General features: G+C 30.8%; 6 protein-coding genes across 8 annotated transcripts in view; 2 read left to right on the top strand and 4 right to left on the bottom strand.

Moving 5' to 3' along the window:
• Positions 1–5,899: 5,899 nt before the first annotated feature.
• Positions 5,900–14,518, bottom strand: LOC114401230 (protein argonaute 10-like). 2 transcript variants are annotated; one of them, XM_028363692.1, is made up of 22 exons: positions 14,328–14,518; positions 12,739–13,317; positions 12,252–12,460; positions 11,927–12,076; positions 11,683–11,816; positions 11,296–11,405; positions 11,098–11,204; positions 10,864–11,002; positions 10,662–10,778; positions 10,111–10,218; positions 9,939–10,010; positions 9,727–9,849; positions 9,476–9,635; positions 9,219–9,340; positions 8,741–8,878; positions 8,505–8,647; positions 8,318–8,380; positions 7,611–7,674; positions 7,396–7,531; positions 7,205–7,278; positions 6,620–6,746; positions 5,900–6,433 (listed from the first exon to the last, which is right to left on the bottom strand). In XM_028363692.1, the coding sequence occupies exons 2-22, from the start codon at positions 13,171–13,173 to the stop codon at positions 6,240–6,242; spliced, it is 2,925 nt and encodes a 974-aa protein (XP_028219493.1). In that variant the 5' UTR covers positions 13,174–13,317; positions 14,328–14,518; the 3' UTR covers positions 5,900–6,239. The 2 variants fall into 2 exon arrangements, with proteins under 2 accessions (XP_028219493.1, XP_028219494.1); XM_028363693.1 differs by lacking the exon at positions 14,328–14,518 and adding an exon at positions 13,532–13,970.
• Positions 14,519–34,890: 20,372 nt separating this feature from the next.
• On the top strand, positions 34,891–39,101 carry LOC114402786 (ATP sulfurylase 1, chloroplastic-like). The gene is made up of 5 exons (XM_028365463.1): positions 34,891–35,571; positions 37,192–37,597; positions 37,836–38,096; positions 38,191–38,277; positions 38,695–39,101. Exons 1-5 carry the CDS (start codon positions 35,063–35,065, stop codon positions 38,830–38,832), a joined length of 1,401 nt encoding a protein of 466 aa, XP_028221264.1. The 5' UTR covers positions 34,891–35,062; the 3' UTR covers positions 38,833–39,101.
• Positions 39,102–40,230: 1,129 nt separating this feature from the next.
• Positions 40,231–43,415, bottom strand: LOC114402472 (mediator of RNA polymerase II transcription subunit 31-like). Its single transcript, XM_028365052.1, has 6 exons — positions 43,294–43,415; positions 42,952–43,049; positions 42,272–42,368; positions 41,936–42,014; positions 41,216–41,508; positions 40,231–40,968 (listed from the first exon to the last, which is right to left on the bottom strand). The coding sequence occupies exons 1-6, from the start codon at positions 43,341–43,343 to the stop codon at positions 40,965–40,967; spliced, it is 621 nt and encodes a 206-aa protein (XP_028220853.1). The 5' UTR covers positions 43,344–43,415; the 3' UTR covers positions 40,231–40,964.
• Positions 43,416–44,275: 860 nt separating this feature from the next.
• On the top strand, positions 44,276–45,784 carry LOC114402420. The gene is made up of 2 exons (XM_028364985.1): positions 44,276–45,083; positions 45,379–45,784. The coding sequence occupies exons 1-2, from the start codon at positions 44,301–44,303 to the stop codon at positions 45,484–45,486; spliced, it is 891 nt and encodes a 296-aa protein (XP_028220786.1). The 5' UTR covers positions 44,276–44,300; the 3' UTR covers positions 45,487–45,784.
• A 908-nt stretch (positions 45,785–46,692) lies between these two features.
• Positions 46,693–54,671, bottom strand: LOC114402356 (LRR receptor-like serine/threonine-protein kinase ERL1). 2 transcript variants are annotated; one of them, XM_028364892.1, is made up of 27 exons: positions 54,364–54,671; positions 52,717–52,855; positions 52,517–52,588; positions 52,330–52,401; positions 52,161–52,232; positions 52,000–52,071; positions 51,787–51,858; positions 51,324–51,395; positions 51,146–51,217; positions 50,981–51,049; positions 50,765–50,836; positions 50,559–50,630; positions 50,415–50,486; positions 50,264–50,335; positions 50,113–50,184; positions 49,933–50,004; positions 49,759–49,830; positions 49,605–49,676; positions 49,439–49,510; positions 49,270–49,341; positions 49,108–49,179; positions 48,925–48,996; positions 48,771–48,844; positions 48,548–48,679; positions 48,117–48,455; positions 47,543–47,910; positions 46,693–47,297 (listed from the first exon to the last, which is right to left on the bottom strand). In XM_028364892.1, exons 1-27 carry the CDS (start codon positions 54,485–54,487, stop codon positions 46,941–46,943), a joined length of 2,970 nt encoding a protein of 989 aa, XP_028220693.1. In that variant the 5' UTR covers positions 54,488–54,671; the 3' UTR covers positions 46,693–46,940. The 2 variants fall into 2 exon arrangements, with proteins under 2 accessions (XP_028220693.1, XP_028220692.1); XM_028364891.1 differs by having other exon boundaries at positions 48,536–48,679.
• Positions 54,672–68,687: 14,016 nt separating this feature from the next.
• Positions 68,688–72,089, bottom strand: part of LOC114403742 (cysteine and histidine-rich domain-containing protein RAR1-like) — a 5,156-nt gene continuing 1,754 nt past the window's right edge. Inside the window, exons 2-6 of the mRNA XM_028366888.1 lie at positions 70,845–70,847; positions 70,659–70,741; positions 69,672–69,823; positions 69,314–69,552; positions 68,688–69,183 (exon numbers count right to left, since the gene is read on the bottom strand). Coding sequence (XP_028222689.1) covers positions 69,088–69,183; positions 69,314–69,552; positions 69,672–69,823; positions 70,659–70,741; positions 70,845–70,847 — 573 coding nt within the window. The 3' untranslated portion in view covers positions 68,688–69,087. The remainder of the gene's footprint in view (positions 69,184–69,313; positions 69,553–69,671; positions 69,824–70,658; positions 70,742–70,844; positions 70,848–72,089) is intronic.

The following is a 72,089-nucleotide window of genomic DNA, read 5'->3' on the forward strand; positions in this document are numbered from 1 at the left end:
TATTAATTAATTACCTGAATTAGCTAAAACCTTCCATCTCTTAGGTTAATGACCGCTGAAAAGTTTAAACACTTTCATGTGCCAAAAAGAAAAGGTTTAAACACTTCCAAAAATTGTAAAAAGAAAAACAGAGAGCTAGAGTAATTAATTAAGGTGGTTCGGAAGGAGGAAATTAAGGGAGGATGTTTTACATTGAGATATATTATTCCCATAACAAATTTTTGTAACACTTTTTACGAGTTATGTTTTTTCTCTATCTTATTAGTTCTGTCACATTACACATATAATCTCACATTTTTGCTTCTTCTATTCCTATCTCTCTTTTATTTATTAAAAAAATATACATAGTTAATATTATGTAAAAGTATAATTTTTCTTTTTTATTTGAAGGAAAAGTCATGCATGCTATAATTCAACAATAAACTCTATGAAATGAAATAAAATTTTCTCTGAATTTCATTTATATATGCTTAAAGGAGGCAAGTAACCCTACCTATATTTTGTGATCTTCAGCTTCATAACAAATTTAAATCCTCACCAAATTTTGGAAAGTAGGTAGGTAAGCTGATGCTTATTTCAAGATAATAGAAAAAAGAATATATATATATAAATAAAACCAGATTAGGTTTTTAGCAGTTTAGTGGTATAAAACACAATAATTAAGTGGTTCAACAACAAAAAATACTCGTATAAAAACTATATATTTGCTGGTTGTTAAATATGTTATGTTACTTGCATACTATGGATAATGGGAAAGGGAATGTGTATTAATTATTGAGCTTAGCAAATAGTGACTAAATTTAAATAATAATGTAAATAGGAAATAGCCCATTAAAATTATTATTATCATATAAAGTTAAGCATATGCCTATGGAGCCGAAGGTATAGTATACGAAGGCAAATTTCATAAAAAGGTCCCCTACTTTTGGAACTTTAATTTGTTTATAAAAATTCCATTACGAACCCAGCCATATATAATTTATTTTATCTTTCTTTACTATATACCAGCCATCGAGAATCAGGAGTTACAAAACAATGGGAATACTCAATTGCAGTTTCATTATTTATTTTAAAGGCATGACACTTGATTCTGAACGGTTTGATCCCTATTGAGTGGAGTTGCCCAAAGCAATAAATTTTCAGATTGAGAGAAAAGAGTATGAGAAAAATTGAGAGTGATGATAAATAAAAATAAAAATAAAGAGTTGGTGTTCAGATTTTTCAAGTGTTAGTTTTTAATACTAAAATTACGTACCATTAATATTAATGGTGGGTAAATTTTTATTTTTTTACTGTCAATTAGTGACAATTATGTTATTGTCACCGTAAAATTGTCCTTAAAGATGATTTTTGTATAAAAAATGAAAAAATATCAATAATGTGTTTGGACTGTGTGGTGTCCAAAACTTACAACCCCTTAAAAATCTGGAGCTAACGTCTGAGAATCATTCCTTTGTTCGAAAAGTCCATGAAGTAGGCATCACGCTCTGAAACACCCCGCACTCCTGCACCAGAAGCAAAAACCACCACCATCCCTACCTATAAGCTAAAGCATCTACAGCTACACCATTATTATACTTTGACTATAGGCATGCATGATGCATGATAATTATATAACAATATCACCATCCCCATCTTGGCGCGTAACGTCATTTATCTATATTCCATTCTATAGTTAAAAGAAAACCTCCAACTGAACATGTAATAAATCACCACATGGGTGGATGATGCATATAAATCATTTTGCCTTATTTCATAAAAATGTTATTTTATGTTAGCTAGATATATACATATCACTCAATTGATTGAGTATAACATATATATTGTTATGAATTTTTTAATATTATTTTTAATTCTCACAAGATAAAAAAAACATATATTTAATTTACCTTGAAAAGTTTTAGATAAACGTAACTAAATACTTATTCAATAAGTTCTTATACAATAAAACATGAGTTTAATTTTTATATATTCTCACTCTAGAAAACTTTATATTGTGAATGAATTATAAATTAAATACAACTTCTAAAATATTCATTATAAAAAATTAATAAATTTATCATTTATATTAATTTGTGATTAGATCATCATATAAAAGTTTTTTTTACACTTGTCAGTATATATATGTTGTTTTTTCAAAGTTTATATATAAAATGTATAACTTATTTTAATAAGCCTAATTAATAAGACAATTTTGATTTTCAATTGGGATACTCCAATGTCCATTTTTTTTATATAAAAAAAAAAGTCTCTGGTTTGATTTTCGATTAACTCTTATTAGAAATTGGGTTTTCTCTCATTTTTACCTTAAAACTCAATTTGAAGTGGAATGAAAATTAAGAAGACTTGTTTTTGCAAACTAAGTTTGCAAAAGAAAGTTCATTCAAATTTAACTTTACAAACTTTAATATTCTAAACACGCACATTAAAATACGAAATAAAAAAAATGTTATTTTCATAAATTTAGATGAATATCGTAAAATTTGGATAAATAATAATTTGTTTATTTATTTTTATTAATTTTCTAAGAAAACAGAATGATACAACATATTTTTTTAACATTTCTCTTTTAACTCTTTACTGTTAGTTGAAATCTAAAATTAAAAATCATGAAATTATAATGAAGCTTATTAAATATAAAGTGAGATTCACGTAATTTTGTAATTTTAATATATTTCAGTCAATAATATATATATATATATATATATATATATATATATATATATATATATATATTATAAAAGGGCAGTATTAAATAATATGTTACAGGTATTTTTCTTTAAAAAATTACGAAATTAATCAATTGCCAAACGACAAATGACTTCCATAAAAACTTAAGCATTGAAAAATGCATGTGAGTAAAAAATGTTCACTTTTAATTGTAATAATTATGTTTTATTTACTTGCTGTGGAGTTATTTAATTTATAAATATGTAAACTATATAAATTTTTTAGATTAACATAGAACATAACGTAATTTTAATCTTGTTTGTTTTTCAAAAAAAATAAAAATAAAAAATCACATCAAATTAAAGAATTACTTTTTTAAGTCGGAAGTCAAATAATCTTTTTTCATCTTGAAGAATTATTTTAAATTAGTAAAACAATATTTATGAGCCTTGTATGCAGCAATATATATGGGCTGGTTCATATCCACAGTGAAGTACTTGGGTGTTGCTAGTTCTTCCGTAAGATATCTTACGTTTTTTTAAAAAAAAAATTAAAATATTTATTACCAATTAATTTAAAAATAATGACCCAAGCAAGACTCAAACTTGTGACTTTTAAATTATTAACACAATGTTTTATCCAATTAAGCTAATGAGCTAATTATATTATAAAATAAATAATGTTGTTATATATAAGACTAAAATATCTAATGTATATTTAATGTGTATGTAAATTTAAATAATAAATTTTATGATAATTAATTTTGATATAAATCATACGAATTATTTAATCCGTATATTTTTTTAAAAAATATAAAATATTTACTATTACAAAATTTAATATATATTAAATTTTGTAATAGCAGAAAAAATTAATGCACAAATGAGTAATTTAACATATTAATAATTAAAAAAAATAAAACTTTAAAAAATTAAAAAAATCAAAAAACCAATATATATTTATATTATAATTTTATTTCCTATAACTCCTTTTCCATTTATTTTTTCTTTCTATGTCTCTTATTTGTACTCATATCTCCTATTAGATAACAATAAATCATTCCTATGAATGATACTAAATTCAATCTTTTTAGGATTTTAAGTTTTGAGTTTTGGGAATAAAAAAATATAATTAAAAAAATCACTTAAAGGTGATATTACTTTCTCCAACGGAAATTAATCATCAATCAACCTGCTATATTGATAAAAAATCTCTTATTATATATTATACATTCTCCCACTCTTCTTATCTCTCTTATCACTCATTATGAATACAAGATACACCTTTTAAAATAGAAACAATCATTTCCAATAATGTTTAAGATCTCTCTATTTTTTCTTAAATATTTTATAATATAAAAAAATAAAAAAATCTTGTTCCATTGTTTGGATGAAAGAATGTATTATTCTTTAACTTATTTGATTAACTTACAAGCTAATTCTAACAATATAAATAAGTGGGACACATGCATCAATTTCGAAAACTTTCTATTATCATCGCAGTAATTAATCATTTCAACTTTTAGTTCCGTGGTATTTAAATTTTGCCATATCATCTACATGAAAGAGATATTGACCACAACCTTGCCTCGACAAGTTTATTGCTCTATTAATTTTTGGATCCTACATAATACTCCTTTCTTTTATAGGGTAGTGAAATCCCTTTCGGAGAAAAGTCTAAATATATATGTTTAAAACATGTCTCATTTATTTAAGTAAAAAATATTATATTAGGTCATAAAAATAAGATCATTTGCAAGAGAGAACTGCATAGAGTAAAAGAGAAGAGAAGAAAGAAAGTTAACACTATAATTACTGTAAAGTTGCAACTAAAAAGTTGTTCAGCATTGGATCAAGTTTAAATTTGAACAGCAAAACCACAACATCTAATTTGTTCAAAGTAAATGATAAAATGGCAATTCATAGTTTTTGCAGTGAGTTATTCTATCTATTCTTTTACGTTGAAATTTGAACAACCAATCCACAACGATGACATCTAATGTGTTTAAAGTAAATGATCAAACTCGTATTCATAGCTTTGGCAGTGTGAGTTATTCTATTCGAACATAGTTCTATTTTTGGTTATTTTTCACCTTCAATTGTCACCATTGAGAATTTCATGGTCCAGCTTAGACTTCCACATAGGCATGATAATAAAAACTGAGTCTGTGGGTATTCATTCAGTCCCGTCCTGAGTTTGATAGGAAAAATCCCCATCGGAATCAGTTTCGAGTTTTCTCTCATTTGAAGAAGTGAGAACGGGTATGCCACTCCTCACTCCCACAACCTATATTTTTATATATAATTCTAATATTATCTAATTAATTTATATTTTGTAATTTAAAATATAGAATAATGATTTTAATAGTTAAATAATAATATTATAAGTATAATACTAATTATATACATTTAACTAAATATATAATTTAATACTTAAATATGTTGAACGTTATTTATTCTTTATTAAATATTATATATATATATATATATATATATATATTTATTGGTTGAATTAAAATGTAATCAACAACTTAATCTATAATTTATTTAAAATATATGAATAAATATTTTTTTTAAAAAATGTGATAGGAAGCACGAGTATTTTCAAATCCAAATATATGAACAAATATTTTTTTTTTTAAATGTGATAGGAAGCACAGTATTTTCAAATCCAATGGGAATGAAATTGAGTTCCATTTTTTTATCCCTGTTTATAAAACAGGAGCCTGCCCCACCTTTTGCAGGGGTGAAGATGGAGGATTGGCAAATCCACCCCCGATCCGTTGCCAGTATTCTAATCATTCGCAAATATGTTTATAGTCTATTTGTGTATGTCACAAAATTTAGTCTCAGTTCCTAGAAATATTTTTACTTGGTTTTTTTTATTAAAAGTGGATGAATTTTATTCTTGCTATTAAGTGATTTATATTTTAAAATTTTAAATCTAGTTGGCTGGTTGTAATTCAGACCATTGTTGTCATTGATATCTTATTAATTCAAATCATTATTTTTCTATTCTTACTATCTTTTTTTTAAAAGAAACTATCTCTTATTTGTATAAATTGTTATTGTTGCATATATTATATTGTATGGATATAATTTCTCTTTATATTTTCTTCTAGCAATATTTTCGGTTGTTTATTCACAGGGAGAGATAGCAAATTAGCAATGAAACGTTACACTAACTTGTATCCCATTATGCTTTAGCTATAGTGCAGAATAAACATGAATACTTGGAAAAACTTCCCTCCTTGCAAAGATGAAGGAAATTTCTACTCTTCTTCAGCATCTGTAAAGGCCTTATGGCAAAATTTTCTACAAAGATTGACATAGAATATTTTTTACAATGCTAAATTTGACATCTATATAGAATCTAATAGTACTTGTAGGAATTCATTCTAAGCTATGCCTCAAGAACTGTAATCATGGATTTATCACAGGAAACCTACACGACTAATGTACAAAGTAATGTGAGCTGAACATTGCATTCCATGATTGTTTTCACTTACCTACCATGTTGATGCTTGCCCTATATATCTATCATTCCACCAAGGCCAAGTCACTAGCAGTCTAACAGTAAAACATGACCCTCTTCACATTTTCTTTCAAGTCTGGCAATGGCTTGACACTATAATCACCAGCTGCTCGTGTTGCTTTGGCACCATAACCATTGCCATCACCTGCAGAGCCATTGTCTTGCATATCTGGCTCCATATAGAAACGTGCTCGGAACGCTGCTAAATGTGCATAATATGCTGGAGGAACTGCACAACAACAATTTCCAGTCAATTAAGTTTTAAACTATCCAAGACAAGTATAAAGGGTTAAAAGTTCAACCAAGTCATTAAAATAGCATAGCTGTTCAACTAGTCTTGAGGGTAAGGACATGGTGAGTCATAACTGGGACCAAACAACTGAAAAACAACATATTAATTGAAGCACAGGCTTACCAACTGATACTGAGCGCGTACACCTGGCATATGTATAACAAAGATTGTTTGTCAGAGACTGAATTCCATCTGCTGTGAAGTTGTTTTCATCCCACAGGACATGATAATGAGCTGGCCGACTAGTACCCTGAATGATAATATAAAAAAAGTATGCATAGTTAAGGAAAAATCAAAGGTTTAGATTTTTCTAAGATACTAGTAAAGCAGATCTAGAATTTTACTCTGGGTTGATGTGTAATCCTCTTATGTTAAAATTAAACAAGTCCTTATCTTAAGACATACTTGTTTGTTAGACATCACAACCACACCAAAGTGGGAAGGCCAGAATGCTAATTGCTAATAAAGATTGATATTTTAAACCTTGAAAAGTATTCTTAGAACAAGACCAGGTGAATGATTTTGCATAACTTCAAATAATAGACGTGAGAAAAACCAACAAAAAACTTCTTACTGATACTGCTCACTCTCCCTCCAATTTTGACAGTTATGAACTATGGAAAATTTCTTTCCCATAACCAATTCTCATTTGTGATTATAATAATAAATCCTGGTAGAGAAGGGAGGGAAAAAAAAACTATCTTCTACCTGGATGCCAGCATGGCTGCAGAGATAAAAATCAAATTCTGTTGGATGGCAGATTTTGGAATCAACGACAGTCCCTGAGAGACAATTTAAAACATGAAAATTCCAACCCATAAGATAATCATTTTGAAAAACCAAAGAATGATTCAGAAATGCATTTCTTTACATAAGATTTTTAGGAATGTGCAACATACCAGGCAATATATTCCCACTCCTATCTGTACTACTTCTGTCCCTGTAGTTGTTTGCAAATAACCGGGTATGATGTCTTTTTTGCACAACTATGAATGTTACTGGAGGCTGGTAGTTTGGTTCTAAGGAAGCACATGCCTACACAGATATAACTTCTCAGAACATATCTTTGACATAATAAGAAAACAAGTGTATAATGAGAGAAAGTGATCCTGACCTTCCGAATCGCATCCAACTCATAAAGTAAAACTTGGTAAAATTGCCCTTCACTTACACCGTCCCTGTTCAAATTTCAACATTCAATGTTAAAATGCCAGTAGCAAACTCTTTCGTCAAACTAGAATGTTTTTCAGAAAGCCATGCTCCGAAGTAAGCACACACATGTAAACTAGGATTTGAATGGATTGTGCCTTAAATATATGGATAAAGGGAAAAAACCATTTTGTATGTTTCATGCACTTGATTTGACAGACTATAAAATGACATCATCCCTCAAGTAGACGTAACAGTTTATATGAATGATGCAATCTTGCAAGGGATGCATCCAGAAAACATCTGAAGTGTGGCTGAAAGCTTAAGCATGCATAATTGCATTTAAATAAATTCATGTAGAAGTCAAAATGATGAGCCAGGAGGCTAAAAATTACATGTATAATTTAAAAAATAGAGGGTGGGGGTGAGGAGGAAATTCATCCCTGACTGGCCACTAATAAGAAGCTTACCAAACAAATTTCAGACTTTTCGATGCTGCTGAGTTTTCTAAGGGCATGCATAATGCTGTATGTTTAATGTAATTCTACTAAAACCAATGCCAAGTATCAAGCAACCAATTCAACGGAGGTACAGTTCAACCTACTAAAAATTTTGTTATGAAACTGTATAACATGCATTATAGATCTTTCATCATAAATTAAACATCATGACCTGTAAAATATAATTCGTAGTGGCTTTTGTCCTGTTGCCTTTCTAAAGGAAACCAGTAAATCTCTGCACAAAAAGGACACATGAAAATTATAAACTAAAATACAATGTAATATAATTGAAACTCATCACACAACAACCTAGAACAATTAATATTCAGAATTAAAATAGTAAAAGATATTATTAGTACCGGATCATGCCACCACTAACTGTGCCACGAACAGGGTCTTGCCAAGTTTTGTACAAATCTTGTATAAGTTCCTGCCTATGAGCTTGGGCGCATACCAAACCGGCATATTTTGTCACTTCGGGCCAGTCCTGGGATGCTACTACCTATAGATTGGGTAAACATTATGAGTTTCCAAAACCCTCGATGACTATTGCAATGCTATAAAACAAATAAAGATAAATAAATTAGATAAGTACAGCTGCTATTGAAGGGCTCGAGTCTTCTCCATTTTCAGGGTGGGTTACATCTGCTCCAAAAATTATGGTTGGTATGTCACTAACCAATGGTATTCTGCAGCTTACAGCATCAAGAAGTACAGTGTTTCTACCTCCCATCTGCATCAAGAGGAGGGTAAGTGACCACTATTTAGCTATTGAAAGCATTTATCAAAAGTAATAGCAATTTTAATTTTTAATTCATGAATACCCCAAAAGTAGGGAGCCAACATTGGCTAAAGATAAAATAACATGAATGCATAATAATTTCTACACCATGGATTGGGATTTTAGGCCAGTGTCCATGTATTTATTGAAAAAAAAATTGTTATCCACACAATAATGAAGAAAAAGACGGACAGGGAACTATATAATAATTAACCAAATCCAAATAGACTTCAATACCAAAAAAAATGGTTTAGTCAGGAATATGTAGTTTGGTGATTGAGAGCAAACAAACCTTCACATTGATCTTCAGAGACACATTAGCCAGGTACTGTTTAGTGATTTTGAAGACATGCTTTGTCAGACAGCATTGTGAAATTAAGCCAAGGTCAGTTTCACAAATTCGCTTGAGATCACCTGAAAAAAAAAAGATATTTAAATGAGAATTCTGCATTTTAACTTGGAACATGTTCCTCTGTATTCTCTTCTGTCAACTCAAGCAAGTGGCAATCAGTGATTGATACCATATAAGAATCTTGTAGTGTGGCTTACCATAGAGAGACCCATTATTGTCTGGCAATATTGCTAACAAAAGCTCCAATTCCTTTGCTTTAGTTTTGCTCCCTGCCACATGGTAAACATGTTTCAAAGCTTTCTCCACCTGTTCAGGCTTGGCATTGTAGATGGGGATAACAGGCTCTGGATTAAATTCCTACAAGACAAACCATGTTACTAAATATCACAAATTTTATTTCTACACTTAAAACATGGACAAAATAATAATATAATAGATTAAAGATTACCATGCCAGATACTTGACACATTTGAGCAAGCTCATTACAAAAAGTACGAGCAACACTATCTTGCACGCTCCGTGAAAAATTTATGCATGCCCACCGGCTAACAGTCATTCCATTAATCATTTTCTGTCATTCAAGATACAGGAGACAGTATCAATACTGTGAGCCACCACAAAATTTTGGGAACAGATAAATGTAATGCCAATATGCATCACCTTGTTCATCATATTCCACTGACCAACTTGGGGTAAACAGTTCTTTTCTTTCCCACTTTCATGATATTTAAGCTGCGCTCAGAAGTGCTTTAAATTAATGAATGGCAGGGAAAAGGTAACTTAAGGTTTCAGTATATGACAAACCAGATCTTTAGAAGAAGAAGCACATTACCCAAGGAGCAGGAAGAATTCGTGCTTCAACAGAAGCTAGCTTTTCACTGATTTTAATTCCAAATTCCTTTGCATAAGGATCTTGATCATAAGCATTATGTTGAACGGTCTGCTTGTATGACCCCAACCACCACCACATACAAATAAAAATAAAAAATAAACAAATCATTACTATGAATCCCCAACAGTGTCATGTAGTTAAGAGAATATAAATATGTGTGCGTAACCATAGTTAAATGCACTTTTCCTTCATCTAAATCCAAGGTTTCATTTATCACATAAAACCTCCCCAATTTCAAATCTTTATCTAAACATTCCAATTACTGCATTGTCATACACTTGATAAGTAGAAGACAAGTTTTCTAAGTAATTTTGGAGCAAATCATGAAAACAATATTAACTTAATGGCCCTTCATTTCCTAATTGTTCTGGAATCAGATATTACTACTTTAAAAAAATGGATAGGAGGTGGCCATGTTTTTTGTGAAGATTCAACATTAAATGAAAGGCTTGGTTGTGGTAGTGAAGGTTCAAAGAATCAAAATTAAACACCCGTAAAATGTCATTTTCCCGATCGCGAGGCCTCTGGCAAGTAACTTTCAATAGAGCCGTAATTTGCTTCTCATTCAATCTTTTTGTATAACGTTGCCCCTCAACAATTTTGCAGGCCTGGGGAACCAAAAGCAAACGACATTACACAAAATCATTATGAAAATGTTGAGTGACTACTCCAATTGCCAAGAACTTTCCCTACCTCCATAGGTAAATAGTTCGCCTTCTTTTGGTTTCCTACTTGAAGGCAAGGAAGGTGAGTATATTGAATAGTGAAACCATACATCTCTTGGAAGTATTCAACTACTGATTTCATAGTTGAGTTCTCATCAACAGGAAACCTAAAGAAACACATCATTATTTAGTGAGCTAATGGAAAATCACTATACCTTCTAAGACTGCCAGTAGGAAGAGACCTGAAAGAGAAACAACTTACACAAGTTCTCTGGTAGGTTGAGAAGTCAACCCAGAAACACGATACTTTCTTCTCACACTTCCTCTGTGTGTTACTTCAACTTTAACTCCTCTAAGGGCTTTCTTAATCTGTTTGACAGCAAAAAGTAGTTCTGTAAATTGATCAATATTGACACCATAAGAGATGAACTCAGCAAACTATGTCCATAGTATTAAGTACCTTAATGCGATCAGCATCTGACAATGGCCTTGACAGCACATCTTTTCCTAATAGCTGACCAACAAATTCCACTACTGGCAGAGGCTCAATAAACGCAGCAGATGCCATATCTATGAAATGCAAGCACAGAATGAAGAGAAATGAATAATATTTAATTTGAGAAAATATTATCTGTTTTCATTTTCAATTTTCACTTTAAATTACAAAAATGTCAGGTTATTTTCATTTTTTTTCAAAGATTCATACCAGAAAAGGTGAAAAAACTTTTTTATTGTTTTCCCTCTTTCCTTTACAAATACTTGAAAACAGAAAACAATTTCTAAAAGTGAACATGCCTTCATTTGTAATTACACAGGACTACTTGTACAATCAACATAAATAATATACCAATATTAAGGGAAAGGCCCATTTGTGTAGGCCTTATACTCTGGTAAAATCCACACCATGACTCTAATCCCTCTCCAAGCCGTTGCGGTGTTCTAATATCAGGTGAAAAGAAGGACCTCCCAATGGGGCAATACCTTTAGAAAATGCAGCCTTAGTAAGATAAACAAGAACTCAAGCTTCACACTTTCATTAAACTTATCATTTCTTGAATTTTAAAAGCTTAAATCCCTTGGACCAATACTACCTCTTAGTTGACAGCTCTCTTAGTACAATGTCAAGAATTTGAAGTGCCTCTTGCGGTGCATCAGCACGCCTACCAGCTAGAAATTGGCCCAAGTGATACAAATTTGCCCGAGCAACAAACTTGATCACCACCCTGTACTCTCTTTCCCTTCTGAAAAGTGGCCAATGTGTCAGTTGAAAATTGAACTTACTCAAACATTCAAAACTGTTCAATTTTATCTGGTTATACTAGTACACAAAAGGAGTTTGCCTGTGTGTGTGTGAGTAGAGGGGGGAGAGAGAAGAAAATAAAATATTTAAAGTGATTATATGCAATAAATCCTTACTTGGGGCCATTAACTCCATCCTCTTCATCTACAAGCTTAATCTTAAACTCTCTCCAAGCAAAGGGAAGCTGCCCTGCAGTGTACAGACTTTTTCTGCCATCATATGCTGGAAGTCTCATCCCCAAGTCAGACTCTTTATACAGCCTCACAAGTTCTGCTATGATAGACCTGTTTACTGTTCTAGAAGACACTTCTGGGGTAATAGTAACCTTCAAAAATAAAGCAACATATAATGACATTAAATTAAAGCAAAAGCAAAAATAATAATTATAGGGAACAAAAGCCTCAAGCCAGATTTAAAAGTCTCATTAATGGCACTACAAGAAAAAGGACTGCAAAAGCAGAACCCCTATAAGAGGAAAATCACAGGATGAACTTAAATGCATGCTGCCATAGAGGGCCCGATATTTGTGCACTCAGAAGATCCAATTTAATTGCCTTATCAGAATAGTGATAGATCATAGATATACCAAAGAAAGGATCTTACATCATATTGGTTCAAGTCCTTGTCTGGTAACTCTGCAAAGAAGTGGTTAGCCTTCACAATGCATTTTGTCCCAACTTGTCCATACCCAGGCCTACGAGCAAAGGTCAAAGACTTGCTTGAAGTGGGAAAACCCGTATCAGAGATACAACCATTTTCAGCGTTCCCATTTGCACTACTTGTTAGTGGTGCAGTGCATGGCCTGCAACTAGGCCTCATCATAACATCTCCTTGATCAGATTTTCTGCCACCTCTCCCCCTTCTTCTTCCCTTGTTCTTTGAGTTAGGCAAAGTTTGATTATGGTTTTCTTGTGGCGGTGGACCTTTGCCATTTTGTGCAGCTTTGGTTGTCTTCTTGGCTTGATTCATAGGATTCTGCAAATGGGGTTTGATCACAAGGTGTTGCTCCGAACTTTCTTTCATCTGCCTCACTGGCATGTTGGCTTTGTTGTTGATGATGAGTGCTTACTCCTCTCACCAGAATGTGAACAAACGACAACAGTACAACACACTTGTCAAAGGTGACAAGCTTCACAGCAAAAACCAATTTCACACTCTTCTAGCCTTTGATTGTTATTATATCTGCAAAACAGTACCAATTGCTTGAGCTAAGAATGCATATACAAATATAGAAAATGTAATTATTATGTTGGTACGATCAGTAGTAATTACTGCTCATCAATGAGAATGATCAATGGTTTGATTTGATGTATGAAATCAGAAGAAGAAAATTAGTATGGGTGAAACTAGAAACTAGCGTTGCCATTCTTGCTGATAAAAAAAAAAAAAGCATTACCATTCTTTTGCAAAGCTGAAAATCCAATATTTTCACCCTTGCTTTAAGCAAGTAAATCAAAAAAGGTTATGGTAGGTAGTAGAAATATACGAGTCCGTAGAGCAAAATAAGGCAAACAAAACTACAAAAAGTAAATTTTGACGACATCATCTTCTGCCCTTTGCTTAAAAGTTGAAAAGGCCAGAAGAAAAGGAAATCTCAGTGCAAATTTGCAGCACGAAACATTAACTGTGCAACACGAAATATCACAAAGAGCAAAAGACAAAAAAAAAAAAAAACATTGTTCAGTGAGGAAGCCAATGACTATGTATATGAACAAGCAAGGAAGAGAAGAGTTAACATTAAAATGTGATTAGACATATGAGAAACTCAGAAATGGAAATAGCCAGAAGACAAAGCCAGTTCTAACAGGCTTGTCCCCTACCAAAAACTGAAAGTTACCAAGACGAAGAACATATACAGCCACATAGCCTCACTTTATAAAAAAAAAAAAAAAAGACAACAGAACAATGTATGGATTGTGAAGACAAAGTTGAAACCTTCACTTCACAGGACTACCATGAAATTGAGAAAAAGGAAAAGAAACAAACAGAACAGAACAAAATCACTATGTCTAAGATTTTCACGAAGAAAAAGGAGAGAGAGAGAATGCTGGCAAACACTTTAGAGCAAAATGTTTTCCATTAAATGCCTCAAAACAAAACTGAAACCCCACCAAGAAACAAGTGTAACAATGAGCATGAAAGTGAAGAAGCAAAGCTGAGGAAAAGAATTAAAAAACAAAACTTGAACTCACCCTCTTTGAAAAGAAGGGCTTGTGAAACATGGGTGGTAAGTAAGAAGTGAAAGGAATGAAGGGAGGGTAGGAATAGTAGAAGGGTGTGTTGGTGGAAGAAGAAGATTGAGAATTTTGAAAGAGGAAGAAGAAAGGAAAGGCAAGTTGGGTAAGAAAGAGCGATGATGATGATTATGATGATCTTATACACGCATGCAATGCGCTTTTTGGTTCTTTCTTTATCACGTGTAGAAGGCTTTCCCTGCCTCTTTGCTTTTACTCTCACCTATCTGTTTCCGCAGCCTCGGGGATGTACCATGCCCATATACTAGTATTAAATTAACATATTTGGTAGTAGATAATTATATCTCTTAATTATGTGTTTAGTAATTTCATTTTAGATTTTATGTAGAGTATCAAAGAATATTCCATTTGTTAGGATTGATTTTAGGGGACGTTTGGTGGAAGTAATTATTTTTTCCGAGAATGTTAAAGTGAAAAATTATGATTTTATGTTTGATATGTAATGAATAAAAGAATATCTCAAAATATTATAATTTTTGGGAATTAATTTTAATTTATTTTTTCATAAAGACATTTTCAAGGAAATAGATAGAAATCTAATTTTCCAGAATAAAGGAAAAGTTTTAGTTACATATATTTTAGGTGAATTTTTAATTCTCGTAAAACATATTAATTAATCTTATTTTATACATTTTCAGGAATTATGTTTTTGGGATATGAAAAAACTTATCCAGCCAAACATTCCCTGGGAGGCTGTAAAAAAATTATTAGTTTTAGATTTTTATGTATGAAAGAGTTATTATAACGAAAAATTAGTTTTTTACTTGCTTGAGATAAAAAAAATGATATATTCGAAACAAAATGAAGGTAGGAAATTAATATTATATATGGAGAGAGAGAGGTGCAAGTATATTGTGGATAGTGAGTCCAAAAGAGTAACTGAGGATTATAAAAGCAATCATACAAGGAAGAAGAATAATTTGAACTTGCAGTGGTCTTCCTTCTCTGGCAGGCTTGGCTTGGCTTCTTATAACATTTGTGTGTGATTTCTTTGTTTCTTTTCTGTCTTCTTTATTTTTGTCTCTCAAAATTTTGGTTGTGAATTTTTTTCTCTTCTCCCTATGTAGTTTGTCCCAAAACACTTTCACTTTGTGAAGCCTTTGTAACGGTCCATTCAATGGCAATGGCAATGGCAATGGCTTTGGGCGTATACAGGGGCCCACGTTTCTGGTGTGTTGTGGAGCTGGTCTGATTCAGTACTTGACGGTCTACCACATTTTGTTGTTGACTAGGGAAGGAGGCCAAGAGATCTACATTGATGATGACTTTGGTTTCAGATCATGTCATGATGATAATACTTGGCTTTGTTGGGTGGGGTACATGCTGTCTACGTGGCTTCGGTAGAGCTAAGCATTGGATTGAGAAACATGAGAATATGACTTGCCTGCTGATCATGTTTTGGGAGCTCAACAAGTTGGGTTCTTCCCCCAAATCATGAGAAACCAAATAGGTTTCATCAAAACCCACTCGATTATACTTTCCAAGGTTGCCCTTTGGAAATTTGGTCTTTTTATCATTGCTTTTTTGACTCCCATGTCCCATGAGATACTATATTATACAGAGGAAAGAAACAGAACATTATTAGTCAATCTCTTATTAATTATAAAATTCTTTAGATTAATTCATATTTTTTTAAATAATTAATTTAATTAATCATATGAAAACTATTAATTATTTGTATTGTTATTTTAAAATTATTTTTTTTTCTTTTTTTATCTACTTAATTATTTTTTATTAGTATTTAAAAATAAAATAATAAATAAGAGTATGTAAGAAAAAAAAATAATACGTCTAAAAATTAAAAAATAATCTTATAAAAACCGACAGATAAATCTCTATGATGATAGAAACTAAAAATATTGAAGAAAAATAATTCTGAGACCAAGACCGATCAAGTAAAGTTTAAGGTCTAAGAACAAAAGTTGATGAAAATTGAAGGAATAAAAACACAATTTGTATTTTATTAGTATATCTCTTAAATACATATGAATTGAACATGGTTCACTGTATGCTGATATATGTTAAAGTTGTCATCTTGCTCTCATATATGTCCTCTTCTTTTGCCCTTCATTTGTTAAAAGCCCTAAAGTAAGTTTCCAACAAATTAAATGTTGATGGTTGTGTTCCTCTCTAAAGCTTATGGCCTCGAAAAATTAAATGTCGATGGTTGTGTTCCTCTCTAAAAGCTCGTGGAATAGATAGAAGATTTCATAATGTGATGCCTGAAATGGACTTCCAAGTCATCCTTGTATTGAACATTAATTTTAGGTTATTAATTGGAATATGAAGCGTTATTCTTTTTGGTAAACTTCGGCCATGGCCCATGAGGTTTGCTCTTTATTAGGTCACCTCATTGGCTCATTCTCTCGCTTCCTCTTTTATGGGGTTTTCCTCCTTAATTAAGAAGTCTGATTTTTTTTTCTTTGCACTTTTACACCATTCATTATTAGAAGAAAAAAAATACTACACTATTGATCCATGATTATTGATTTATCTAAAATAGACGAAGTTGACATGTTTGAGATAAATCGTTGACTAAAATTGAGTTGTAGTGAAAGAGGTATGGGATTTGTTGTGTGAGAAGAAACAACAATGCTTTTAAGATGGACTGTTGATTTAGACTAACATGTAAGTAATGCAAATTGAAGTGCATTCCACATAGGCTAAGATTTGAGGTTTTGAAGTGGCTACGAATTCTTTGACAAAGTTCAGACACCATGAGAAATTAGAAAATACATGTAAAGACATTTTAATATTCAAGTTAATGAAATATTCACCAATGTAACTAATGGTTTGAAATAAAACTCTTATTTGTTTTACTGATATTGGTTGTATTTATAGAGAGGTTTGAGATAGGTTAGGTTGTTTAGCATAAGCCTATGGTCTCTTAACATTTCTTTGTCTTGGTGTAGCAATAAGGTGACTTTACTTTGGGGCTAGATGTGATCCTTTGTTCATGATCTCATCTTAAAAGTTTAACCCTTATATTTTGATTTGGATTAATCTGATATTAAGTCCATCGTCGAACAATTATATATTTTTTTTTTATAAATAGTTATTATTGTCCCTTAACGTGTAATTTGTTGATAAATATGAAAATATAAAATTTAAACCTTAAAAGTGTAAAAATAGTGATAAATATATTCGGGCGTTAACTTCTGTCCGTCACCGTTAATAAAATAGCCTACATAATACGAAAGGACAAATTTGTCACTGAAATGATTGTCAACGTGATCATCTCTAATTGTTAGCATAAGAGTATATTTGTCATAATATTTTTTTGACTTTTTGTCCTCCCACTCCGCTGACAAATATGTCCCTATAAGATGAAAATGCAAAATTAGGCTTAAATTTATTTGGTTTTTTTATTTGTTAGTAACTGCTTTCATTTTATTCATATTATGTATAATAAGTGTTGTCCTAAGTGGAATCACATAAGATTTATCCATGGGATTCTTTCATATTTGAGGTATATATATACATTTTATTGATTAAGGAAAAAGACTTATAATTTCACTTTAGTTTTATTTAGTTTAAATTTTATGAGACTTTTTTTCTAAAAAAAAAATCAGTTGATTAAATTCTTTTTCTAAAATAAATAAATAAATAAATTTGATCTCGCGGGCGGTTGTGTTTTTTCTACTCAAAATTATTGACATATTATTTTTAATCTAAATATAAAGGTACTTAAATTAGAATTGAGATATGGAATAATTTTAAAGATTAAAAGTGAGAAATTTAGTAGAATTTTTTTTTAATAACAAAGATTAAGGTTTGACAAGGAAATCAAAATAATATATATATATATATATATATATATATATATATTAAAATACAATTTAAAAAATATATTGCATAAGTACTAAAAGAATAGAAGTAGTAAATTACAAACACATAATAATAATAATAATAATAATAATAATAATAATTGGTCATAGTCTATTATTAATGTCTGGATATATTTGTCGTACTTTTTATATTTTTTGGGACTAAATTTTATATTTTCATTTTTGAGAGACGTATTTGTCAGCGGAGTGGGAAAACGAAAAATAAAAAAAATATTATGACAAATATGCCTCTATGCTAGCTAGCAATTAGAGATGATCATGTTGACAATCATTTAAACGACAAATTTGTCCCTATGTGTCACGTATACTATTTTATTAACGGTGACGGACAGAAATTAATGACCGAATATATTTGTCGCACTTTTTACACTTCTAAGAACTAAATTTTATATTTTCATCTTTCAGTAACATATTTATCAGCGAATTACACATTGAGAGACAAAAGTAACTATTTATCCTTATTTTTTTTTTTTAGAATTTAAAGATTAATTTTTAAAATAATTATTGTTTCAAATTGGACTTGAAGCCCAATTTATATATAATTGGCCACTCCATACCAATATTAGTCCAAAGTACTGACTCATTTCATTAAGTGCTAGGCTGTGTTTGATTTAGGGTGGGATGGAGAAATGAGAGAGAAATTTGATATTTTTTATGTGGGATTCACATATTTTATACTCTATTTTAATTCTTTTTTTTTTATCTTTTCTATTTCTATCCTTTAAATTAAATTAAAGACACCCTTAAACAAGGTCAACACCTCCATCCCAATACATGAATCTTGCAATGCATTTGAGAATAATAAAGCATGCATCAATTTGAAATAAAATTTTCTTGTCATTATATTAAAGTAGGATAAGTATTAATTTTGAAAAACACAAGGTATCTCAAATTCTTATAAATATATTTCCTCTGGTTTGAAATATAGGAAGAAAAAACACATTTTTGTTAATCTCAAATATATATTTTTTAAAATTAATTTTATCTTATTTAATATTATTATTTTTAAAATATTATTCATTTAATTGAGATTTTAGTTTGAATGACTCTTTTTTATTCCTAATGTCAAGTTTCAATGAAGAATAAATTAGAAAAAAATCATTTTTAATTAAGATTTGTGCAAATTAAATGTAGTTAATTAACTTTTTTATTTAGCATGAAATAATTTTTTCTTATATTTTAGATCAAAAATATTTTTTTCTTATATGGTAATGATTTTTTTTATCTTTAAAACTTAAAAAGATTTAATTTTTGGGTCTTATTAATCATTACACTTAAAACATTGGTTAAGAAATTAAAATGAGAAAATATTAATTATGAAAATTATAATAGAACGTAAAAAAAAGTTACAAACAATGTAATTTAAAAAATATTTTAATAATTCCTTAATTAATGTCGTAAGATATTATTTAACATTTGTCTTTTTTTTTTTCACTGAGATGTATATAATAATTGTGGTATCCGTAGTAAAATGGTCGGCCAACAACTAAGCTTTGTAATTGCTTTGACTGAGGTGATTTTTCAGTTCAACATCATCATATTTCCTTTTAGAGATACTAAGTGAAGTGAAAAGAAATCATTACCAAAAGCATCCACCATTATAATCAATCAATTATAATTATAAATATATTGATTTTTACTTAAAATAATTTAAAATTAAATGACAGTTTAAACTTATTTTATAAACATTAAAATCATTTAAAAAACGAACTGTTGATGGTTGATACAAAACGATACTTAGTTTTAATTTGATCTTGTAATAATAATTACTTTTTAATAACTGTTTTTAAGTGAAGAAGTATCTTTAGCAGATAAAGTATTATAAAATTATAACTGTTTATAATAAGTTAATATTTTCATAATTTATCATATACATTAACATAGTATTATGAAATTATTGTTGCAAGAAATATTGCATCTTTGACCCCGAGCATTTACAGACGACATTGTTGCTTGAGGCCAGTGAACCCAACACAAACAAGGACCACTCACTGAATTCTCCCACACAAGCGGGGTCTTCTTCAGATAATTTCGGTTTTGCATTGCTCATAATGTTGCATGTCACATTTAATGCACTAAATCATTTGAGAGACAAGGACGACCCTGGGTCATTGAGATTTGTTTTTCTAAGGAGGCATGGGCATGTTTTGTTCCGGCACGTAGACACATGGTTAATTATTTTCATCGCATAGTGGATTGATTAAGGACAAGGATGAGGATGATGGGCAAGAGTCGTTCCTTTTATGGGCTTTGGGATTTGTTTTTGTCACTAAAGGACTTAAATAATGTGGGTGTGTTTCACTTGTGCTCGTGGTTGTGGACAAGGAAGGGGCATGTTTGAGATTCATGATGCTTGGTAGTGGGGGAGAAGTGCGTGTGGTGGGGCCATATTTTCCAATGACATAACACATCCCAATATTGCACATTTTCCACTGTTGCATTGCAGTCTATGATTCTTCTCCACCCATTTCAATGTTAGGTTCTTTTAGTGTTAGAGTACAAATAAGTTTGATGTGAAATTTTATATCGAATCAATTAAATATTAAATAAGTGGAAAAAAAACTCTTAAAAGATTTTAAGTTAAAATATAATATTAAATTTATTTGTGTAATTTGGTGTACATCTTGATCATCCTTTTGTGTTAGCAAGCATGCACTGAGTGGTGGTGCCCATTGTGTTGTGTGTATAGATGACCCACCATAGCCTTGAACTTTCATATAAACAATGAACCTTGGTAACCTATATATGAACTTTCAATTTTTTACATTTTCCACCATCGCGTGAAAGGCATACCAAGACATCACCATTCTCGGCAAAGCACTACTCATTTATCCCCCATAGAGTGACAAGGGATTGTTTAACGTTTGGTATGCTAAAAGGTGGCTACCAAGTTAAAGCCATCATTTAGTTAGAAATGTCATGGTACAAAGCTTTATTCAATAATGCCATATTGATATGATATGCGCATTAAAAAAATTAAAAGAAGTTAGCATCATTAAAATGCGCGTGTTCTCGTCCTTGCAATGAAAATAAACTTTATAGCAAATATGATTTATGATCCAAAGCATACACACGAGTTGATCCCCCTTTTTAAAGGGCCAAAATGATGGAAAGAAAAAGAATCACGACTATGAAACATAGAATCGCCATTAATTGTACTTTGCCTAAGGAAAGTAAAAATACATCTTACTGTACATTAAAGTCCCTTATCTCTACCACCAAACCAACCAATAGATTAACTGGTCCAGAGTTATTCTAATTTAATTAATAATTTTAGTTTGAGTTTAAGTATTTAACTATGCTCGGAAAGAGAACATTATGCCCATAGTATAGTCCTAACTCGAGTAAAATTGTTGCAAATGAAAGATACTTGTAAATTGTAATCTTAAAAAGAGAGAGAGAGGGAGAGAGATACTTGTAAATTGTGAAATATGACTAGAATTATTCATATGGATGCTACAACAGTCCAGAGGAAATATATATATAAATAAAATGAAATGCCTGCTTTACTTCATGGGCATTATTATTGGCCTATTGTTGCGACAGATGCGACAAAACAATCCAGACATATTTTTTTTAATTGCTACTAGTCTGCTTTTGAGATTGGTTATTATTACCCACCTGAAGATTAAAATTGAATAAAATATGTCGTAATTCTAACCTATATCTCTCTGTATATACATCAACGGATCTAAGACTCTAAGTTACTGCAGATAAATTATAAAAAATAAAATTAATGAGTTTAATTATATAAATATAAATAAAATAAAATATAAAAATATAAAATTTTATTTATAAATTTGATGAATTTTAAAAAATGAGAGATGCAAGTGCCCATCCTCACAGTCATATAGGTCCGCCACTGAATATATATGTGTATATTATAACATTAGGTTGCAAAATAAAATTAATAGAGGCAGAGTCACCAACCCAAGAGAGAGAGGTAGGAATGCTTAAAGAAAGACATGGGTTAGAGACAAGTATGAAACTGCCAAGTGATATACACGTGAGGGAAGGATTATGGCTAAAGGAATATAAAATGCTACTATAGAATGTCAATGAAATCCTCCCAATGTGATGAACCAAAGTTGCCCTCAATATTTTACACTCTAAAACCACATATGCGCAGCATTTATGTCCATCTGTCCCTATTAAAGATCATATTTATTATTAAATTATTAACGCGGAATGTACTACAAAAAGATCATTATTTTAATGTCAATGTCAATAGAGTATGTGATTGCTAATGCACGCCTGCAATTCCATTCATGATGGGTGTGGATAATTGTTTCTGCTTCTAACCTTTCTGCCTGCACTTGTAGTTGGGATAATAATTGCAATAACAGTTTGTGGTCTTTTGCCATTAAAATATGCAAACACTTGTAACATTTCCAATATATATCCATCAAGGCATGCAATCGAAACTTTGGTACTCGATCTCATGCGGATTTTTGCTAACAAGGTAACGGGTAACATAGTAGAGGGAAATTAAATACAAGGCCACAAGAGAACTAAAGCATGCTCTCACTACCTAGGGATAGAGCCATATATATATATATATATATATATATATGAGTTTGCTAATATATATACATTTATTTTTCAATAGTTGGATTGCATTAGTAATATACATCAAAATATTTAGGGAAAAAACCATTATTTTTCTATTTTAGTTAATTTATTTTAGGGTATTAGAGTAATTTAAGATATTTAATTAAAGAAAAACAAAAAAGCCCATTCTCTCTCCTCTGTGACTCTCGTATTGACTGCTAGCGTGTTTGAGAGCGACAAGGGGGACAAATAAAATGAGAATTTGAGTGGATTGGAACTGATGTGCTGCAACCAATGTAACACTCTGAACCATGAACTGAAAAATAAAAATGCTTACTCTTCAGTGGCTAGGATCTGGGATCTTCTCTTCTATTTCTACCACTTACCTTATGCAACAACATATTTGGTGTCTTTGACAGTAATTTCTCTCAACCCAATTCCACCACCCCATAAAAAAAAATGAGAATTTAAGTTTTGTTAGTTGGAGAAGATTGAGAAATTTATTATGCTTTTCTAATGTAGCACAGCGTAACAATTGAAATCCTTACCATTCCACCAAATTGTATCATTTTGTTAGCAATTGATTTTATTCACTGTATAAGATATTATCGTGAGCAAACATTTTGCAATGTGTATACTGTTGCAGCCGGTGAGATCTTGACAGTGGTGGGTGGGAGAAGATGAAGAAAAAAGAGAAGGGAAGGGATATGTTTCCAAAAACGTGAGAGAGGAGAGAGAAATTGATTTTTTATTATCTAAAAAAATTTAAGAGGTGAATTATAATAATATCCTTAACTTAAAAGAAAAGAAATCAAAGAGATGAGTGACTTTTTTGCCCTAAATATTTTGGTGTGCATTAGTAATGCATTTTAACTGAAAAATTAGTATGTGGATATACCATCACTATTATACTAATATTTTTCTGATCTTTATTTTGGAGGGTTGAAAATAGAAGCCGGGATAGAGTTATTCAGATGAAAAAGTATATTTTCATACATAAAATTATGAGTTTACTAATTATATTAGTAATACGATAATAATTTATGAGTTTAATGTCTATTCATTATTTTATATAATCATTCAATTATAAATCTTCATTTAAATTATTTTAAAATTTAACAAGCTTCCATACATAATAAATAATAATTGAATCACCGTGTAAAATATTTTATAATCTCATTATATAATTATTTTCTCATAATTTATTTTCCTTTTGTTAGTTAAGGTTTTGGGAAGGGGGCCGGATACTATAGTACTATATATATCTCCTTGCTTATTTTTCAAGCTCAATGCTTGTTAACTATGTTATGGCTTTCAAATTATTAGCAATTTTAATGTAAAAGTATTAAGTATGTATTCTTTATAAGAATGATCTGTTTGATTGTTTTTGTAGCGGGGGCAGTGGAATAAGAGGAGTAGATAGAATTATGCTGAATTGAAGCTGATCAAGTGCTGCTGCGCTTTAGTTGGCTTGAATTTATTTGATCAGATTTGCGCTCGAGTATTGAACTTGAAAAACTAACCTTCAGTCTGAGCTATGATTCAGATAATTCTCTTATAGGCCAACCTTTTATACATTATCCATTTTTCTCACATTTAATTCACATGCTAACTGTAACTTAAATTGAAAGATCAAAATGTTTTAAAAACTAAAATAAAAGGAATCAAATTATCTCACTCTACCAAACTTGTCAATTTCACTGTCATATGCTCATGTATCAAGCAAACATAAAAGCAAAGACAGTGAAAGACTTTTACAGAGTTGGTCATATAAGGTATCAAATTTTTTTTCCCTTTAACTTTATACATAGCTTTGTGACTATAGAAGTGGATCGACAAAAATGGCAACAAAACAGTTTTTCCCCTCATATAATGGATAAAACTGCAGCCTTGTAAAGAACTTTGTTTCTCCTGGGTAGAAAAGTCTAATGTGACAATGTTAGAATGCCTTTACCAATTTCTCAATTATTTTTTCTTATTTGCTCGATTTTCATGCAGTACATTAATTAATAAATGTCCTAAAATTGCCACTTGTTGCAGAAAAGAGATTCATGCTTTTTAAGGACACACGGGCTTTAGGCTTTAGATCTTTACCTCAATCAAAAGGACCAAAGCATTAGAGCCCCACAAATTGTAACATGGTGTTGAGTTTTAAAGACTAGTGTAAGTTCTAAGTTGAACTAATATGAACTTAGTATTTTATCTATTTTGATTTTGAATTTGTATTGGTCCAGAATACTAAAAATAGTTACACTGATGCCAAGAATGTGTGTCTTTTTTCTGTTTTCACTGCAGAAGCAGATGCCATTCCAGCATCTGCATGCCTTCTAACTTTGAGCCAAATACAGCTTATGTCCGTATCAGAAGGCACCAAAAACTTTCATCATTCATTCAAAAGCAAAAATGGTCAGAAAAACCCCAAAACAAGGCCAAGTAGTACTTTCACTTTAGCTTCCTTTTCATCCTGTTTGTTTATTATTGTCCATTTGATTATTATCCACAATCCACAAAAGCCAACTACTTCACTCACTTTTTTTTTCTTTCTGTAAAACAAAAGAGCCAAGGACAATTTTGTCCATAACTCAGACATAGATTTGTTTGTTAGGTGTCTTATTTGGGCCCCACAGCAGCCCAAAAGTCCATGAGCTAATGAATCTCTTCTATGGAGGCCATGGAATCAACATGATCCGTACAGTAGTAATATGGGCTAGCAGGGCAAGTATGTTGGTTGATGCTTCTGTTGCAAAATTATACACTTTTAGCCTATAGTACTTTACCTATACTGGGAACTAGCTGAATGTGACAACGATATTTATATACTAAAATTTGAATATAAATATAAACATTTAGATAGTAAAAGAAATAAATCAGGATGATGCAGTGTTAAATTTATATTAGAATGCAAATTAATTTCCCATTTTCCGTGAAAAGTGTTACTTTGAATTTGGCAGTTTGGTTTAAAAGCAAATAAAGAAGATGGTGTTCATCAAAAGAGAAGAAAAGAAAGGAAAAAAAGATCAGCAATGCTACAATAGTATGTAACTTTATTTTCATTAAAAATGTGCAAAAACTTTGTAAGTGTTTTTTTTGGTTTCCACTTTATACTTTTATTGGAGATGACAAAAGGTTGTAGGTGGTGATGGGACCAATGAGCTGCATAGTGAAAGGTGAATCTCGCGCGAGTGAGTGAGAGAGAGAGAGAGAGAGAGAGTAACATTTAAAACACAATATATGATTCTCTAATCTTTTAAATAAAAAGGAGGATTCTTTATGCTTTACTTTGACTGCAACTGTGCATACTGCATAGCATATTCAAGCCAAGCACCATGTCGTTGAATGAGAAGTTTTTGTGTACATTTGTGATTTGAAATATTTACTGAGATTAAATTCCTTATCATTCAGATATATTATTGTTGAATTTCGAAAGAGTGGGCAATTAATATTGTTAGATGGTGTTCCTCTCCCTGGTGCTCATGTGTAGAACGGGGTCGGATGATGGCAATTATATTACTGTTTGATGAGGCGTGGGACGGTGATAGCTGCAAAAACTCACTCAAATTAAGAACTAGCAGAGTAACTATGCAAATGTACGAAAAAGAAAAACAAATATGAGGGATGTTAGTGTATATATAAGCGTTCTGGAAATAATGTGTTAGTATGAACTAATTCGACCCGGACTGAAGTTGATTTGGACGATTTTAGATTTTTTAAGATTAAATTTGATGTATTTTAAGTACAAGTTCGGGTTATGTTTTTTTATTTTTTTTATTAATCTTTCAAGAAGCCAAAATCTGTAATCATTCTGTAACTTAAAATTCCGGAATCCAAAAAGAAGAGATGCAGGAAACAAACAGCCATAAGTGTGTGATCAAATTCAGGCTTGCATGTAGACGGACTATTATAGCGGGCCACTAGCCCATGGTTGCAATCTAGAAAGAAAATGGGCTACACCCTTCTGTTGTATACAGTTTTAGGCTTCTAGCAAAAGGATTTTCCCATATCGTCACATGCTACTCACGAAAATCAATTCAATACTCTCGGTAATTGTAGTTATTTGATTTTTCTTTTAAATGGTTTTAGTATGTATAATCACTTTAAAGAAATTAAATCCATATTATAAATTAACTTAGAATACACAACAAAATCGTGTTTTATTTATGCAATTAGGAGGTGAAAAAATACACAACAAAAACTTAATTTTATTGTGCACTTGCACGATGAAAACATACTTTTGTTGTGTATTTTTTCAACCCCCCCCCCCCCCAATTACAACAATAAAAACATGATTTTATTGTGTAATTTTTATGGGGCAGTTTTGAAATATGGGTAAAATGCACCTATGTAGGTAGTGCCATTAGTCAAAAAGGTAATGCTAATAGCAATACCCGTAGAATTATGGATCAGGTCCGGTTTGGAAAAAGTGGTTATTGCTTTCTGCTGTTCTCAAATTGTTTTCTGTACTTCTGATACTGCTTCCGGAAGTAGTATGAGAAGATCTTCCTGATTTTGAAAAAAAAAAACGCTATGGCTGGTACCAAAACCAAACAACGAACCTAATTTTGAAAAAACAAAAACAAAAACATGAACCAAATTATTGATGCCCCATATCCTATAAGTAAAAAATGTGATGAGAAAAAGAATAAATTTATATTATTTAATATGAGAGAAATATGAAAGAAGAAAAAACAACTTTTTTAACAGAAAGAACCATGTCATTTTCAATTTAATAAAATACAATATTTAGACAGTTTTATCTTTTTCATGCTATTTGTGTTTCTTTCTTTTTCTTAACTTGAGTAGAAATAAACTAAAATATGTGACGCCCATTTATTTTCCATCTCTCATACTATTATTAACTCTAACAAACATCTCTAAAAAAAACACTAACAAACATCAGAAGAATTCTTGAAAATGTGTTTTTTTTATCATTCCTTTTTCTTTCATGACAAACTCTTACATATCAAGCAAAATGTAATTCTTTATGCCTCTTAACAAAATAAAGCATTCTCATGTACATGATCAATAATTGAATCCTCTTAGGAACTCAATTATTATTCACTGTGTCAATCCTTTCTGGCTGAATCGACACACGCTATGGACAAACGAAAAAAAAAGAAGAAGGAATTAACGTATGCTATTATACTTGTATTTGAATTTATAAATTTGATTAAGATGCAATTGCTTCCGAAATATTTATGAATTTCAAATGATTTTTAACGAAGAATCTTTCATTGCTTAAATTTCATTCGTCGATATCATAAAAATATATATCTTATTTGATGTTTCTAAAATCAGACTTTGTTATCAAAGTTAAGTACTTAATCAATTATCACTGTTTTACGCTGAACTTGCTGGTTGATTAGCTTTTTAAAAAATCTTATTTTGATGTCTGTGATTTATAAATTTTTATGCAAGCATTTGTTCAGTTGTATTTGATTTAGAAGATAAATAATTAAATTAAAATACAATGTGAAAGATACCATACTCACATAAAATTCACATTATTTCTTCTTCATTTATCTCTCCTTTTCCTCAGCTAAAACACAATCTTAATGTTTAAATACCACATTATAGTATAAAACTTGAAAGAAAAGCAAAACACATGCTGCAGCTTGTAACTTCCAAAAAGTACACTTCTAAGTAGGAACGGATCTAGGACACCGTCGAAGAAGGAGTTGAATTTTTTTTTACTTTAATTATTTAACTTCTAAAAATAAATAATAAAGTTTATAAATTATTTATTAATTTTATATGTAAAATTATTATTTTTTATTTCAAATGATACAAAAAGAAAATATGTTTGTTTACACCTTGTACAATTTTTTTAAGTTTTGAATGATATTTTTGATCTCACAAGCACGATAACAATTAAATAAAACTCACGTAATAATCTCACATTAAAAAAAGAAACAAACATATCAATTATAATAATAACTGATTAGAAGTCATCAAATTTCATAACACATCATGTGGGAATTAGAATTAGTTCTGTTTATCTACTTTAATTTTATCTTTGTGGAGTGGAAAAAAATATTTGTATTCAACTACAAAGTTTATTTTATATACTGTGAGAAGTTTTTTTTATTGCTGAGAATTCTGGGCATAAGTTTCTATAGCTCTAATGAACCAACATTAAATTTTGAATTATATATAATATATAAAATATACTTATAATATAATTAATGTTAATAATTAAATATATAAATAAATAAGAATTATAATAATACATAAAGTATAATTAATCTAGATAATAACAATGGATGAAAAATCCATATAAAAATATCATCCTCATTAGATTTATTGATTACTATATATATCTCCGGGTTAGCTTATAATTAGTAATAATATATATTATTAAAAAAGATTAATACTTTTTTCCAGTATTAAAAAGTATATAATAAGTGGTAATATATATTAATTATCAGATTTATTAATCAATATATATTATTAATTTGTATATATTATTAAATACTAAATAGTATATATTATTTTTTTACTAGAAATAGTATATTTACTATTAATTAGTATTATAGTATATATTATTAATAATGTTTTTTCACAGAAAAATATATTATTATTAAATAAGTTTTGGGGAGACTTTTTCACATTACTTATTATTTTTTTATTATGACTGAAATAAAAAAATAAACAATTTTAAAATCAATTTGATTAATAAAAAAATTCTATACAATTTTGAAAGATGTACCCATGTATCTGTCCGAAAGGTACCAAATAAAATTCCGTACTTAAATCAAAATTATGAGGGTTCGTATATCATTTTACTTATTACATTATGAAAGATCACATTGAATTCTTTTTCTCTATGAGTCTATGGGTCGTACTCTAATACTCTATTCAACTCTGTCGGCATACATTTCAGGTTAGTTTTGAGATTTTGACAAGTCCGTGTTGTCTAGACACCAATTACAATCACGTGTCGGATTTTTAACGACATCGACTACAATCACGTGTTGTAATCGATGTAAAAAGATCATCAAAATTAATATAGAATACCTATTTTCTAATAGGGTCTACGTAAGATTAGTTTATCTTGTAAGTTGTACCAATTCAATGGATCTCCCACTCTTCTATCCTTTGTTTTAATTACCGGCGTTGCTTTTACATTAAATATATACTAATGTTAGCAGAAGTGTGATTAAATTATTTTGCTGGTGATGAGTATCAAATTGTCACATGCTGTCTTCCTGGTAGTAATAAGCCTGTGCTTTGCCGTTGTTTTTTGTGGGGCCTTGCCTCATATGTGTGTCAGATAAGCATTATTAAGATACCTAATAGATTAGTTAGATGTTCAATCAGCAATATTATTTACTTTGTTATTGCTTTTTAATTTGTTGATGGTATTGATAAATACTTTCCCAATCCTTATACGAAATAAACTCCATATATCCTTTAACTAAGACTCTCAATCGTGCAAGTGTGCAACCACAAGAAAAAGAAAAAAGTATCTTTGTCGACTAACTAACCAGATTGAACAGAAGATCTAAGCAAAGGCTGCACTTGCATCAGTTGTGTCTGTCTCCTGTCATGTCCGTCGTGAACTGTCACGTGTTACGTTTTTGCATGTTATTATTCTTATTCAATTCAATGAATTTCCGTGTCAACTTCAGTTTATACTTCTGGTGGTCGGTAGTTAACTACGCGCAAATAAGGTTTTTTTTTCTTCTCATTATTATCATTAAAAAAAATACCCCAAGTTTATATAAATGGTGTTCTTGAACATATGTTTTTCACAAAATTATTCTTATCAAAAGTGAGAATTTAATTTTTTTACTGTGCTAAGAATATCTTATTATTCTTATTATATTATTTAATATGATAATTAATTAATTAAGAATTATAAAGTGACTTTGTGATTAAAGAAAAAAAAAGCAAAAAAATAATTTAATTAGTTGAATAAAATGAGTTAGTTTTTCTTCTTTGATTGATATGAATAAATTATATTTTTTTAACCGCTTATTTCTTTTAATCTATCTTTTTCATCTTTATTTTTATATTAATTTTCTATTTTTTAAAAATAACATAAAATAATTAAAAATAATTTTACATCACATATAATTTATTTATCATGAATCTAACATATAATTTACATTTTCAAAAATATTTATTTATTTCAATTTTAACTATAATAAACTTTGTATATTTCAAATAATTATTTATTTTAAATTTTAATCATGTAAAATAAATATTTATTATATACATTACGCATACTAAAATATTAGTATAAAATACAAATTTATCTCATGGAATTTTTTATGAAGAGTTTATCTAGTGGAGTGTTCAAACTACGGGTGAAATATATTCTTCTGGTAGTAGCTAGTAGTGTACTATTTCTTTTTATTTCTTAAATATATTTTTAGTCCTTCAAATAAAATTTATTTTTATTAATCCTTAAAATTTTTTAAAATTTTCTTTTATTTCTTTTGTATTGATGATGACACAATTTGTGATGATTTCTCATTGTCATGATTTTTTAATTTAATTTATTCAAAAATGATTTGTGACAATTTAAATTTGTTGAAATACATTTAAAATCACCACAACTCAACATTCATGCTTTTATTTTTTCTTTATTAAAATTGCCAAAATGTGTAGAAAAGGCCACCAATTCACATGAGTCAAATATTTAGGTGATTTAAAATTATCAAGAAAGTATTTTTAAAATATTTATTTTAACAACTAAAACCGTTCACAAATTGTAAAATCATAAACATAACAAATAAAGAGGATTAAAAGTAACTTTGTGAAAATTTGAGGGACTAATAAGGAGGGTTAAATTAACATGATTTTCAATTTCTCACCATAAGTAAAAAGGATTCAAGTCATTTTATTGACATAAGTGTTCTATATTGAAAAAAAATATAATAAAAACAATTTTATTTTTGAAAAACAAAAAAATATTTAAAGGATTAACAACATATTTAACTCTCTTTTTTTATTCTTAGAAATGAAAGATAAGCATGGAAACTGGAAAGATTTATAATAATTCATATGAACTAGATCAGTTTCATAGTATACATGAGCATATAAACGAATCTTACCTTGTATAATTCGAATCAATGATTCTTAATTCTTGGAGTATGTATGATATTTAAAACGCTACACTCCGTAATGAAACACGTCAAAGTTTAACAAAAAAATATGAATGTTCAAACTTCGACACTCTCGTAGAATTGATAAATTCTTCAGCGAAAAAAAAAATGAAGTGTTAGTTCCACATGTGAATGAATGAGGACGTGAAGGAGTGTATGTTCACTTTCTTGGAATGGGCCGTTTCGTTCGCTGAGCAAACGAATGATGTCACTTTTCTTCGGGTATTGTATTGTACATGTGACATGTCCCACATGAAGTTGTGTACTTTTTGAATCTTGAATTTCAAATCAGGAAGATTCACGGTAATTGCTAGAGGGACACCCTAACAAAAAAACGCCATGCCAAAATTCATGCGCATTAATTGCTCGTTCAATTCAATAGCATAGAGTATAAAAATTATACAAATCGTCTTAATTAGAGTTTGCAATAATAGAGGTTTAGGTAAAACCATTTACATTTAAATAAGATTAATTATCTGTAAAGTTTATAGGTAGGCCATATGGGTGAGGCTGCTTCCACTTTTTTTTAGCCTATTATTTTCGTTTGGCTTTGGTGCTTTTCATTTATAGATCAATTAAGAATTGTGAGGGAGGCATGCAGCAGCATGACACTTTTTTTTTTTTAAACTTTAAATGAAGATTTTTGTTGTTGTGAATTGACAAAAAGTCCAAAGTTAATAGTAGTTTGTTGAAGTTTATATGCCCGAAAAGGCGTTTCTGTTTGTATAATGCTGCTGGGTGTGATGATTAGATAGACAACAATGCATTAGTTGCCATTTTCAAAATTGATGTTCCATAATCCTCTGTAGCCTGCCAGTTGAACAGATGAGAAGTGAAATCCAATCACTTTGACTTTCTTTATAGTTGAATTCTCATGTTGGTCGTTGCAAACATAATTGATTTGCACTTTAATCGGGTTAATGGCGCATGCAGTCACGAGTGTTGCCCAAATTGTTCTATATTGTCAAATCAATTTTCAAAAATCTAAAAAACTAAATAAATTCATAACCAAAAAGAAATCATAAACCAAAAAATTCAAATTTTTTCATTCAGTTCAATTTTCAATATTTCCTTACCTTTAAAGTTAAAGTGAATTGTACTGCAAATATATTAAACTTACTAATTGTCTTTACTAATTAGGAGAAAAACATTATTTCCTTGAAAAAAAGGGTTAAAACAACTTATTTAATTTAAATTAAATTATTTTAATTTAATACATACTAGAAGTGTTCAAACCCAAACCAATTCAAAATAAAAATTGAAAATTGTTCAAATAAACCAAAAATCAAATCAAACCAATTTTTTTAAATTTGTTTGAATGATTTTTTTGTTTCCTTCTTCTTTGTGGCTTGTGTTCTTAAAATCGATTCAAACTAAATCAAATTACAACACAACTTGCATTTATATTACTTTAGTGTTATGTATTTTATGTGTATATCATGTAAGTTTTACAATATTTTGTAATGTTATATATACGAAACTCATATAATACATAATACATAATATTTTCTTTTTCATACAATTTTTTTAAAATATGCTTGATTCACTACTAAAAAAACTCTTTTTTACTATGCAGTATCTACCACCATCGTTAAATAATCATTCTCCTTTATATAACGGTGACAATTTTGTAAATATTGTAAATTATTCAAAAACAGTTATAACAAAACCATCTTTGAATGTTAACAATTTTAATTTTATATATCCCTCGCGTCCCTTCCTCTTTCACAACCTTCGCATCAATTCCTCTTCTTCTCGCTCAGTTCTCTTTCTTCTTCTTTCCTCTGTCCTTTTTCCTCTCTCCACCTTCTCCCTGATGCCACCATCACCCCTAACTCCACATTCCTCCTCTGTCCCCATTCTTCTCTCCTCCGGTGGGAACCGTTAAAAACCCAAACCCCCCACCACTTGGGCTTCTCGGTGGCCTCCATTGTCAGCTTTCACACCTTCGACCTCATCCTCAAACTCAAGAATCATGTCAACTATATCATCATCAAGATCCTCAACGGACAAATTCTTATTATAAAAAATTTAATATATTAATAAGTTTCATAAATTGTCACATACAAATTTTTATATGTAATTTTATTTAAAATATGAAAAGAAGGTATATAAATAATATTTTAATAAAAATTATAAAATTTAAATCAAATCAAACTGTCAAATGATAGCTTAATTTGATTTAGATTTTATTTTAAATGAAAACTAAATCAAATTGAATTGCATGTAATATTTAAGTTTGGTTCAGATAATCTTTTGATGAAAAATTAAACTGCGAATACTCTACTACTTTTAATTTTTAAGCAAATTTAGTTCTATTTGCCTTTCGCTATCTGTTTGATGCGCTTCACTTTCTCCCGAAGGAAGACTGGAGGATGGTTCACCAGGATAGAAAAACCACTTGCCTCACTCCTACTAATAATTAATCAAGGACCCATGTGTTTACTGTTCAGTCCAAAGTAAATCAGATCCTAAAAATTAGTTCAAACTTCAAAGCTGGTCAAATGGTACCGTTTTTGCTGCCAAATTATTCTTGAGAAAATGAAACATTTTTTTCACATACAATTAATAAAATATAAATCCAAAAGTAGAATAAAATAAAATCTAATTCAGCTCCTAATCTGTAACTGTATCAGGTATGAAGTTTTTTTTTTTTTTTTCCCCGAGGTAATGAAACAGGTCAGGAATGCGGGAATTTATGATATTTGTTTTATGACTTTAATAATAATAATAATAATAATAATAATAGATATCACCACTTATCTCATTTCTTAAAAATAATTTCAAAATGATCTCATATATATATAAAAAAAAAATCCACTCATGTGGTAAAACTCACCAGCAATACATACAAATGTGGTAATCATTAATTAGTAATTAAAAGTGAAGAAAATGAAAATACACACACATGGGTAAAAAAGAAGTGTCCAGGTTCATCTTCCTGAATCAGTCTCTGTCGAATGAAGGCCCTTTATATATAAAAACCGAAACTCGTATTGTTCTGAGCAACCTAGGTTGTCTGTTACGGATCAGCATCAAAGCAAGTTCACAAAATTTGGTGCGTCCTGGATTGACCCTTTTGCCCCTCCTCCTCCACTAACTCGCCTTTTTTGTTTTTTATAAAGCACATTCCCAAAGGGACCAACTACAACACAACCCTTCAATGGCGTCCATGGCCACTTTCTTCACCCAAACCTCCTTCCCCTCCCACTCTCTCTCCAAAACCTTCGATACCCATTTCGCCCCATCCCCGAAAGTCAACGTATTTGCGAACTTCCCGGCGAGGAGGCACGTGGGGGTTCGAGTTTCGAACGCGCTGATCGAACCAGACGGAGGGAAGCTGGTGGAGCTTGTGGTGAGGGATAATTCAGAAAGAGACTTGAAGAAGGGTGAGGCTCTTTCGTTGCCGAGGATCAAGCTTTCAAGGATTGACCTGGAGTGGGTCCATGTCCTCAGCGAAGGATGGGCCACACCCCTCAGAGGCTTCATGAGAGAAGCCGAGTTCCTCCAAACGCTTCATTTCAACTCTCTCCGACTCGATGATGGGTCGGTCGTGAACATGTCAGTGCCCATCGTGCTGGCTATTGATGATGCCCAGAAGCATAAGATCGGGGATAACAAAAGGGTTGCTCTTTTCGATTCCAAGGGAGACCCTGTTGCAATTCTCAATGAGTAAGACACTTAGACACTGCCCCCCATGTGGCTTTTTATGCTTTTGTTTTGTTTCAATCCTGTGTTGTTTTGATGCTCAATTAAGCATGTTTTTGTGCCTTGTGTTGTGTGTTTTTCTTCTTAACGTGTGTAGCTCATCAATTAGGCTTTGCTTTCTTGTATGGGATTGGAAAGGAGGAGCATTAGAGTGATAGGGGAGGGACTGGGGGGTTTTGTTATTTTCTTTTATGACTTTTATTTTATTCTGTGAGAGATAAAAAAAAATTACAGTACATGATATGTCTATGCTATTTTTAGAATTTAATTAGAATGTATTGACATGGATTTAATATAAGATATTTAATCATAAATTATTATTTATTAAAAATTTATTTAACTTTTAAAATAATTATCGTAAAAATTATATTAAGTAATAAAGAGAATGATTTCTGATTGATGGATCGAGTTTATGAGAATTAAACTCTATTTTTATTTTAATTTTTTTCCTAATAATAAGAGAAAAATATCCAATTAAGATTTAGGAGTATCACCCGTGACAAGAGTAGGTACTGTAGTGGAACAAAAAACTTGCTTGTGAGAAAGTTATGCTTTTATGCTCATTTCATATATGCAAGTGTGATTCGTTTCTTGGAATTTGTGCAGTTTATATGGTCAACTACTGAGAACTAAAGTTTTTATTTTTTATTTTTTTATGTACAATTGTGGTTGTTTAATACTGGGAAAGGGTAGAGATGCGGAAATTGGAACGAATATGCTATTTCCGTACATGTTTTTGTTTCCTTGTTCAATTCCTTTTCATTTTGTATTGTGATGATGTTTGGTTGAATAGTCAACCACTCATACTCATACAATGCCGTAGTGGAATTTGAGACAGTTTCCACTACTGTCGTTGTTTGTCCCCATTTTTTTTTATTATTCATGTCAATCCAATCTTTTTGAGGCGTAGTTGGTTCTGGTTTCCCCTCGGTGTTTTTAATTTGAAAAAATAATATAAGAAGATCGAGGATAAGAAACTTTAAGTAGTTTGCTGTAAATAAAAAGTATATTCAATAGGTATAGTAGCGCTTGTACGGACATATGTATATGGCTTTGTGGATTTTTTCCTTCCTGTGGTCCCAGAATACACACGACAGCAGATTGTATTTTGACATTCTTGTTCCAAAAATATCCCCGGATTAACAGATTTGTTCATGCTTCTTAGGTTTGAAGGCATGTTGGTATAGGTTCTTGGAAAATGAAGTTTGCGTGCCTTATCCATATTGACCCGTATTAAGACATTCTGGACCATAAAACATGTTCATAATTCAGATATTGTTAACATTGATACGAAACTTGAGATAATATGGTTTGACAAAGCTCTCTCTAGAGCTGTATTTTGTATACCAATAGAAGTCTTACACGTAGGAGAATGTATGTCAATAACATAATCATTCCCTGAATAATTGTTTTGGTCTGCTATTGCTGTATAAGTTGACTTTCGAGCGCCTTCTATATGTGTGTGTTATATGTAGTAAGTTACAGTTGTATGAATGATTCTTGATTTATTCTATAGTCATTCCTTTTTAACTGTTTTCTTCTCTTCCTTTCCTATGGCTTATACTTTTCTTTTGGTTATTTCAGTGTTGAGATTTATAAGCATCCTAAAGAAGAAAGAATAGCCCGAACTTGGGGAACCACTGCCCCTGGCCTACCCTATGTTGAACAAACTATAACCAATGCTGGAAATTGGTTGATTGGGGGTGACCTAGAGGTCATTGAACCAATCCAGTACAATGATGGACTTGATCATTTTCGGCTGTCTCCAGCAGAACTCCGTGCAGAGTTCACAAGGCGCAATGCAGATGCTGTGTTTGCCTTCCAGCTCCGGAATCCTGTTCACAATGGCCACGCTTTGCTAATGACTGACACCCGTAGGCGGCTTCTTGAGATGGGTTATAAGAATCCTGTCCTCTTGCTTCATCCACTGGGAGGCTACACCAAAGCTGATGATGTCCCACTTGATTGGCGAATGAAACAACATGAGAAGGTGTGTGATGTACTAAACCAAATACTTTTATAGTCTCATGGTTGAAGCTATGTCACTTTCTGTGCCTTTTTCTGTTTTGATTGTAATCTTTGCTTTGCTACTTTTCTTGGCGCACAATCATTGTTCGACTCCAAAGATGCCTGTCTCCCTTCTAATTTATGTAGTTTCATTGTCTCCCTAGTTATCATTGATTTGTTCAACATAAAAACTCCCTTGTATCAATTTGGTCTTTCTTTAGGTACTTGAGGATGGTGTTCTTGATCCAGAGACCACTGTGGTATCCATATTCCCTTCTCCCATGCACTATGCTGGACCCACGGAGGTGCAGTGGCATGCAAAGGCTAGGATCAATGCAGGGGCTAACTTCTACATCGTTGGTCGTGACCCCGCAGGCATGAGCCATCCAGTTGAGAAAAGAGATCTGTATGATGCTGACCATGGGAAGAAAGTATTGAGCATGGCACCGGGACTAGAGCGTCTAAACATTCTTCCTTTCAGGGTAATTGAGAATTTGCCTTCTCATTAGTATAAACTGAGTGAAGTTCACTTAGGCCACTTTGAAATATGTGTTGATCATTTTCATTCATTTGCAGGTTGCTGCATATGACAAGACTCAGGGTAAAATGGCATTCTTTGACCCTTCAAGGCCTCAGGACTTCCTGTTCATATCAGGCACAAAGGTGCATTTATCCTCTGAATAACAAACCTTGGAATTTGAGAAAATATTTTTTATTTTCATTTTATGTTTTAACTTCTAATTACTAAAATGTCACCTTATTTTTGTTTTATTTCCTATTTTCAAAAGTAAGAATAATGTGACATTTTTATAATCAGGAGTACAAAAATAGGAAACATTTCATCAACCAAATGGCATCTTTTAGGCATCAAGGATGTCTAACTAAGTGGGTTGAACAAAATGTATGAGTTATTTTATCCAAGTTCAATTCCCATGAATAAAAAAAATGGCACCTTAGGTTTTGTTATAAAAGAACACAAGTATTTTCTAGGTGTAACATAATGGTGTTCATTATGATAATAGTGTGAGTATGTTATTACATATTTGTAGTATGTTAACAAAGGTTACTTGCATTTTACAGATGCGCACACTGGCAAGGAACAAAGAAAGCCCTCCTGATGGATTTATGTGCCCTGGTGGTTGGAAGGTACTGGTTGAATACTATGATAGCTTAGTACTCTCAAGCAATGGCAAAGTGCCGGAAGCTGTTCCAGCTTAATCTTGTATTATAATGTATATCTCATGATTGGGAGAAACCTTAAGCTTTATGTATTCTCCTGCTAAGATACATACTCCTGGCCCAATTTAATAATAATAATAATAATTAAAACTCTGGGGAGGCACAGGCACAGATACATTGCCTCTCTCTGTATGTATGGCATTAGACAGCCTCTTGCACTTATGGTGCAATTGTGCATGCCAACTCTCTGTAATATAATGAATGTGGTTGTGCTAAGGAGGATTTGGTTTGATCATTTTCGTTCATTACACTTTATCTCATTATTTTCGGCTTGAAGTCCTATTAATTCAACATGTAACTCATTTTTAGCCATAAAATTGACAACATGATGAGCATAAGATTTTCTTATCACAGTTAGTCCATTATCATTACCCAATGCTGGGGAATCTGTCACGTTCCTAGTAAGAGAAACAGTACTTGCGCGTTACATGTAACAATCACATTATTTCAATTTGTGCATGTTGTGTAACAAGGATTTTGGGAAGAAAGATGGAAAAGTTAGTGAGGGTTTGTGAAGGGTAAAATACATCAAATCATCACAAAAGTTACAACGATAACAAGAATGGGAATAGAATAAAGATAAATGTATATAAATCACTAAAGTCAAATTCTGAACTGTGAAGAACAGGAAAATGTATTATTACACGTGACAAAATCTCACTTTGGATATGTTCACACGTCAAGTTAAACTAGGAGAACAAAAATGTACGAGCACCCTGAAATGTTATTATGTAAACTGTTCTCGTTTATGATTTGGCAACTATATATGAAGTTCATCACTAAGAAAGAGTCATCAGGCCACAATACTAAACAAATTGGAATTGCTTCAAAGGCTAATTTTCTGAAAACTTACGACAACGGAAATGCAACGGGATAGGACTCAGTAATAGAATAAAGGCACCTCATTAGTGATTAAGATACCCTAATGCAAGGGGTGGCCATTCGGCAATTGGTAATGAGTCCAAGGCAGGCAGTGGTGAAACTTTCCTTATTATCTCTCAATTAACGAAGAATGTGTTTGATACTGAAATGTATTGTAGAAAGGACACCATGCTGGATTTTCCTCCTTTAAAATAAAAATGTTGAAAAGTACACTTGGTCAAGTGTAAAATTATAACAGAGAAATTGAAAACAGTTGAGATTATAACTTTTACATTAGTTATCACAATCTCAATCATTAAATTCTTAATCAATGATTGTACTTTGCCATGTAAAGTACAATCATTTTTAAAAAAGTTATAAATAGAGATAGGAAAAAAGGATATTTTTGTGGTTCATGACTTAGTCGAATAAATACAGTAATTTGCGGGCATCCAAAAATATTTTACAACACGAGGCAATTGCTTCTTAATTGTAAAATAATTGCACAAATAACTGTATTAAAAGAAAATTTCCTTTATGATTGCCAACAATAACAATATCTTAAAAACCAAAAATCTCTGTATTTTCCTAAGGAAAGTACAGGATAAAAAATTGTTTATTTTCATAGCTTTATCATATGAATTTATAAAAGTTACTTCAGACGATCAACCCCCGATTGAGTTTCATGTTTGTGTTTCTCGCAATTTTACTCAGCTTTACTCAACTACCACGGACAAGACACACAAAAAGGCAACCACCCTAACACCCCCATGTCCCAAGCTAAGGTGTTGCAGCTTCAGAGGCTTGTAATTTTCGACCACACCATGATAACTCGATTTCCATGTTGTACGAAACTAACCATTTCTGCTCCTATTGAAGCTGTCTTGAAATATGCACATGAAGATAATAGGTAGACATCATACGTGTAAGCAATGAGAAGGCTAGCAAATTCCTTTTTTCTCATTCTGATGACCCCAAAATTTCAAATTAGGTACACTGGCTATGAACTAGTCAATCAAAATCTTCAACGGAAACTCGAGGAGGATGCAGCAAAGTGTTCAAAGAACCGCATCACAAAGGTCCATACAAGAAGTAGGTGGGATCAATTTCATTGAATGCCATGAGCTAAAGTTTCATTATTTGTATCACATGCCGTCTGTCTTTCTATTCCATTTGCCCTTCAACAAAAGCAATGCCAGGCAGTGGAAACCATAGAAATTAATATGCCAATTGTAAAATCGTTTCACAACTCATCTGCATAAACATAACAAGTAATGACTAACTGCATATGGATTTCCAATCAGAACTGAGTCAGCCCAAGTGAAAATTAACTAATATTTAGTAACATTAACAGTAATAAAAATAACTTGCATAAAAGTTTGGTTCTATCATTATCACCACTTCAATTTTTCAACTAAGAAGGAAAAAATAAACTGATTGCCTGATCCAACCACATTGCATTGTTTTTATAATCAATTTACATGTTGTATTATACACTCACTTTCTCTTCCTTCTATTATCAACTGTAGGATTCCTCATGTCATTTTTTGCAAGACCAGAGCCAGGGGGCATAACATATGGCATTGGGGAAGGAGCTTGAGAAGGTGCTGCTGTCACAGCAACACTTGTTGCAGGTACTGGTGGTAGTGCAGACACAGGTGCCTGAGATGGAGTTGAAGCAGGAGCAGGAGCTGCAGGTGTGGCAGGTTCAGGAAGTGATCTTGGTAAAATGTGTTTTAGCCGATTGTTCCTATAGTTCTTCCAGAAGTAGAATTGCTGTCTGTGTGCCAGTTCCTAAAATACAAAAACAAATGGTATTTGCACAATCCAGAAATACAAGGCAAGCAGTTATTCAAAGTTATTTATTTCAAAGATTTGCAGTGCAGGCCATCTGGCTTGATCTGTGAACGACCATAATTAACCAACTAGACTGATAAATCTATCAGTGACATGATATGTATATCAGGGTGGCATTAAACCTTTGCTTATCAATTATCAATTCCTATCATCTCACAATATCACAAATACAATAAAAGACTAGACTGTAGATTTGCCTACAAAGAGATTGTTCAAGTTAAGAAAAATTACTCAAAGGATCACCTCTGCCCTCAACCTCAATTCATACATTTACAAGCAAATTTGCTATTAAAGGAGAATCTATTATAAAAGAAATAGAGAATGCCGTTACTTCAGACAGGAGCAAAAAGATACTGCCATTTACCTTATTGGTTGGATGTGCCATTGCGTTGCGAAAATTTGCATTCTGAAGCAGCTCAAGAAAATAGAGGCAATGAGGATACCTAGCATTCATAGAAAATGACTAAATTAGGATAGCAACTCAGCCAGAGTAAAGCAAAACATCAAATGAAATAAGGGGGTGGGCAGAAAAGAAGTAAAAGATGCCAGAACCAGATATTCATAGTCACGTGCCTCACATTTACTGTTGAGTTTCATGTATCCCTAGTCTAAATTTTTTAATCCTTTTAACCTAATTGAAATAACTCAGTGCCGGAGTATAATTGTATTACATAATACCTAATTTGAAGAAAAGGCTTACATAATAAATTTAATATATTCAGGGCGTTGCCAATATTGAAGATACTTTAAGTATCCAATGAATGCTTCATCCTCAAAGTATCGATTCTGAGCCAAATCTGTTCAAAAGTGTAACAATATAAGAATAAGGTAAAAAAAAAACAAACAAAACTATAAAAGTAACTCAGATACACATTGAAATGACAAAGCATGGCTCATTTTAAAAAATTATAAAGAAGGAATTTCGTCAAGACAAATAAAATTTAAAAAGTTTTGAGGATAAGTAATCTTCCTCGAGCTCAAAGGCAAAACACAAAACAACAAAGAAAAAACGATAAAAAAAAAAGAAGGAAACATCAATGGGGCAAGCTATCAAATCCCTAAACATTTCTGTCAGATTTTAAAAAAGGTCTGCAACAGCTATTTGAGGCCGCAATGCCAACGGTTTTGTGGTCTCTGCAACCGCAATTGTGGCCACATCATCATCTGTAACTTCATTACAATTTCAAGGATTGTAATGAAATTGCAAACACGACTGCAATTTAAAGCCTTAATCCCCTTAAACCGACCAAGTGCCATATGCCTAATGTTTGTCCTAAATAAGCTGTTGTGTCAAAGAAAACTAATTACTTGCAACAATCAACAGATGCAGGTATTTTGTTCAATGAAGCTGAAACTATCAAATCAAAGTGAAAATCATACAGTGGATGTAGGTAGGATTGGCAAGGCACTGAACAAACTCCAATTCAAGCAAAAACCGCTGCTGCCCATCATCTGGATCTTTGTATATGTTCTTTGGCCTGAAGAAATTGCAACAATCATTAGCCGAATATATCCCACTGAACCCAAAATGACACTTTTTTCGTAAAAGAAGAAAATCATCAAGACCCACATAAATTTGATGAGAAAATAAGTAAAGCCCTGAACAAAAAAGGCTATGTGCCTCAAATCAAGCAGAAGACAAAAACCTGTGCTCATTACCAAACCATATTGGGGTATGATAATGTGATAGGAAGCAAGCAAATACATGGAAAATTAGCTTACGATGATGGAGAAGTATCGGTTGAATTCTCGCTTTCGATTTTAGAAGCCATGGAATTTGTACTCTCTTAACTGCAAGAACAAAAACGACACACACGAGAGTTTCAAACACGAAATTTGGTGCAAGCAATAAGAAAACGCATCGGGCAGCGTTCTCTTATTTCACTGGACAAATCCGTTTGAGTTAGCCCAATATTATCTTTTTTTTTAGGAGAAGCCCAACATTATCTTTTTTTTAGGAGAAGCCCAATATTATCTTGACAAAGGAACATATATTCTTTTATTTTTTATTTATAATTATTTACTTGGTGTATTCATAAATTCAGTTGGATTAAAATCTATTCTTTTGGGTTGATGATTTGACTTGACTTGAAACAAGATTAGTTTAATTTTTAGAAGGAAACTAATTAACTTTGACCAAATGACTATAATTAAGAATTTAAAAGTATTTTTTTAAAATTATACTTGTTGCTATTGCTAATGCACTTCCATCAAAATTTTTAATATAAAAAATTGGATAAATACTCATTTTTATCTATGAATGTGTGAAAGGGTGACAAATTAGTCTTGAAAGATGAAAAATTTAAATTTAATTCCTGAATACATAAAAGATGTAACAAATTTATCCTCCCGTTAAATTTGTGATATCATTTTATCATCTAAATCATATTTTTCAAACACCAATTTAATATTAAATTATAAAATTTAGACACTAAATTATCATTAAATTATTTGTAGGACTAATTTGTAGAAGTAGGTAACCATTGCCATATAGGCAGTATCAAAACTGACTCATGTACCTGTGGATCCCAAAGTTTGGCCAGAAATGTTCCAAGTCAACTTGATTCGTAGAAAGAAACTTGTAGACGATTTGGAATGGAGGGCAGGTATGCCTAATCTCTCAGAAAACAAAATGGTACAGGTAACAGAAGTTGGTACTGAACCACTCCTACTCACAAAGACAACTACTATAAAATGGACATAGTTCAATTGCACCAAAGCAACAAAAAATGAATGAAAGAGGAAAGAAGAAGAAGCATGTTAGGGAACCACCTTCAGTTCCTTTCATATGGGAAGTAAAGCCAGGCATTCCTAAGAAAGATTGGAAGCCAGAGGCAGAGATCCCTATAACCCCACTCAAACTAATTGCCTCAGTTCCCTTTGTTTGGGAAGAAAAGCCAGGAAAACCCCTTCCCAATTTCTCAGTGGACCACCCAGTGCCTTCAAAGCCATTACTTATTCATGTAGCATCTTCTTCAGGATTTTCTGTTGCATGCAACTTTGGCCATGATGACAAAGAGAAAGGAAGCTTAAGCTTAAGCAGCAGTGACAATGAAAGCATAACTACCTTAGACCTTGAAGCATTTAGCTTTGATGAAGATGAGTCTTTTATTAGTTCAGTTCCCTCATTGCTTGCAAATTGTCTTGTACCATCAGCAAAAGTTTCCACTGCCATTCCACTGAGGGAAACCACCCCATCCTCACCAACCTCCTCAGAGACAGACAGTGGCACAAGCAGCTATGCAACAGGCTTATCAAGTCCAATTGGTGCTACTTTCCTTGAGTGTCTATTTCCTTTGTATCCACCTAAGTCTTGCTTCCTTGAAAGTGATGAGAATTTGGAAAAAGTAACTTCAAGTGCACAAGAACTAAGAAAGAAAGAGCTTGATCTTGAAGATTGTGCCGGTGACTCGGTAAGGAGGCCACCAACACTTGGAGAGCTGATTATGATGAGCCGAAGAAGAAGCTGCAGAAGGAAAGCAGTACAAATGAAAAAATGGGATCCACCAAAGGTAATAAGTAATAACAATATAACATCCAATACCCCTTCTTTTTTTTCTTTTGCTTTTACTACCTATATTTGCATGGCTACAAGATTTTAGAACCCTAGCTATAGGAAACTTGGTAATCCTTTTCTTATAAGAACATTTTGGATCATTTTTCAACATGTATAATTACAATAAAATCATGGAATCCATGTGTAGATTCATATGATTCCCGTTCAGGTGAGGATAAATTGTTAAATGCTTACGATATAAGTTATGTGAAACCGAGTTCTACTATTTTTTGCCTCTCAATATTGTGCAGAAAATCACAAGAAAGCAAGCTTTTGGATGCTTCTCCGTTGTAACTGACAACAATATGATTGAAGGGCTGCTAAAGAGAAAGTATTTTCCCAGACTGAAACTGGTATAGACTTGACAGGATCAATGATACAGAAGAGAAGTACCAAAACTGCTCTAGAACTAAATTCCTATCAGGCTATGGATTATAAACCAACCTCTCTTGATTTAGTTTGTCGAGTCTGTTGCAATTTACGGGTTTCATTTGTTAAGAATTTCGAAAGTGGATTGTCAAAGAATATATCTTCATCAGTCATTTCCATAAGATAGCTCATACTCCTCATAGCAGAACTTCTACTTACCACTATGTACGTGTACATTGTTCTTCCTTGGACAAGAAAGTATTACTTTTTTCTTCAGTTATTCTCAAATTAATGTTGAAATTTTTCTTTAATATTCTTTACAATTAAGGTTTACATTAAAAGGAAACATAAGTTAGGGAGATGACATTTTAATTTTAATTAGAGAGCAGTGTAAAATCCTAAAAGAATTGTACCTAGATTGTATCCCACAATTTTTTAAAACAGCCCCTGTATATAACAATGAAAAGTAATAACCTTAAATGTTAGTGAAAATAACGGAGCTTCATCTAGAGGTCCAGTACTTTCAAGTTTCAACAACAGTTCTCTTAGTACTTCAATAACTAGAAAAAAATTATAGAAAAATAATGAGTATACACTTTATTTTTTGATGTAAATGGTAGAAAGAAAATACATACAAAATAAAGAAAATAAAGAAAGAAAGAAAGAAAAAAAAATAACTAATGATGTAATTTATGAAAAAATGAAGAAAAGGTGAAAATATAACATGTTTGTTTATTTTTGTTTATTTGTTCAATTAAGAACTCTACAGCATCAGGGAAGGACACTATTCATTTAACACAGTAGAGTGTAGAATTTTAGTCGACAACACAGTAGAGTGTAGAATTTTAGTCGACAAATGACACAAGTTTAAATTGAGAAATTTGTAACAAAAACTAGAGTAAGTGAATTTCAAAAATAAAATGTAACCACTTCGTCGCAACTCACAAAGGTAAGCCTTACTAATTTCACAAAAACCAATAAAAGATTGTTCAATTTTGAAATGTTAAAAAACCAGTTCGTTTACGCAAGTATAAATTGCTTTACACTAAATTCACAGCCAAGATAAATAGTTCTTGTCAAACAGATTTTCGAATACAAAAATCAAAATATGATAAACTGCATAAGCACGCCCTACTGATTTACACTATAACCAATCACTATATCACTAATTGCAAAATCAAAATAAAAACATAACATGCAAAAGAAGCATCGTAAGTGCTCTAAACATTTGACATAATAATGCCTGAAAACAAGTGCTTGTAAGATATACAGTAGAAACGTTCTCTAACAGTAAAGTGTTTTGTATCCCCTATCCATATGCTCCATACTCTATATGTAAAAATAATATAAAGGATATATCTAATCACAAAAAGAAACTAGTTTTTTCACCCATTGAACTTATGTCACTGACATGAACCCTTCAAAGGCACATGGGTAAGAAAGGTCAAGTGCTTTTGGATATAACATCCCCAAAACGAACAAACCATTGAGCATTGGGTAAGATGTTATCCTGCTGAGGTTTTTGTTCTTCCACTTTTCGTTGTTGTCCCTTCTCGATCACGAAATGGGCATAGTCGAACTTCTTTGCAGGAGGGGCAAGGATTTTACTTAGTGGTGAAGGAAGTAGTGATACCAACACCCTGGCTACTTCATGCATAGTAGGCCTCTCAGAAGGGTTCTTTTTCGTGCAAAGCAAAGCAAGCTGGAAAGTCTTCTTAACGTGAGCCAGATCAATGCAGGTTATGGAGACCTCTGGATCCACAGCTTCCATTACAGTGTTGCTATCTGCCTTGGACAATATCTGGAAAATCATGCAAAAATGAGTCAAGAAATACACATTGCATCAACAAAGCTAAGAATTGACGTATATTAGCATTTTTCTGTACGTACGTTGACCTAATGAAAACAATATTCACTCTAAAAATATGCATATCCACTATTATATTTTTGTGAACCACTAGATTGCAATAAACAGATTTGATTTCATAATGAAAAGGATAATCTATATGAACCAAAATACAGATTTAATTATAGTAATACGCATACCAATTGATGCAAATTGGACTCATTGTCCACTGCCTTCTTCCCAGTAAGTAGCTCCAGCAGAACTATGCCAAAGCTATATACATCTGATTTTTCATTCAGCCTAGATGTTCGGGCATACTCAGGGTCAATATAGCCTATAGTTCCAAGGACATAAGTCGATGCATGAGTTCTTGTGGTTGAGATACATTTTGCAGTGCCAAAATCAGAAAGATGAGCCTCAAAAGTCTCATCCAGCAGAATGTTTGAAGACTTTATGTCCCTGTGAACTATACGTGGGTTGCAGTCATGATGGAGATATGCAAGTCCTTCTGCTGCTCCAACAGCAATCCTCAGGCGAGTTTCCCAATCAAGTTTTACCTTCAAGGGACCTGTGTCATGAGACAAATACAGCACCAAGATCCACACAGCATTAGAGCAACATAAAATTATATATATATATATATATAGAGAGAGAGAGAGAGAGAGAGACAGAGTAATGTCAAAAAGTACCACATTTAAAGTAACACTTGCTACAAATAATTTCAAAATCATCTACTAATTCAATTAGAAAATTCTAGTAGTTCAGCAACATTACCATGTAGAAGATCCCACAGTGAGCCATTCGCCATATAGTCATAGAAAAGGAGATTTCCATAGGGAGTAAGAGCATATCCATGCAAGGTGACAAGGTTTCTATGTCTAATGCTCCCAACTGTTTCAAGTTCAGTCTCAAACTCCCTTAAATTGTGTGCTTGTTGGTTGTACAGTCGCTTAATTGCAATTGGTCGGGAATTCTTCAAAACACATTTGTATACAGTGCTAGACGCACCATACCCTATGATATATTTCTCATTGAGATTCTCAGTACATCTCATTATATCATCCAAGGTGTGGATAGCCATATCCATGTGAAGAATAACCAGTTTTGGAGGACCTGAAAAGAAGCAAGCACAACATTACAAAAATAAGAAAACATTTAAGGCAAACAGAACTACTATCACAAGAAAGTGCTACCATTCAACATGCCTTGCCCAGTTCTGCTGGATCCTTTCCTCAATCGCTTCGATTGGCTGGATCTGTAGAACGCTACAATTACCATGGCCAACAATATCATAATTCCAAGCGTGAGGCATACAACAGCAACTCTCGAAAAAATCTCTGGAAAAAAGAAAAAAGGTACAAAAATTGACATCACTATATTCAAACAACTCAGTTGCATAAAGGCTAAAAGTAGGTTACAGAACCACACCTCTTGATTTTGGTACATAAGGGCAACATATTGATCCTAACCAATCTCCACATAGCAAAGAATTTCCAAGGAAGCTGTAAAATGTCTCATGTGTCAGTGTCATTGATACATAGAAGATCAAAAACAATAAAACCACAAGGCTTGTTTGCAATACCTGTCAGCTGAAAACCGTGAGAAGTTCTTCATTGAAGGAATTACTCCGGAAAGGTTATTATAGGACAAATTTCTAAAACATGAAAAGAAAAAAAAAAGCACAGAAAACGGTTCAAACAAAGTAACAATGGGAAGAAGGGTAAACACAAGTAAAGGCAACAAGCTGGCTGACAGGCGTACTCACAGTGAGGTAAGACTGAAACAATTAGTCAACTGATCAGGAATCTTCCCATGCAGATCATTGTTGTTCATAATCCTATCATACAATTCACGTAAAAATAAGTTAATGTTGTTATTGATCAACAACACAATACATTAAGCACAAAATAAATCAAATTGTACATACAGAGACATAAGGTTCTGCAGCTGTCCAATTTCCGGAGGAATGATACCAGAGAGATTATTGAATGACAAATCACTAGAGGCAGAATAAATCACTATGCATTAACAAAATCATGTAGAATACTTAATCAGACATTGAATTTTATCTTTCATAAAAAGTCTATAGAACTTACAGAATCTGAATGCTTCTGAGATTCCCAAATTCAGCAGGCAAGGGACCATCAAGGTGGTTATGACTCAAATTCCTGCATTTATAATGTGCAAATATTATTCAGGTCACCAGTAATAGAAAACTCAATGATAATAAGATAACATGGTTCATTGCAATTTCTATCTTACAGGGTCAGGAGATGCTCAAGAAAACCAACAGATGCTGGCACAATCCCTGAAAAATTATTGCTAGATAGATCCCTGAAACAGAGTATAAAACATAATAATTAATACAGCGCACATTGTAATTCATCAGGATTGATGGTTTACTCAATAAACTTACAATGTGTCTAGATTAATGATATGCCCCAACTCAACTGGTATAATCCCCTTGAAGTTGTTTGCAGAGAGGTTTCTAGAGATTAAAAAAAATTTAATATTACTTTAGTAAAAAGGGAAGAAAACGGCCATTAATATTTGTCAACAAATCTATATACAACAGTTTGAGATAACATACAAGTATGTCAAACTCTCTAGGCTGCGGAAGCTCAATGGAATGGAACCACTTAACTGATTACCATGCACATTACTGCAAGAGAAATCAAATGAATGAAAAAAAAAATGCTAAGGTAATTGAAAACTACATAACATTTGATACAGTTCAACATGACTAGGGGGCAGCGATCAGAAATCTTACAACTGATTTAAGGCAGTGCAAGAACTTATGTTATGTGGGATAGTTCCATCAAGATGATTATTGGCAAGATTCCTGAAATAGTAAATGAAACAACTTTACACCACTGACATGGGTAACTGTTATTGAAAGTGTAACTGATTGACAAACTCACAATTCAAAAAGATGTTCTAGCTTCCCAAATTCATTTGGAATATTACCCTCTAGGTGGTTGTCATTCAATTGCCTGGACAAAACATAATCAGTAAATCCATGCTGAAAGAAACATAGGAAAATGAAAATACAAATATTATTCGTCAACTCACAGGTAGCTCAGTTTGGACATATTGCCGAGTTCGGGAGGTATTGGACCTGTAAGCATGTTTCCGTGAAGGTACCTAAACAATTGAAGTTGTCAGACAAGAAGCAACAACTAAAAGGAGTTTAAGTCATTACAAAGTTACACTCACAGCTTGCCAGTGAAAGTCAGATTGCCAAGAATTGGGGGAATTGGTCCCACTAACTCATTCTCACTCAAATCCCTACCACAATGTCAAGTTACAATACAATACACATCTCAATAATCAAAATATAAAAAATATATTGAATTATATCACTCGAGCCACTAAATTTATAATATGTTCTTCATATTGGCAAAAAGATGAAGTATGCTTACAATATTGCAAGGGCTTGCATTAAACCAATCACTTCTGGAATCTCCCCAGTTAATCTATTTCCTTGAAGTGACCTAGGCAGAAATTGCAGTGATAATTGATCATAAATATACTTATCCTTTCAATATGACATGACCCCCCACCAGTCCACCATTGTCAAACAAAAGTGATTCACAGTAGTGCCATAATTAAAATAACTTCAGTCAAAGTATACGTACAAAGTAGCAACTTGCAGAAATCCAATATTATATGGAATCTCCCCAGTAATCCGATTATATGATATGTCCCTGAAATTCAATGAAACAAGAAAGTGACAATGAGGACAAAATTATTGGAAATCAAATCAAATATTTAACATACCAAATACCAAATACACAACATACAAGATTTCAAAACTTGTGCAGTTCCCAATGCTGTCAGGTACGGTACCAGTCAAATTATTGCCTCTCACATCACTGAAAAATCAAGGAAAACAAAAGAAAAAACAAAGGTCAAAACTGACGTAAGGACACAAGAAGGAAACGAAGAGAAACCGCATTGTGCTTGAGTTGGGATACTCACAAATACCACAAACTAGTTAATTGGCAGATATCAGGGGACAAAGTACCACTCAACATGTTCCCACGCAACCCACTGGATCAATGAACAATGACAAAAAAATCCCTTAAAGAATAATACAATAATAATGAATAATCATCTAAATGTAAATGTAAGGTGGGTTAACAAAGTTTAGTCCCTAAAATTTTTAGATATTCCATTTTTAGGTCCTAAACTTTTGTTTGACTGGTTAATGTCCCTCAATTTTTTTCCCATTAAAGTTTATAGTCCCTAAACTTTTGAAAAATTCAATTTTTAGTCCTTAAAATCTCATTAAATAAATAAAAATAAAGGATTCAAATATTTGTTCAAGAACTAAAAAAATGAAATTTCTAAAAGTTTAAGGACTTGACCAGTCAAACAAAAATTTGTGGACTAAAAACTTAGTCAACCCCTGTAAAGTTTACAATGAAAAGATTAAACCCACAGGTACTGCAAGACTTCATTCCAATAGAGTATTCTTGGTATCTCTCCAGTGAGCCTATTTCGAGCAAGATCACTATAAACATGACCGAGCAGTAATTAGAACTTATTTAGACGCAGCTAGCTAAAGCAATGAGGCATTAAAAATCCTCTTTCATATAAAAAAGCTACAACTTACAACAATCACCACACACTTTAAAAGAAGATAAGAACTTACAGAGTCTTCAGGTTTGGAATTTGGGTTAAAGTTGAAGGGATAGGACCAGTCAATTGATTGCTCTTTAAATTTCTGCATTCACCCGTTCAACTTAAAACTCATCCGATTAAAATTTAAAAAAGCAAAACACATTGAATGCTATATATTGTTTTCAAACTTACAAGAACTCGAGTTGCTTCAGCTTTGACAAGGAGAAAGGTATATCACCGTAAAGCTGATTATCGGACAAATCCCTTCAATTCCACAAAAAAAGATCGTGATAAGCACTTATGTCATTGAAACAACCCTTAAAAAAACAAGTTATAAATAAGAATAAGGCCAGAGTCTTACAGATGAACGAGTCCTGCACAGTTTCCAATTTCATCTGGGATTTGCCCGGTTAGTTTACTCCCTTGCAAGTCTCTGAATGCCAAAAAAATGCAGATTCTTAAGGTAAAATCAAAGAGTAAAACTTAAACAGATATGTGGATTAAACAGAATGTTAAACGTTAAACTCTATGAAACCAAACAAACATACATGGATTGCAGGTTTCCCAAATCACCAATGGCTGGTGATATCTCTCCACCAAGGTTCAAGCTGGAGAGGTTCCTGCACAAACAAAACAAAGCACTTTAACTCAACAACAACAGTTAATTAACACACAAAAAAGTACTCAATGAAAGATATTAAGATAAAGTAACGCAAATATTCTCCAAGGGATAATAAAATAAACTCACAGAGAAACCACAGTAAGGCTGACATTGTCACAGAAAACTCCACGCCAAGAACAAAAGTCGTCATTATGCGCGTCATCCCAGTCAAGGAGAGTGTCTGCCATATTGCCGAACGAAGCCTTCATCGCCATTAGTGCTTGTCCTGTGCATTTTGAAGTTCAAGACCATTCAACACTCATGCACTTTCAAAACTCAGTAACCCGTACGAATTTATCAATTATCAATATCAATAGATACAATACCATATTATGCTATAATGTTCCACTGTCTATGGTTAGTATTTTTTTTTTGTTTTAACCCAAGCTCATCCTTAATGTTAATACATTAATCACTGTATCCAATTACTTAGTTTATATGTGCTTAGTATTCATACCCGCATACCATGCTACCAAAAAAAATAGTTGCCAAGACAAATTGAAATAAAGAAATATTTAGAAAAAAATTAGCAATTATTAATTTATTAAACTACGGAAATAGTCATAAACAAACCCCACAAATGTGGCCAAAACATTTTGGGAAAATTAACGCAAAATTAAAGATTGCAAGTGCAATCCATCTCCTTCCAGCATAAAGAAAAGTACCGAGTTTGAAATATATACCAAATTCATACTCATTTAAATGGATAAACTCAAGTTTGAGTGTGCCAGTAAAAGAAGTCAGTTTTCCATGTGAGCTGGTTTTAATGAAGTATAATAAAATAATATTAAAATTATCATAAAATAAAAAAACACTGTATTATACTACAATGTTCAAATGCAGAAAGGTAACCAAAACTAAAGAAAAATAAATACAATATGGAAATACCCTGAAACTGAAGAACAACAGTCAAAGTGTCAGGCTCAAAGCGAACAATTCAACACACAGTTTAAAATATTGCCTAAAACTGTAGCAACACTAAACAACTCATAAATAATGTATTACCTAAATAATCAAAATGATTAATTAAAAGTTAAGATTTCCATATTATGAATCTTTACTGTTGCACGGATCACATAAAAAACCATACTTACACAAAACTGGCCAACAACAAAAAATGAGCATCTTTTAAAGTTTCGAATCTCTTCAAATGGTGTTTTGCTTAAGCCTTGCATGGCATGAAATGAAGTATCCACCGGTAAAGGTAAATAGAGCAAAAAGGTATATGAAAAGGCGTTACCATACCGAATTCAGATTCATTCATGACTCATCATAATAACACAGTAAGTTCAATTATGTATAAAAATCTAAAAGCACGTGAATTCATTCTTCGAAAGGAAAAAAAGCACTTTATTATTCCAGGACCCCCACCCCCCCCCCCCCCCCCTCAAAAAACAACAACAGTGTAACACTAAATCCAACGTCGTAAACATCTGAGCCGCCGACAAAAACACCTGAGAATCGAATGACCCAACGGCGAACAAGAGAAAACTAAAACAACATTTGTCTTTGTCGTGGTGAAGAAAAAACGACATTCCAATGGAACTTTTTCAAACAAAAACACAGTAGTGACACAACAAAAACAACGCCACTAGGAAATAGAACCACACTACCCACGAAACAAAAGACGAGAGAAAAGATGCAAGACAAAATTCGGATGGGTGGACAGAACGAAGAAAACGAAAAGAACCAAAGGGTTGAGTCAAAATGACAATGCAGGCAAAAAAAAAAAACCTTCTTCACTGAAGGGGGAAGCAAGTGGAGAGAGAAGCAAAAGCACGAGCAGTAAAGGAGACATGAGAAGCTTCCAGTTGCGACGGCCAGCATAGAACAAGAGCAGGAAGGCATTGTCTTCCATTGTTGTTACCAACCACTACACGTAGTGGAAGAGAGCAACAAGTATGAGAAAAATGCAGTGGTTATTAGTTAGAATGACAAAGGTTGTTTGTTGGTATTGCTCGGTAGAGAGAGTGCAGGCATTTGGCATGAACTGTAAAAGGCAGAGTGTTATGAAGAGAGAGAGAGAGAGAATGGGAAACGGCGTGAAGCGACGTTAGGATAGCTATGTGAGACTGTGACTGTAATATAAGGGTGGTAGCCGCCGTCATTCGTACTCGCCGTTTCCCAGCGTATTTGACAGCTATCGCTTTCCCATTTACTTACGCGCCTCTCCTCGCGTGCATTTAAACCTCTTTGTCTTTTCTCACTCTCACCCACGGCTGTCGGCTATTAACCAAAGACACGCGCGTCAGGACACATGGACAGCGCGCTCGTACCATTTTGTATCATGGAGCGTGCCAGATAAGGCACCAAGATTAGAAAGTAATATAATTAAGATCAAATAATTATTTTCAACCTTCATTTTATTTATTTTGTTTCAAATAATTTTTATCTTTTTTAAAAAAATATGTTAATCCTTTATTTTATTTAAAACATTCCACATAGTATTTTAATATTTTTAATTTATCCTTCAATAACTATTTTGAATACATTTAAACAATTGAATGAGTATTTTGAACTTTTTAAATAAAATTAAAAATTAAAGTATATTTTTTAAAAGATAAAAAGTTATTTTTAATAAAATGAATAACATAAAAAAATAAAAATAAACTTTTCAAAAGATAAATCACTAATTAGAAAAAATAAATAAATCAATGAACAAAATGTTTGTATTTGTATGTGAAATAAAAATAATTACTTTTATATTCCATTTAATCAATGTAATTACTTTTAATCAATAGAAAAAGTTTTTAGGTGTTTTACTGTATAAGTAGAAAAATGATGAAATCACACTTTTTTAATAATAGGAAGGAAGAAAAATAGAAAAATTAATAAAATAAGAGAGACAGAGTAATAAATAGAATACAATATTGAGTATGAAAAAAATGAAAATAATAAGAGGAAAAAAAAGTTATATAAAAGTTAAAGAAAAATTACACACTTATATTTAATTTCATGACATTTGATTGTTTTCAAAGGAATGTTTACACACTTATATTCTTATATTTTATTGGTTAAATGTAACTTTTAGTTCATTATGTTTTAGTATTTTTTTATTTTTGTACGTTAAGTTTTAAAATTTTTATTTTGATATTATATATTTTCAAAATTTTCATATTAATACATTAAATTTTCAAAGTTTCAATTGGCCATTTATGTTTTTATAAATTTCATTTTGATCTTTTATATTTTTGAAATTTTCATTTCGATAATTTCTTCTAATTTTCGTTAATAAATATTAGCAAAGAACAATATCCAAAATCATCATTGTATCATCAACTAAAGCTTTCCATAATTGCTAAGTCCTAATGTTTTTTTTATCTATGTCCATGTTGGGTTGTGATGTATCTATGAGATGATGTGATGGTGTTGTTTGATAGATAAATATTTGAGATTTTATTTATTTATTGATGATGGTTGTAATGTTACAGAGATTATAAATATGAGTGAATGGTAATTTCATTGATGTTATAATGGTTATCAAATTTGCATAAGAAGATGACAAAACTTAAGGAAGTAGGTGAAGAAATGTAATTTAAAAACATGATGATTTTTAATTGTTATTATTTTTAACTAGTTATTTTAAAATTTAAAGTTAACGACATATTGAAATGATTGAAATAAAACTTTATAAACATAAAAGATAAAATAAATTCAAAAATATAAAAGACTATAATATTTTTAAAAAACTTATAATTAAAATATAATGAAACAAAAGTAATATTTACTCTATTTCATTTGAATTAAAGTTTTCATAAAAACAAGAACAAGGTTTATTTCGCAAACTAAGTTTCGAAAATGGAAACTATTCCAAAAATTAAGTCAAAATTTTATAATCTTTTTATCAATTATTAGATAAAATTAATATTAAAACAGCATTTTAAAAATTTGCCGGAACACAATATGAGTATTTAAGAAATCAAAAGAACATGCAGGTTCACAAGGACGATTACAAAACTTTAGAAGAAAAAAAATGTGTGAAATATCGCATCTTTCTTGAAAAATGAAAATAACGAATGTCTTAAAAAATAAGGCATTACTTTATGTAAGTAAACAAACATTAAAGGTGTAACTCAATTAATCGAATATAATATTTAAGTTATTGTAAATATTTTGTTTTCTCTCTTTGATTTTGATGGATAAAAAAACATTAAGATATTTTTGAGTAAAAAAAAGCATAAAAACATTTTAGGAAAAAAAGAACATTAAGATACTCTTCATGAATCGTGATAAATATATGTAAGATCACCTTCGGAAGGTTTTCTTATTTGGTAGGCAATTTTCGGGCTTTGACATTATTTGAGAAGTTTTATTCCATTGCATAAAATGGAAATAAGAGATAGAAAATGTTATATCAAAAAGCAATGCATGGGGTATCCTTATCATAGAGTGTCTCTTGAATTTGATCTACAAGTTCCAATCTAATATTGAATATTAATACCATATCTTCATCAAAGAAGAAGAGAGAAAAATAACTTTAGTAAACGCATGATGTAAGAAATGGCGTGTGGTTATCGTGTTATTTCTATAATGGTGTATGGTTGCTTACTACTTCCATGAATAGGCTGTGGAAAACCGAGAACTTGTCCATCAAGACTTAGCAAGGAAACTACAGGCTACGACCATTTTTTTTATCCAAAACTTGCCTAATATTTATAAATACAGAAAGACCAAAAATATAAATTAAATCTTTTTATATGATTAATAATTTTATATGATAAATATAAATAAATATATTTTAGTGCTTCATCTTTTTAAATCTTTATAAGAAAAATATAATTACTTATTTATATTTTTATTATTATTATGTTATTCATATAAATATTTATCAATTTTATTAATGACTAATATCAATGAAAAAAATAACTAATTATCCTTAATTAAATTCTTTTCTTTCAAAGATATTTTTTTTATTAACAAAATTTAAATCTGAGACATTATTGAAGGAAAACAAATCTAATATCACTCTTATTAATAAATTATTAATTATTGCTTACATACATGGTTAACTATTGACTCGTTTTAAAAAGATAAAGTAAATAATTTGAGTACTTAATAAAAGGATATAATGTAACAACTCATGTATAGAATATAAACTATTGGTTTATCTAAAAAAATATTGATTTTAGTATAAAGTAATAAATTTATTTACTTTATTCATCTTCACTAAATATTTTTATTCGACGGGTTAATTTCATATAATCTTTTTAAGGTTTAATTTTTTTATATAATTTATAAATAAATAATTAAAAAGTGAAAATAATTATGCTTTATTATATTATAACAGTTTATAATGAAAAAGTAAAAGTAACAGTTTATAACATTGATTTTTCACGTGATTTCAAAATTAATTTGGGAAAATTAAATCTAATCCAAACATGAAACATTGATATTAGACGTTAGATTTAATTTTATTTTTTAAAAAAAACTAAAATTATTATAAAATTAAAAACACAAAAGAATATGTAAATTGGTGAACAAGACTGAAATCTGTGTCTGAAACCGCAGTAGGTGCTTAAGAGGATTATGAATGTGCAGCAGCTTTCCACTGTTGAAGCAATAAAACAGGTTTGCATCTTGCAACGTATAAAGCTGACTATGCCGAGTCCTTTTTCTCTTAAATTAGAACTGTCTTCTCTTCATTTGCTAATTATCCTTTTGCTTCTTCTTTTTCTTGCTTTTATTACGCTGAAAAGGTTTTGCCTTTTCTTTTCGCTGTGTCTCCTGGATTTATTTATTATAAGTTAATTAATGTATTCTTATATTGTTTGATAAATTTTGAGAAAATTATATTGACATTACTTCAATTAAGGTTAAATTACGTCTAGTGTTTTTTCTATTTTTACAAAATACACATATTCTTTATTGATAAATTTATTCTATATGGATATCGTCTATTAGTAAACTACACTAAATTTAAAAATTCACTAGTTACTGAAATTAAAATAAAAACTGAACTAATGATTCGTAAAGGGGATCCAAAACTAATTCCATGTTCCATAATCCGTTACCAAAGCTGCTTTCATTTTCGTTCACTTTCCACTTCTATAGCAAGAAAAGTTTGTGTATAAACTTTTCCCAAATCTTCATGCAGCAAATTATTAGGGTGTACTTTTTTAGTTTAACAATTTTACTGTAAAATTTAAATTCGACACGCGATACATTAATGATGCGTGAGTGATACGAGTTCTGTCTGTTTTGGAATAAATAAAAATTCATTTCCATGTACTTTACAAATGCAGTGTTTCAGACAAATACTTTAAAATACAGGCAGACTCATTTAATTTGAATGCAACTCATAACCATTTTATTAGCTAAATGAAAATTGCATTAAACAAAATTAATGAGTAGCATATCTAATTTGAATGGTTTTATTATTATTATTATGAAAATAATGGTTTGTTAATTAAGATGCGGAGTGATCGTAGAAAAAAAAAGAATAAAGCAGTAACTATTTTATCCAAATAAAAAATATGAAATTACACTAAAGGTAAACACACCAAAACATTTTGATTTTACAAATGTGCTACATTTAAATCTAAAACCTTTAATTCTATTTTAATATGAAATTGCCAAAAATACCTTTCTAAACATTTTAATTCATTATATATTTATATATATATTTATTAGTACACAAATCTCGTTTTGTTTTATAAGTGCATTACAAATAAGTTCCACTATGGTATTAAAACTTGAAATTATCGTATAGTTCAGCTATTAGAAATTGAAGATATTTGTAGTAGTATGAATTTCAGTGTACTTTCGGAGTATAAGTAATCAGAAGTGACAGAATGAACTATTTTATCAAATACAGGCTGACCCTGATATGGATAGTGAGCTATAATGAACTGGGTTAAAAAAAAGTTTTAGATTTAATTTGAGTCTTTAAAATAGAGTCTAACCCTTATAAAAGCTCATTTTTTAGGAACTTTATCAATTTTTTGCAAGATAAGCCTTGGTTGGACTATGATCAAAACAAGATAAAATAGTTTGCATTTAATTCAAGTTTAAAATTTACCTTACATTTTAGCATACTGTTTTAATTTGGTCCAATTAACTTGACTTATTTTGTCACCTTTATAATTAATGAAAAAAACCTTTCAATATTTTAAAAGATTAGTCTTAATTCTGAAGTAAGAGATATCTTAATTTTAGAATCCTTTTCCAAAAAAATCTATCTTGCAATCTCTTTCTCTTTCTGTGTTTAAAATAATGCTACTACGTGTCCATTTCAATTGAAAATCATATGTTATAAGTAGAAATTATAATAAGTAAACTTTTATTAAACTAGATAGTAATAGTTGAATTTTAGCGAAAATCTTACACTTATGATTGTGTAAAAATTATTAGAAGCAAACCGTTACGTAAATTATACTTTTAAAACTAAAATACAACATAGAAACTTCAGTCCTATGTTTGGTAGATGCAAAAGAAAAAGAAGAAGAAAAAAATTGAAATTTAAATTAAAAAATAAGATTTTGATTTTTTTTAAAGTCAACAAATTATTTTACTTTCTCTCCAAATACAAAAAAAAAAAAAGACATCATCATCCTATGTTTTTTTCTTCATTCCATTTTCATTTATTCCGAACGGGTCATAAATAAAAAGATAACTATAATATTAAAAAAACCAATGATGCATAACATAACTAGTGGACAATACTACTAGCTAGCATTGAAGAGATCACAATGTGGGAGTGGTTCAGGCCTATCTATCATCTTCTATGAATAACATCTTCAGAGTCAGTAAAGGTAGTGCTTCAGAATGAGATTCTGCCGGCACCATATCCGCCGGTATTCCGCCGTCAGAACAGTACGGTCGGCCGGCGTGACTCCATCATGTAGGTCCCACTGACACTCAAGACAAACTTACATATTTTCTCTTTTCTCAGGACACAGAAACAACAAGCTAATTACTACTTGAAAATGTTGATAGATGGTTACTTACCCTTTCCCCTCCCTCTCACTCTACCAACAATCCAACATACTACCATTAATTATATACATATATTTAATAATAATTTAAAACACTTTTAAGAAAAAAATGAAAAACCCAACTCTGAAGTCTGCACATTGTAGTTAATGATGCAGAGAGATCATTTAAACCCTCTACTTTTCTCAGCATGTTGCTGCAACATGGTTTAATAAGGGTTCAAGTTCGTTAGTCATACTATAATTCTTCAACAACAAAAGGAAATGGGAAAGAAAGTGTTTTTCTTTTTTAAAAATCAAATATTCAAGCTAATTAATTTTTTTATCTAACCTAATTAAGCTTATAAATTAGTAGAGTAGTATAAAATACTTTAAAGTAATGTTACCATATTTTAAATGTAATAAGAATTTGAAGATATTTTGATTTCCATGTATATAAACTTTTTAGTTAGTTTTGTGTTTCACTATTCATAACTTTTAACACTCTTTTAATTAATAAACTTGCCAAGAGATAACAATTTGTTTTAAAATAATTTATAACACATAAAAAAAAATTAGAATGAAAACTATTTTACAAAAAAAAAACATAGTGCAAAAATGTTAATGTATTTGTTATGTTATTATGGTTATAGATGACTTTTGTTTAAAACTTGGTAAAGTTAATTTTAATTAAATCAATTACTACTTTAAATTTTGTGTCTTTTTGTTTTGATAAATAATTTGTTAGAATTTATTGTAAATTATAATTGTTAATTGTTTGCCTAATGCAATGTACATTGTATTTAATTAATGTGATTTTGACTTTTTCATTATTTTTTGTCATGCAATTATACTTACTTATTAGTATATTTTGCGTTAGTATTATTAATTCCAAGTTGTGAGTATTAGCAGTACCTTCTACCTTGCAGGAGGCATTAAAGATAATTATGAAGTTGTGATTATATTCTATCAGAATTGGTTGATGACTTTTTCATGTAAACAATATTGTAAGCTCGGTTGAGAGCATCATCACTCTTCCTGTTAGTTTCAATTTGCTAATTCTTCCGTTTATCTCCAATTTTCCCTTTTGTTTAGGCTTTGTCGTGTTTGTCAAACTCCTACTTTGAACATAATTAGATCATGATTATTTAATACTCCATGTGTATTTTCTTGAAATGTTTCATTCTTGATTTTCTTCTGTAACTTATAAGTATTTTATTGATCCACCATGTGTATACTATTTCACGGCTAGAGTTTTGTACCAAAAACATGGCATGCTGTTTCCTTTTTCTCTATCAAATTATTGCCCCCAAATCCCGATAATCATGTAAGACAACAATTAAAAAAAAAATCAACGTATTTCTTCTTCTTTTTTTGGAAAAGCCAAAACAATTTTATTAAAGGAAACTTAGAAGAGAACACAAGGAGTGTCCCTCTAAGATAAACACGAGTACAATACAAAGCACGCAACACATGCTGCTATCCAATAAGTTCCATCCCTGAGTCTACAGATTAATTAAAACCAGAAACTCCCAAACATTACATAAAAGCCAACAATACCTAACTGAAAGTAAAAGAATTATGATTGATCTTACTCTTAAATCAACATTTCCCACAGTTTCATTAACTAGTGTGATTGTTAGTCATTAGTCAATCAATCATCTAATAGAAAAGAAAACACTAAATCATATTAAATTCGGTAAACATGAGGTTTGACACATAATATCCATTATAACCTTTAACTATGAGTTTAATTATTTCTAATCCTAAAGAAATCTACAACTCCAATATAAATCATAAGATAATCCATGTTAAATGAAAATGAAATAAGTTTCTTCTGAAATTAATTCATACAAGAGCTTATTTATAAAAACACTCTTATATTTTCTTATTTAAAAGATGGTTTTTAAATTTGAATTGAAATGAATGAATTTAAAGCTTGTTTTAGAAATAAATATTTTATGTTTTAGACGATGTATCAACATTTAAAATTAAAAAGGGTAATTTAAATTTGTTTCAAAATTATCTAAATTTATAACAATATTTAATAGAAATAAAAATGTTTATAAACGATAAATTCAGTATCTAATATAATAATAGAAGACATGTATAATTTGTAGAAAATAAAAAAATAAAATAATTCTTAAAAAGTGAGGTTTCAAATTTATAATAACACAAGTAATTACAATGTAAGTTGTTGAGAACTGAATTGTCTATTAATTATCACTTTGATATGACTACTAATTACATATTAATGCATCCATTGTCACTCTTAAACAATTGTATTTCGTATTAGTTTTCTTTGGGTATTAGTTTAATTAAGAAGAAGAAGAAGAAATATTTCAGAGTGATAAAATAAAAAAATAATAATAGCAGGCCAGGGGAACCAAATCAATAGAATGGGTAGAGAGAGAGAGACCAAATCAAATAACTGTTCGTCGTATGTGTGCATGTGGTATATTGAGTGTCGACCACACTTGTGGAACATGCATGGTCTATTTCCTTGAATAAAAAGAAATCCATGCACGAAGTTCAGTTTGTTTTTATGCTGGAAATACGTTTCAAAATTTGTTGCTTTCTAGGTAAAGGGATAGATAGTTAGATAGAGTGTGACCCACAAAAAAATCAATGGAGATTGAAGTGCAAAAAGGGTAACGGATACTTAGCGATCACATATTATACCAAAATCTTACGGATATCTGTTAAAAATAATTATAAATAAAATAAGTAATTATCCACAATATTAATATTAGGTACGGAATAAGAATATATTCACAAATTTATGTGGATATGAATGAGACCACACGTATTATAGTATTAAACTCGTCTCTTCCCGCATATATCATATTATATATATATATATATATATATATATATATATATATATGTATATATATAATTTTATGTAAAAAAATAATTATATTTTTTACAACTAATATTTTAAGTCTCTAATATTTAATAATATTATTATCAGAAAAGTAGAAAAACTCTAAATCATTGTGTTGGATGATTATTGGATAGTGAAAAATCCTAAACCCTTAAGTAGGATTTTTGTTAAGTAATTACAGTATTAACTTTAATAATTACTCTCTTAGATAATTATTATTATATTTTTGTTTATTTATGATTTAAGTTTGGATAAATTAATATTATACTTATTTCTAATCAATGACCAATCTACATTATGGGTAATGGGAGCAATTGTACCCACAAAGTAAATTTTTTTACTTGACTATATTAAATAAATACAACCAAAAATATAATGTAACAATGTTATTAATTACCATTAAATAACTTACAAATAACTTAATCCATTCATATAGCATGTAACAATGTTATTAAGAGACTTCTTCTTCATAACATTTTAAGATGAAATGTGAATGTGTGATATATACACAGATAATTACAAACAAAAACTTTTTATTTCATGGAGATAAAATCTAATTTGCGTGGTGAATGGATTTTTCTAACATCTCCGTATGACATTCTGATTTCTGTAAAACTTATTTTTATGGATGGTCTTTTTTCTCTCTCTTCATATCCTTATTGTACATCTTTGGTCATTTACTTTTGTAAAAGTCTCACAATGCATCCACATTTCAAATAGGATTTCGGGAGTCATCACAAAATGTCATAACTTAAAGTTCAGTGATATCAAATATTTTCAGAAATTATATGATCAGGGGAATAAATCTGACTCTCAAATATTCCCCATCACCGTCTTTTAATTATTGTTTTCTTGAAAACCCCATCATCGTCTTCATACATCCCTAGTTTTATAATTTTTTTCTATTTAAAAAATTAAAAATTCATATATAGAGGTTATGTTCCTTTTTTTAAAAAAAAATAAATGAATTATCAATCCACGGTTAAGAAAACATTTTTAGTAATAAACAACAAAGATGTATACATTTGAATAAAAGTTGGTTTCACGAGCAGATTCAAGAACATGGCAACATTCAAGAAATATTTATTGAAGTTTGCATTCATTAATATCGTTAAATAAATGTTTACTTTAATTTTAAGAACCGGAAAAACAAGCATTTATAGTGAATAATAATAATTCTAAAGGCAGTAGCCGATAACTAGTTAAGTAGCCCTTTCAAAGAGTGAAGAGAGAATTCAAAAGTCGCAAGCCAGTCAACCAAAAAGGAATTGAATAGAAGCAGTGAAGGACAATAAGCAACAGTAGAGTACGTTGGAAATGAATTAAAAGAGGGAATTGTAAGGTTAGAAAGTAAATAGTTTTTTTGCAAATCATCAGTTATTTCACAGTTACGTAAAAGCAAATAGCATACATACCAGTTACTATTTCACAGTTAGAAAGCAATTAGAATTGCAGACATCAATTCCGAAAATACATTTGTTTGGTTTATTTTTAGCTTATACAGTAATAATAATGTCCGGAGATGTTGTTGAGACATAAAGAGGAGGCAATAGAGGGTGATTGATAATTGATTGTACCCATCATAGGTCCCGTGAAGCCCATGCCCCCTCTCAACTGCATGCAACTCAGCCTGCTCATACATAATAACAATATGATATATAGTTTCAGTGATGCCCACATATTAAATATATTTCATAACACGACTATACATTAGGGTCCCATAGAGTGGAGAGTACATGATTATATTGACATTATAGTAGTGGAAGAAGATTTTGGTCACATTTTCACCTCTAATTCCCATACCAACCGTGGACATTTTGGGTCATGTGCAAGTGCAACAACTAGTTCCATGTACCAGAAATTTCAAAATAGATATTTTTTTTTTATTTCAAATTGAGAAAACAGTACATTCATGATTAATGGATAATGTAAAAAGTTTTTATATTATCAATTATTTAAAAAACATGATTTTTTATTAGTTAACAAGATAAATATTATTTATATTATCAATACATAGAAATTAATTTCTTTAAAATTATCATTTAACAAGCATTAAAAACGAGACCATCGAGAATTGAGTCTAATGAAAGGGTTGAATTTTTACAATATAAAGAATAAAAAAATTGATTATCAATTAATAAAAAATTATCAATATTTTCTATAATATAAATATTTCTTATTTTGTCTCCCACATTTAATGTTTCAAATATCATGTCCTAAATATGATTACCTTTAAAGGAAAATATATGTGGGAGAAAAAATAAAAAATATTTACCAAGGGTTGAGTCTAATATAAAAGATTGATCTTTCAACCTGTGATGAAACAACGTTTAAATTTTAATTAAGAAATGCATTTATATTTAGAATGTGACAGTATTTTGAATAAGATTATCTCAAAAAAAATATTGAAGTTACTTGTATTGATGTAACTTTTATTTGATAAAAATTAAATTATTAACATTAATTATAACAATTTAATTAAGTATCAATTGATGTATGGGTAATATATATTAATGTTTTACACTAACAAAGATATTTGTTATCATAATATAACACACTAATAATATAAACTCGTAGACAACATTATACTATCAAAAAATAATTTAATATTAAACTCTTAGTAAATAGCATTCTTAAAGTGAAATAAATCTCCATATAATTACTAAATAAATATTACTCCTTAATCTATACTATTGTATAAAAATCTTCCTTTAGTGTTTTCAAGTTTGAGAAAATAAATACTATTTGTTATGAAACATAAAAAACGCACATTAAAGGAGTGATTATGAATATATTTTACTATTTTTTGAAGTTTTGAAATAATTATCAGAAAGATAAAATAATTAATATTTTTAATTTTAAATTATAATTATGATCTAACACTTAAAAAGTGTTATTATGCGAATAAAGTTTACTTCAAACATCATTTATAGTTATGACACAGTGAGATGGAAATAAGTTGAGTTAAACTTGGCTATGTTTGAGTGTAGTTCGATTTTTGAATATAAAGCACAAGTTTGGGACGACTTCTACAATGGACCTCTTTTACACGTGGTTTGTTTAGCTTGCTTATGCAGTCCAAGTCCATTTTTAAGGTTTGATTCAACTCTTTTCAAAAATCTAGTCTGGTTTGAAGGGCCATTAAAAGTCTAATAACCTACGTGATGGCATTATTGTCACGCTTATTAATATAATACTAAATGAGCTAATCTATCAAGCTTTAAAAACTTTTTAGGTTTCCTGAAACTAGGCTTTTTTCTTTTTTTTTACTAAATAGGTCCTTTCAAAAATCTTGACTTGATCTATTAGTAAATGGTCTTAGTTTGACCTAAGACTATTGTATACCATGTCATAGGCTTCCAGTGAGAAGCCTGAATTATTTGTATCTCCCCACCTCCCCCAACACACAAATACACGTGTTCTTCAATATTCTAGTCAAAATAAACACCATCAAATATGTGATAGCTTATGATTGGAAGTGACAGCTAATATATTTGTTGAAAATTAAAAAAAAAAGTTAAAAGTTGAAAAACTTTAAGTTAGTTTTGAATTAAAAAAAAGTTAAAAGTTGAAAAATATTAAGTTAGTTGATTGAATTAAGAGTATTTAATAGATTTAGCTATTGAAGTAATGGATAAATATAAAAGCAATTTTTTTTTAAATATACAAAAATAAGCTCAACATAGTTTGGGTGAGGGTGTTGCTAGGTGCCCATAGTATTTTCACATTTTTTCAATTTTGCCATGACTCGTATGAAGTTTTTAAATTTTTTTTTTGAAGTTTTCTTTAATTTTTTTAAAAATATTTGTGGTGAATTAATTTAAAATTAATGGTCCAAGCAAGAATCAAACATGTGACTCTCACGTTAAAAATAAAACTTTAAGGTAAATTATTAATATGTTAAATTACTTATTTATGTATTAAAATTTTTTTACTATTACAAAATTTAATATATATTAAATTTTGTAATAGTAAATATTTTTTATTTATAAAAAAATATACGGATTAAATAATTCGTATGATTTATATCAAAATTAATTGTCATAAAATTTATTATTTAAATTTATATGCGCATTAAATATACATTATAAATTTTAGTGTTATATATAACAACATTATTTATTTTATAATGTAATTGGCTCATTAGCTTAATTGGTTGGAATGTTGTGTTAATAACTTGAAAGTCACATGTTCGATTTTTGCTTGATCATTAATTTTAAATTCATTTGTCACAAATATTTTTTTAATTTTTTTTAAAAAAACTTTATAAAAATTATAAATTTTTTTTTCTTATGGATGAACTTCATCCGTATAAGTCATACGGATAAAAGGGCAAAATTGAAAAAATATGGGTGCACCTAGCAACACCCTTTGGGTGAGTTGTAAAAATATATTGGGCCGGCCCATATGAAACTGCGGAAGCCTTTTTTATGATGCAGCATTCTTTATAATAAGATTCTATCGATTTAATTTTAAAAGAAAATTTTCATATGCTTATAATTTTATATTTTAATTTATTTTTATATTACTATTAAAATAATATTTCATGAATTAAACCAATCTTCCATTAATTTTTATATTTTACCTATATTTAGAAATATCCAAACAATTACCATAGACTTACGAAAATCATGTCTTTTTTAAATGATTTCAATATCCTTTAAAAAAATTATTTCAATAAATTTTATGATTAAGGTCAAAACATGAAATGTCATGTAAATTTCTTAAATAAAAACGTAATTCAGCTATTTCTCCAAATATAGCCCACGCATTACTGAATTTGCAACATCCCCAACTAACCGATAAAAGACTTGCATAAAAACAAGAAATTGAAATTTGAAACCACGACTATAACCTCTCATTTTCCAATGAAGAAAAATATTTAACATTTTCTATCACACTCTTCACTATTAAGCATTTTTTTTATATACAAATATACTTCACGTGGGACAAACCTATTCAAGCATGGACCACTAAAGGAAACAAAATTCCCCTTACAATTACATACTAAAAACTCAAACTCTATCAATATTATTAACTAATTTGCAATAAATTATACTATTCATACGAGTTTTGGGAACAAGTTTCACATTACTTTGTCTCCCTATCTATTTATTCACCAAAAATAAAATCTCCCTGTCTATTTCTGTTCTTTCTCTCTCGTAATTGAAATAAAAAAAATTATAGAAATTTGTTGCAAAAAAAAATATGTTCTCGCAATAAAGATGTGATACCTAATTAACAACAATGGCATCATGACGTAGCCTAATAAAGCGTTTCAATAATGAATAAATAAAAAAAACATTTTTGCCCAGGAGACAAGACCATTGTGGACAAAACCATAATTCAACATCTTTCAAAATTAGCCGTCCAAACCAGCCAAACGAAAGCAAATAGCAACATTCAAAGAACACAAGACAACTTCACATTCTACACTATCCACAGACCACAGTAATCATCCTGATGGAATGACCTCTTATAGCTTCTCAAATTAACCATAGAGTTTGAACAGTCCAAAGGGGGATGAGGGAGACGGAAAAAAGAGTAGACAATGTTTTGCTCTAATTAATCGACAACAATGAATCAACAAACCCCTTTTCCATTTCATTTAGAGGATCTGCAACTGTAAGAAAATAACTCGTCCTTCTGTGTCTCCAGTGATCAGGACTCTGGATCCGCATTATGCCATCCCTTTGCACACGGAGGAATGCTCATAAACTCATCAAATTCTTTTACATGAATATCACAGCACTTCCACTGCAAAATAATGTGATAAAGTTAAAATAAATGTGGTTCTCTGAAACCATATCACAACCACAAGCATTATTTTATCAAAGAAATGAGAACAAACTAAGAACATTGAGTGGAATGAATACTCAATACTGACCCCTCTCATCCGGTCATGAAAAACAGCAGGGCCAGGATGGTAGTTGCAAGCAGTGTCATGATTATCCTTTTCCTTGAAAGTTTGACCGCATCCTTTATTTTTACATACTTGGGCTTCATTTATATCAACTATCTTCTTAGGTTTCGGAGCCTCAACACTTGAATTATTATCAGCAGAGACATCTCCAGCAAGATTTGCAGCCTTGTCTCCAACAACATTTACAGGTTTGCTTTGCGAGCCTAAAAAATGAGGGGGATGGGAGAAGAAAATTTAGCCTTGGAAGCATGAAATAGGGATTACTCAAAAATAACTAATAAAAGGACTTGAGACAGTGCCAGAAGCAGAAACATATGAATACCGTGATTTGAGCAAAAGAAACCCTGCCGACATCTGGGACAAGACTCCTTTGATGATGCATTGGTAGAAGAAACAGCAGTTGGAGAGGGCATGGTGTTCTTCTTCACTGGTGTAATAACTTGCTTAACTGTTGTATGTTTTCCTGTCTTGCATCTTGATCACAGAGAGAAACTTTGATCAGCAAATGCAGGGAATATTAAAATAAAATGGAAAAAAATAGACAAGTGCAATTAATTTTTTTAACTGCGGGTATTGATGCATGCAAAATAAGCTGTTTCATCACTAGCATCATGAGACCCAATAAACCATCTTTGACAAACCCAACCTGCTTATGCTCATTACATTATGTAAGATCTAATACCATTAAAGAATCCTGCAGAGATAAATTTAGACAGGAGCAAAATCATTCACAGGAGATAATGATGTCTTGAGAAGCAGCAGATATTTTCTATTGAAAATGTGATAGAAAAATTATACAATAATTACTGCTACGTGGAGCCCTCTTCTAATTTCCATTTCATTAATTTTACATTTAGAAATCATATGTTCCCCAGTGAGCATTAACTGCCACCAAAAGTACCTTCAAAGTATGAATTGGCAATGCAGAATGGACTCTAACCAATAAAAAAACAAAAATTAGAGATTTTAAATATAGTTCATTGTACTTGATAGTTGAAACAGGATAATTCAGCAAAGGTTTGTGTTGATTTTATTTCCACATAAATGAATATTTGTAAAGGAAATCAACCCATGCAAAAGTGGTAAATGAAATTTAGCATAAAACATCCATAATCAACCGTTTAAATTTTGACTATCCATCTCTATGGTCCTTGTCCTTTCTCCATAACAGAAAGTCATCTCTATGACCTATTAATAAATTCTAGCAAAAAAAAAAGTGAACTATTTTTAATTGAATAGTTGACTGCAGACCAAATCTTCACATTCTAAAACAGGAAGTTAGAGAAAAGGAACAAAGAAGATCTCTCACCCTGGAATTTCCAAAAACAAGCTAAAATCATGACTTCTTTTCTTGCAACAACTCCATTCTTTTGTTCCATCATGAAATATAGGCTGAAAATTGACGTAGAAACTTAATCAATTACAACAAACTGATAACTAATCTTTATAAAAAAGAAAACATTGTGAAGAAACAGATTCATAGGCATGGACTTACTCCCTGAACAAATGAAGATGCCCCAGCAGCATTAAATCCAAATCCCGAACATGCCAGATAGAAAGTGAATCAGTAAGATCTCATATGAATGCCGCATCATAAATCAACAAAATGATATAACATGGGATATAAAATTTTACTAAGTTCACAATCATGAGTATGCATTAGTGATGACATTAGCTAAAAGAATGTTATCAAAGCTTGTGAAACAATGGTGCACAAACAAAATTTAAGTCAAGAGGTTTCATAGTAGAACACTACAGTTTTATCAGAAGTTAAACAGTATGGATGAAAATACCAGTTTTAGTAACATATACTTAACATCAAAACAAATAATTCTCCAAATTAAAAAAATAAAAAATAAAAAACTAGAAAAGAATCAATATAATGTGGTATAAATAAAATAAATCCTCAAATGGTAAGTTCTAAGTATCCAACAGGGGTAACAATCTAAATACCATTATTAGAAGAGCTTTTTGCAAGAGCTGCTTTTTCTTTAATTCACACAATGCAAGCCTAATCCTCTATGCATGAAGCCGGAAATACTGGTGTATCACATCAGTTAGGGATAGTTGCACTTGCAAAGTTTCGGTGAAGCGCCTACTGCACTAGAAGATATCAATCTTGGATAATAGATAGTAGTTGACCCCAAAAACATTATAGCACGATAGTGTATAATGAATGAGCATTATTCTGAATTTCTTTTATGCATATTAAATAATTATTAATATTATATATTGTATACATATACATACAAATGCTGAAAAATTAAAAGTTGCTCAATTCATGAAATATTCATAATTAACCATAAAAGTTATCCATCTTAAGCAAAATATACAAGTATACCTACAAAAAGCCAAGGAAATGAACAACTTTAAGCCTCTGTGGTTTAAAGTAACTAAACATTAAAACTCGAATAGAAGTTATCCTTAATAGGTGAAGAAGAGAAAAGAAGAAAAGAGAAAGAAGAGGACCAGACAGTGGATTGCCCAACCTGCTGCTGGATAGTAAGTGGGAATACAAAGCAACGAGACATGAGGGGGGAAACAGAGCAGAAAAGACCTGGTTCACTTGATACATATCTATGTTACTTTTATCGCATACATTCATCTTCAAATATAGTTTTGTATTTTGTATTTTTGATATCCACATTACATTGTGTTCACACTAGAGAACATAATCGCTAGGGAGTCCTAAAGCTGGATAGGAACTCAAAACCTCAGCAAGTTGCAGTCTTATCAATTG

The sequence above is a fragment of the Glycine soja genome, chromosome 20 (assembly GCF_004193775.1).
Source record: "Glycine soja cultivar W05 chromosome 20, ASM419377v2, whole genome shotgun sequence".
Taxonomy (NCBI): Eukaryota; Viridiplantae; Streptophyta; class Magnoliopsida; order Fabales; family Fabaceae; genus Glycine; species Glycine soja.

Excerpts from the sequence above, each read along its gene's own strand:
- LOC114401230 (XM_028363692.1), bottom strand. The coding sequence starts at position 13,173 with ATGCCAGTGAGGCAGATGAAAGAAAGTTCGGAGCAACACCTTGTGATC. Across the intron at positions 7,675-8,317 it reads CTACGAATTATATTTTACAG|GGACGGTGTAAGTGAAGGGC; the intron begins GTCATGATGTTT and ends AAATTTGAACAG. Across the intron at positions 7,532-7,610 it reads AGTTGGATGCGATTCGGAAG|GCATGTGCTTCCTTAGAACC; the intron begins GTCAGGATCACT and ends ATATCTGTGTAG.
- LOC114402786 (XM_028365463.1), top strand. The coding sequence starts at position 35,063 with ATGGCGTCCATGGCCACTTTCTTCACCCAAACCTCCTTCCCCTCCCAC. Across the intron at positions 37,598-37,835 it reads GAATGAAACAACATGAGAAG|GTACTTGAGGATGGTGTTCT; the intron begins GTGTGTGATGTA and ends GTCTTTCTTTAG. Across the intron at positions 38,278-38,694 it reads TGTTCATATCAGGCACAAAG|ATGCGCACACTGGCAAGGAA; the intron begins GTGCATTTATCC and ends TGCATTTTACAG.
- LOC114402472 (XM_028365052.1), bottom strand. The coding sequence starts at position 43,343 with ATGGCTTCTAAAATCGAAAGCGAGAATTCAACCGATACTTCTCCATCA. Across the intron at positions 43,050-43,293 it reads ACCGATACTTCTCCATCATC|GCCAAAGAACATATACAAAG; the intron begins GTAAGCTAATTT and ends CAATTTCTTCAG. Across the intron at positions 42,369-42,951 it reads CAATCCTACCTACATCCACT|ATTTGGCTCAGAATCGATAC; the intron begins GTATGATTTTCA and ends ACTTTTGAACAG.
- LOC114402420 (XM_028364985.1), top strand. The coding sequence starts at position 44,301 with ATGAATGAAAGAGGAAAGAAGAAGAAGCATGTTAGGGAACCACCTTCA. Across the intron at positions 45,084-45,378 it reads AAAAATGGGATCCACCAAAG|AAAATCACAAGAAAGCAAGC; the intron begins GTAATAAGTAAT and ends AATATTGTGCAG.
- LOC114402356 (XM_028364891.1), bottom strand. The coding sequence starts at position 54,487 with ATGGAAGACAATGCCTTCCTGCTCTTGTTCTATGCTGGCCGTCGCAAC. Across the intron at positions 51,396-51,786 it reads AATGAAGTCTTGCAGTACCT|TGGGTTGCGTGGGAACATGT; the intron begins GTGGGTTTAATC and ends TCATTGATCCAG. Across the intron at positions 47,298-47,542 it reads AGTCCAATTTGCATCAATTG|ATATTGTCCAAGGCAGATAG; the intron begins GTATGCGTATTA and ends ATGATTTTCCAG.